At 40.2% G+C, this 71,101-nt stretch overlaps 6 protein-coding genes across 9 annotated transcripts in view; 2 read left to right on the forward strand and 4 right to left on the reverse strand.

Annotated features, from left to right (window-relative positions):
• Positions 1-1,318: 1,318 nt before the first annotated feature.
• On the reverse strand, positions 1,319-7,692 carry rhoub (ras homolog family member Ub). Its single transcript, XM_068584831.1, has 3 exons — positions 7,333-7,692; positions 5,292-5,350; positions 1,319-3,444 (listed from the first exon to the last, which is right to left on the reverse strand). The coding sequence occupies exons 1-3, from the start codon at positions 7,547-7,549 to the stop codon at positions 2,989-2,991; spliced, it is 732 nt and encodes a 243-aa protein (XP_068440932.1). The 5' UTR covers positions 7,550-7,692; the 3' UTR covers positions 1,319-2,988.
• A 2,248-nt stretch (positions 7,693-9,940) lies between these two features.
• rtn2a (reticulon 2a) lies at positions 9,941-20,849 on the reverse strand. 4 transcript variants are annotated; one of them, XM_068585900.1, is made up of 10 exons: positions 20,756-20,849; positions 19,830-19,883; positions 18,856-19,452; positions 18,098-18,301; positions 13,399-13,606; positions 12,729-12,867; positions 11,613-11,682; positions 11,484-11,530; positions 11,324-11,382; positions 9,941-10,743 (listed from the first exon to the last, which is right to left on the reverse strand). In XM_068585900.1, exons 1-10 carry the CDS (start codon positions 20,784-20,786, stop codon positions 10,668-10,670), a joined length of 1,485 nt encoding a protein of 494 aa, XP_068442001.1. In that variant the 5' UTR covers positions 20,787-20,849; the 3' UTR covers positions 9,941-10,667. The 4 variants fall into 4 exon arrangements, with proteins under 4 accessions (XP_068442001.1, XP_068442000.1, XP_068442004.1 ...); XM_068585899.1 differs by having other exon boundaries at positions 18,098-18,304; XM_068585903.1 differs by lacking the exons at positions 18,098-18,301; positions 18,856-19,452; positions 19,830-19,883; positions 20,756-20,849 and adding exons at positions 15,115-15,195; positions 16,653-16,734.
• Positions 20,850-24,159: 3,310 nt separating this feature from the next.
• Positions 24,160-28,617, forward strand: ppm1na (protein phosphatase, Mg2+/Mn2+ dependent, 1Na (putative)). The gene is made up of 6 exons (XM_068584972.1): positions 24,160-24,565; positions 25,261-25,832; positions 27,642-27,759; positions 27,873-27,987; positions 28,085-28,148; positions 28,566-28,617. The coding sequence occupies exons 1-6, from the start codon at positions 24,160-24,162 to the stop codon at positions 28,593-28,595; spliced, it is 1,305 nt and encodes a 434-aa protein (XP_068441073.1). The 3' UTR covers positions 28,596-28,617.
• A 2,861-nt stretch (positions 28,618-31,478) lies between these two features.
• si:dkey-202g17.3 (amino acid transporter heavy chain SLC3A2) lies at positions 31,479-34,526 on the forward strand. The gene is made up of 9 exons (XM_068585917.1): positions 31,479-31,866; positions 32,732-32,896; positions 32,966-33,060; positions 33,151-33,249; positions 33,311-33,366; positions 33,451-33,646; positions 33,752-33,859; positions 33,941-34,003; positions 34,137-34,526. Exons 1-9 carry the CDS (start codon positions 31,479-31,481, stop codon positions 34,524-34,526), a joined length of 1,560 nt encoding a protein of 519 aa, XP_068442018.1.
• A 3,017-nt stretch (positions 34,527-37,543) lies between these two features.
• On the reverse strand, positions 37,544-55,651 carry ptgir (prostaglandin I2 receptor). Its single transcript, XM_068585400.1, has 4 exons — positions 55,502-55,651; positions 54,296-55,348; positions 38,478-38,739; positions 37,544-37,967 (listed from the first exon to the last, which is right to left on the reverse strand). Exons 2-4 carry the CDS (start codon positions 55,139-55,141, stop codon positions 37,942-37,944), a joined length of 1,134 nt encoding a protein of 377 aa, XP_068441501.1. The 5' UTR covers positions 55,142-55,348; positions 55,502-55,651; the 3' UTR covers positions 37,544-37,941.
• Positions 55,652-65,698: 10,047 nt separating this feature from the next.
• calm3a (calmodulin 3a (phosphorylase kinase, delta)) overlaps positions 65,699-71,101 on the reverse strand; it is a 6,596-nt gene continuing 1,193 nt past the window's right edge. The window contains exons 2-6 of the mRNA XM_068584489.1: positions 69,606-69,636; positions 69,029-69,172; positions 68,420-68,526; positions 67,794-67,929; positions 65,699-67,459 (exon numbers count right to left, since the gene is read on the reverse strand). Of these exons, the coding sequence (XP_068440590.1) occupies positions 67,431-67,459; positions 67,794-67,929; positions 68,420-68,526; positions 69,029-69,172; positions 69,606-69,636 (447 nt within the window). The 3' untranslated portion in view covers positions 65,699-67,430. The remainder of the gene's footprint in view (positions 67,460-67,793; positions 67,930-68,419; positions 68,527-69,028; positions 69,173-69,605; positions 69,637-71,101) is intronic.

Genomic DNA, 71,101 nt, shown 5'->3' on the forward strand with positions numbered 1-71,101 from the left:
TGAGAGAAATTGAGCAGCTCTATTGGACTGAAGCCACAGTGGAAGCCATCAGGCAAGTGTTGCCTAAAAGTAGTCCTATGGCCATGAAATGGATATGTTGTTAGATCCATAGTCTCATTAACTTGTTTTACATTTACATGGTCTTGCAAATACCCCCACACTTTGCTCTAAACAGGCTCTCTGAGTTTTAGATATATAGGTTTATATTTAGTAGTCTATGTTAGCAGAGACACTCGCACACGGACACACAGCTCTCACTGTGAAATTCAAGAGATCTAGGATTATAGACTTCACCACTGGTGTTTTGTCTGTTAGTTTCATGATTGACAGCTGAATATTTCCACCAAAGACAAAAACTTTCAGACAGGTAGATATTACAGTCAAACCCACAAACCACAGTACTAAATTACAGGAAGTTTCTCAGGATGTCTGCCATTGGATATAACAGTAGTTTCCTGCTAAAATATTGGTGGAAAGCGGAGCCATCCTGATTATCATAATTAGACCACTTGGCACCACTTCTTGCTCAGCTGTACACATTCTGAGGCTGGACAACATGCTCATCTGCAGTCTGCCAGACAATATGCACTCTTTTAGCTGCCTCCCCTATCATTAGCACTCCCAAAGAAGAGCTAACGGTCTTTCTCTGCCCATTGTTGTTCACTGTGGTGTAGACACATAGCTATGAATAGGAGGGAAAGCCTATTTCAGGCAATTATAATCATCTGATCCTGCATAGTTAGAAGTCTTGGTGCTGACAAAACCTCTGTGGCTAAATCTTTGAAGTCACATTTAACTCTTTCCCAACATTGTAAAAATATAGCTTTCAGGTATTTTAAAGACTGGCTGTGGCTGACGTTGTTTACTTATTCACTACACACTATGTATAGAAAATACTCATGTCGATACACATTTAGCAGTTGTCCACCATCTAAACAATGTTGTGTCTGAGCTCATGGCCATCAAGTGTAGGGCATTTTGATAATCCCATTATGGGATAATATGAGCCTATTTCTATGCAGGGTAAAATAATTCCTCATAGAGAATAGGACAACAAACATACTGTGCATGCTAGATAGTGGATTATATGGTGAATATGTTATCTTTAACAATGACCACAATGGTAATGAGTGTGGGCCTTAATATTATTGTAGTGGCAGAATGTATGTCCTCATTCTCATGTCAAAATAAACGTGTTTCACATTCTGCTCAACTCTTATCATCACATAATGTTCTCTTCAGTGTGACAGTCGAGTTAACATACCTCCATGGAAGAGTCAAGAGTGAAAACAGGTTAAATATTTCACATTTTATTTTGTTCCGTTTATTCCGCTCAACAAACTGCTCTCCGGCCAAAAATCAGACATTTAGTGAAACACTCATACTGTAAGTACCATTTAAAGAACAGCACAGTCAATGGCTGAGTCACTTATGTATGTACACGCAGATTTATCCTGATGACATTACAAACATCATAAATGATTACTATGTAACATACATAATGACATACAATATTTCATACATCTGCTCTGTATTGCTGCAATCAGTTATTGGCCCGGAAGAAACAGATAAATAGACAGAGCTGAATGACAGGCTTCTGAAAAATAAGAAGCAAACATAGAATCAGTCTCTTTGGTGATTTCACCTCATTTACTGTATAATTTCAAAAGACGAAAGCGCTCCAATTTACTGACTGAGGAAGACGGATAATTATCTGTTTAAGGCCACGGCTGCAATGACAAAGAAAGACCCTATGATCATCCAAACTGGTGGATGGTGCAGGGAACATGCAGAACAGACACTTCTGTTTCAGTGACAGAGTTAACCTACATCTCAAGCACCAGAGATGCATTCACCTGCTCTAGATCTAATCCACACCACTGCTCCAAAGGCCATTGCATTACAAGACTTCAGTAGTGTGTGTTTGGAGTTTGTATGAAAAGTGCAATGTCCAGTGGCACCACACAACGTATTGCTGCAATCTTGTAACATTAAAGTTCTGAAAGGAACAAGATGTTTTTGTTATAAGTTCAGGTAAAGCTGAATAGCAGGCATGTGTTATCTAGAATAGATTGGGTAAACAACGTAAATAGGCATCAGTAGGTTTCCTTTGTTAATGTTTGGTGGCATCAATCTACTGTAGAAGGTGTGTATTAGCAAGGAGCCTACAGACCTCTAACTGTGGCGTTGACTAGCAGTGTGAAATTCCTACACAAGACGACTCCACAACACTCCACAATAAATCAGAGTTCAAAATAATTTATACCCATTTGCATTTGAATGTATTCTAAAAGATAATGAGTGAAAATAAATGCAATCAGCTACAGACCAGACTTAATGTGTGGTTACTGGAGTTGCTTCTGATTTAGGAAACAGGGTGCATGATTTGGCTTTGGCTCTCAACAGTAGTATTATTGCATCTTTGATTGGAAATTGAAGCAAGTTTATATTAACTTCCTGTTCTGATTTTAGGGAAATAAATGTAAAAGTAAAAGTGTTAGGGAATTACAGTGTAGAACATAAGGAATAATATATTTTGTTAAAGAAGCTCATCAAATCAGACACATAGGAGGAGGACACTTTGAGTACATGACATCACCATCTGGACACTTCCCCTTCCAAGTCAGATTATGTTTCCTTTCGACACGTCCAGTATGATGTGTGCCATTAAACTTCATGAGCTCCATTTATTTTGGTTGAATGCTGGTCACTGTCATATTTAACAGTTCAGACTGGCTCTGAGGGACAGACAATGTTTACCGCCTCATGCTCTCTGACTTTTAGGCATCAACAGAGAAGATTTCTGCAAAAACTCTCCAGCTCCGGTATGCACACTTTGCCTCTGTTGTCTTAATGCCCTACTGAATTAAAGGTATTCTGGCTCACTTGAGGTCATCCAGGTGAACGAAAAAGCAGTTCTTACATCCGGTCCCCACCAACATGCCAGCAGTCCCAGTTTGAATATAAGTCCCAGCGTCTCCTCACTCCCTACTGGACACACACATACTTCTTCCACCAGGACTTGGAGAGCATCCTCATCTTATCGGCTGTGCTGCGGACCTTTCTCTCCCGCCTCGCTCTCCTGTCAAACTGCCTCAGACCAACAGCGATGGCCGCATCAAACACCTCCTTCAGATTCTTTTGTGTCAGTGCTGAGCACTCAACGTACGTCACGGCCCCAATTTTTTCTGATAGCGCCCTCGCGTCTTCCTCCAGCACTGGACACTCCCTCCGCCTCGCCAGCTCGATCAGCACTTTGACGTCTTGCCGCAGGTCGCACTGCGTGCCTACAAGGAGGATGGGTGTGAGCGGGCAACGGCGGCGGATTTCGGGGACCCACTTCTCCCAGACGTTTTGAAAGGATGCCGGGCTGACCACGCTGAAGCAGAGCAGCAAGGCGTCGGTCCGGCTGTAGCAGAAGTGGCGGAGTTTGTCAAACTCATCCTAATGGAGACAGAAAAAGATGGTTAGCAATGTGGCGATGCCCATGATTTATAAATATCAGACACATTCACATGAACGCTAACCTTTGTGATCACTAATCTCCCTTCAATGCTCACCCTGGCTGACCCCACACCAATGTTCTCGCAACATGAAAGAGAATTGTGTTAATATTCAATGAATAAAACAACTGTCTTAATAAAGTTTATATTATGCTGATACATGTAGTGACGCCCTGCCAAGTCACCTATAGAATCTACAGTAAATCTCCAAAAGTCACACTTGGAGTCACACAGCTTTGACTAACACGGGTCCCTCACAGCCTTGAGTACACAGATTAAGGTTGGCAGAAACTTGAAACAAACCTTTTTTCACTTAACCCGCTCCTTTCCAACACACATATCCTAATCCCTTTTCACCTAAACAATACTCGGTCGGCTCCTCCTGGCTTTAAAGCACAACCGAGTCTGCACACATAGTCAAACAGCTAACATCCAAAGCTCAACAACTCCAGTGGACACTTATCAACTTGTGAAATTCCCACACAAGCTTTGGCTGTGCTTTTTGATCTGATGACGTAGGTCCATTCTGCAGAACATACAGACATCAACATCTCTGAGGAAGGAGCAACTTTGTTTATCAGCTTTGCCGGCAGCTGTTATCATTTTTCTCTCTCTCTCTCTCTCTCTCTCTCTCTCTCTCTCTCTCTCTCTCTCTCTCTCTCTCTCTCTCTCTCTCTCTCTCTCTCTCTCTCTCTCCCGCTCTTATGAAATGGCATAAGTACAGTAGATATTGCCGATTTATATCTCCACTAATTTGCCCCTGCCTGTCTGCTTGTGTGCGTCCATGTGCATGTATGTGTACAGTTTGAACAATGTGTGCAGCTTGCAGCATGCTGTGAGGTTGTATCAAGGCATTGTTCAAATACCGTGTTCCCGTTTACAGACAAATCGTCTTTGATTGTTTGTAGAACTGGCAGTGCCCTCGGCGTGTTCATGATTGTCAAATATGCTGCTCCCAGAGGGCAGGTTCTTTAGAGTTGGATTATGAAACGTCCACCCATGCTCCAGGGAAAAAAAACCTCTTTCACAACCATTTTTTCCTTAAGAACCAACATAACAATGAGTCAATAACTTTTGGTCTGGCAAGCGCGCTGCACCACGTCGTCCATAACGCCAAAGAGACGGAGAGACATATATTTAAGGTGTTTTTGGCACGATCACCTCCAATCTACCCTACAGGTGTTTCCCTCTCCTTCAGCCCCCCGTCAATGAACCACCACTTATTCTATGGAGCTTTATTGTTTTCATTCAATATAAAGTTTGACAGCAGAGCTTAGGATTTTTACCAATTTAATACAGATGAGCTATCTGAAATATGTGAAGTAAAGGCAACCTGGGTCGACCACAAAAACAGGAGATCTGCAATAAAACTATTGGATTATTTTTTTCAATATGTTTTTGTTTGCTGAGCTGAAGGGAGGGTCAGTAGTTTTGTATATAGAAATTTCTGACCTGGCCACTAAATGTAAAATATAGTGATCACCAACAAAAACATCTGTACCAAATATCTTTAAAAAACAAACGTCATGGAGACATTTGACTAAAAACTAAAATGTGAATGTATAAAGTCATATGTCCTCATCCTCCGCAGCGCATGAATGTCTTTACAAAATTTCATGGGAATCTTTTCAACAGTTGTGATATTTCGTGGTGGACGGCCGACCATCCACCCAGCTCCGCCACTAGCATGGCTAAAATGTGACATCTTGGTGTAGCAAAGGTTGAGAGTCATGCAGAGCATACGTAGGATCCCAAATATGTAATGCAATGTGTGTCACCAAAACTCACCTGTCCTGCAGTGTCACACAACTGTAGTCGAACCGGGTTTCCATCCACCTGAACCACAGCTGTGGACACAGAAACAGACAGACAGAGATAATAAGTTACAGCTGTCAACATGACATTACGTCTGTGTAATAAAGGGTCGCCACCTGACACTAAACACACGCGCACACACAGACACACACACACACACACACACACACACACACACACATACACACACACACACATTAGCCAGCAGAATACGCTCTGGAATAAACAAAAGCCAGCCAGTTGAAAACACAAAGACCCCCTGCTCAGCTCTTCCCGCTCGTAGACAGCCCGCTCCGTCTCGCCCACCCACTCTGCCAGTTACTGTTGAGACCATAACACTTTACTGTCGCTCCGACCACTCTGTGAGCTTTGTTCTCTGTTGTGTTTTAACAGAGGCCATTCCAAGGTTGTGGGTTTGTTTGGTGACTCTCTTCCAATTGGCCTCATTTCCAGATTTGAAAAGTGGATGAGTCATCTTACAGTTTCATTATAGGGCCATTTATTATTTTCAGAAGAGTGAGCACAATGCAAAGCAGCAGGCACATGGAAACATTTACGATACGCCTGGAGTGTGTGGTCGGTCATACCCCCTGATCAAAGACTTCGCTGGAACTATTCATGAAGTAGGACAGGCATCATACCATTACAAAAGCAGGGAGAAAGAGCAGGCGGAGAGGGAATGAAAGGAAAGTGAGAGGGAGCAGCCATTGTGGAATAATTTCCTAATCCTTGACATATGATACTCCCTTTGATTTTCTGGATCAAAACTCTGTCTCTTATCGCCCCTGCTCCCAGTCTCTCGCTTATCTGCGTCTCTGCCACCTGTGGCATTGCGTAACTGCTCATAAGTCAGTTTTCAAGAGGACGCTGTGATTCCAGGGCACCAAGAAATGACATCACCATTCAGGGCCCCAACAGCACAATCACCCTCTGTCAGGCCGAGGCGTAAGACAATCTCTGCCTCTGAGCCACTGCAACAGATGTGCCCATTCCAGTATAGAGGAGAGGGCTTGCGGGTCAAGGCTGACAACAATAGGCAGAGTAGTGCAATCCAAAACCACTGAACCAGAGACGCTCTCTGACGCTCTGCTCTCTATGTGAGGGTAAAAGCAGCGCTCATCTGAGGACGGTGTGTGTTCTATGAGAGTGGGATGCGTGTTGGCCAAGTTGTTAGTTTTACTGCTAAGCAGTGTAATGTCTGATGATTAAGATAAATGACATTTTTTTCAGGACAAATTGTCAAGTATTAATTTGTAACTTCTAAATAAACCTGAAATATGTTAATGTATGATTTATCATTTATCAATATGGTCACTTTATGTTATTGTGTGCAGCTGTGACCATACAAGCTGATAGTCATAACAAAATAAGGTCTTCAGAGTTTCTGATGAAAAGAGGGACGGTCTGGAGACACGATCATAAAGGTGATCAATAGGTCCCCGGGGTTGTTTTTTTTTACGCTGTCATTGATCAGTTTGAAACGAGTTTCCAGTTTGAAGTATTTTGTTCTGTCCTCTTATTTTGCAATAAACAAAGCTTCCTCGGACAAGTGAGACAGTTTGAAAAGTGGAACCGTGCCAAATGGGAACCTGGCTACATCAGGGAGGATGACTCGTTTGCATTAGCACTGATGGAAGGTGAATAATAGGAAACACATCTATCATAACATTGGAATAGCAGGAGAAATACCAGAATGGACTGCTGCCGGCAAAGCATGAAAAATTGAAGACAAATTCAGTATAAAGGAGGCGGAAACTAATTAAGTAATTTCTAAAGAGGAAAATATTTTACCACTGTTTTATTCTACAAAATGTATCTTCATTGGACCCTACCTTTAACCTTAACACAGCAATCTCTACTAGACTTCAGTTACACAGTCATATATAATTGTTGTGCACCTCCAGCAGAGTCTATACTACTCTCAGATCCAGGAATGGGGGTGCTGTTCCTTGTAGAACGCTTAATACTTAAAGCAGATTATAAGAAAACTGAAATAGCAATATCATGGGTTTACCTGAGAAGTCATCAAATGCAGTAGGGACGTATTTGGTTGGGTAGCCATTGGTTGTGTAGCTGACCACCAGGCTGGTTTTGCCCACCGCTCCGTCGCCCAGCAGGACACACTTCAGCAGCCGCTCCTGCGCCTGCCCTGGCCGGGTTTGTGTGGGATTGTGCGGGGGTACCGGAGGGGCCATGGTCCGTCCGTAATCCATGGTGACAAGGGGTACCATTCAATCAGCTTGCACTTCACCGCGCTCTCCTCGACGGGAAGATGAAGGACCCACCATGAGAGCAGGACACCCTCTTTACTACGAATTTGCCAACTGCTTACAATCGCGAACGGGACTCTTAAAAAAGTCTCCTCCTGTCCTGCGCGCTGCCAAATCCAGTGTGTCAGATCAGCATCAGCACGACAGCCTGAGTTTACAATGCGGGGGGCGGTACCTCTTGTAATCCCGCCCACTCCACCGCCCAACAGCGAGGGCCGGACAGACAGGTTGAGGGCGACAAGAGAAGTCTGGATTCAATCAAAGTGTAACATTTGGATGTTGCTGGTACTGTGCTATAGTGGGAGATTAAAAGAGAAAAATAATTTATATACTGCGTCTATTTGTTAGATTTTAATCAGTTAATACTTCACAGTATTTTTTTTTGGTCAACTACCTAGCCATAAGATCATTAAGTTTGAACCTGTGAGGGCATGTCCAGACTTGTCCAGACTTGTCCTCACCCAGTGAAAAGGCGGAAGTCAACCTTAATGTCCTTTTAGGAAATGACTTTTGATGTACTGAAATTTTAAAACACCTGACCCACTTAATTTGTAGCGAGCACCAGAGCCGAGAAGGAACAGCCAGTGGCCTCAAACTGTTTCTTACTGGAGAATGACCAACGTCCAACTCAATCAAGGAACATTTGTAAAAGAAAAAGACAAACTTAAAGGTCACTCTAGTTGAGTAACTTTTCAAACTATCAGTGACGGAAATTATCCTTGTCCCTTGTCCTAAAATGGACAAACTGGACACTTTGAAAAGCTGAAGACGACTGAAGTAAATGAGTAATGGCTTGACTTGTGTCGCCTCCTTGTGGTTGGTTGTAGAAAGTGCCATCCATAAAATTCTCAGGGCAGTGAGCATATATTATAAACCAAAAGCAACAGCTTCAAATTTTTTCTAACATGTAAATGCACATGCCACATCTTACCATTACATTAGATTAGCCTTGCAGGCACGTTTGCATGATTTAAGAAACCTAGACCAGAAAAAGTGTCTTTACAAAATACAAAACAATTGGTGGACAACTATGACTCATGGAGCTGATTCTGACTGATCTTTCTTCCACACCGCATTCATAAAAAACGTAAGCATCTGGCCGTCGTAATTTAGTGAGAAAGTTTTAATAAAATGATTAATAAGTTTGACTAGATTTTGTTTAAACCTTCCAACTGGGAAGAGGCCCCGGGGAAGACCCAGAACACGCTGAAGGGATTATAGCTCGCGGCTGGCCTGGGAACGCCTCGGGGTCCCCTGAGAATGAGCTGGAAAATGTTGCGGGTGAGAGGGAAGCCTGGGTCGGCCTGCTGGGCCCGCTGCCACCGCAACCCGACCCCGGATAAGCAGCTGAAAATGGATGGATGGATTTTGTTTAAATATACTAGTTTCAGAAGACAGATTTCATAGAATTAACCTATTTTGTAAATGCCAGGCTGTGTGGATAGATACAACACAAGTACCTTTGAAATGTCACTGTTACCTCCATTGTCTGCTGAAGAAATGCCATTTGTATTTGTATACAGTCAAATGCTGCAGGAAGCCAGAGGTCATTACATTACAGGACCACTACTAAGCAGGATATGATGTCTAAGGCTGTTTGGATTTTGTGGATCATTTATGTTAACATGACAACGTGCTGACAGGAGCACACAAAGACATACAGTAATGCAATAAAAGGGCATAAGAACAGACACGTTGGGTGACAATAAAATCAACCACAAAAGAGAAATGTAGAGCTGCAGAGTATCCTGATTAATTTTATTTTTCCTAAAATCGATCTACTCACAATTCTGTATAAGATTCCTTGTCATGGTGCACATCACACAATTATTGTACACATATAAAATATCATTCTCAGAAAGGCAATGGTCAGGTGATGAGAAGTGGTTTGTTTGGGAGGAGAAGTGTCTGTAAGCTGTTGTTAGCAGTTATTAAGAACTGTGAACTAGATCATGCATAATAACCTGCAGTTAGAAAAAGGCACCTGCTGTGTTTCATTCCTACATTCCTTTACGTGGCTGGACATAATCACATTAGGAGCTCAGAGAGGACATCTGTCTGAAATCTGAACGCTTCTTTCCATTCAATCCTCAAATCAACACATAGGTACTTCTGATGCTCTGTCAATGGGCAACTTCCTTTCAAGTGCTATGACACATCTTAATTATTATTATTATTTCTAGCAGAATAATCTATCTCTATCCCTCTGAATATTTTTTTACAACTTCCCAGTGGTGTACGCAAGGAACATGAGAAAACAAGACATGGAAAAAAGAAAACTCATATGAATGATCGTGTGAATGAAGGTGAATGGCCGTGCCGGTGAGAGGAACACAGAAAGATTAGAGAATATAAAGAAGAAATGTAACTTTAATTGCTTGTAATTAACATTTTCATTTCAGCAAGCTGTATATGTCAGGAATTACATGTGTGCACGCACACAGGCACACACGCAGACACACACACACACACACACACACACACACACACACACACTCACACTCACACACTCACACACTCATATTTGCATACACACAGAGAAAGTCATGAGAATGAATATGCATTCAAAAAAATGTACATGTGCTGACACATGCATCTTTAATTGCCAGTTTTATGCTGCCATGAATAATGATGACCACTGTTTATCACCATAACAACTCACTTCCCTTTCCTCAGGTGAGTAGCCGTGTGGGAACTTCCCCTTCCTGGTCTTAGTACCTCATTTGGACTACAGCTCTCAACCATCGAAGACACATCTTGAGTCCTTTGTACATAATAAAAACAGTGAATATTTCCAAGGATGGTCACGTATGACAAGCAATGTCCATTTCTGACGTCAGCAGCAAGAGTCTCATCCAGGAGTCATACGCGAGTTGATTACCTTATAACCCAAACCCCAACCTCCAACCCCACCCTTTGGATACAGTGAGAGTATAAATGTGTGATTCTCATCATTGTCTGTTTAAGTAAGTTTCCTTCTCTTCCCAAGTCTTTGGAGCTCTGAGTACAGATTTCTGGGTAAGACATCTGAGTGACAGCCTGCAACTCTGGGAGCTTTCCTTTAATTTCTTGTCAGTGTTTATTGGATTGTGGGTTTGGCGCCACCGGGAGTTGGGTCAGGAGCAGGGCCACCACCCTGGGCAAGTCTTTGAAAGCTGTGGAAGATAAATAGAAGAGTAGTTAGGACAACACATGTAGGGACGGCCCCAACACCTGCATTGTGGTTCGGAGCCCTTTGGTGCTCTTAACGTGCCCCCGAGTAGCCAATACCAACAGTAACCCACATTAGATGCCTCAACTGTTTTACCCATGTAAAACCTATGACTGCCTGACAGCACCATCACCTGTGGTAAATAATAAAACACATGCACCTGTATTCTAAATTAAATACTTAAATACAGAATAATAACAAAGATAAACGTAACCTGGAATAAACTATTCAAAATACAAATTAACTATTGTGTGAGCTTGAATAAAATCAGAACATGTACAGCATATGACAACAGCATAAACAATATACAAAATACTAACATGTGCTTAGGTGAACTGATGTATTATAATTGCATATCTAGAGTTGCAATATAAGTATTAAATCATTCGTATAACGATGATGTTGAAAAAAATGTTGTGTGTGTATTGGGACAGACGCTTAACACCTGCTGAGCAATAACGGCCTCAGTGGCAAAACAACAATATAAATTTGAACATTGTGCCAGAAGGTGGCGCCATACTCACGTGTCCTTGATGCTGTCAATTTTGGCCTGGATCTTTGCAATGTAGCTGTCCACCTGCTCCTGTGAAATAACAGAAAAAAAGAAAAATACATGTTCATGGTTATGGAAACAAAGGACCTGTTAAAGTGACAGTACAAATCTTTAATTAAGAGCGATATTACCTGGTGCTGTCTGTAGAAAAGTGGCAGAGAAAAAAGTGCGATCACACCTGGAAAAATAGGAAAAAAGAAAAGTTAACTTGGCAGCCAATCAGTGTGTTAGTTGATTTCATATTTTGAGCAGTTTCTTACTGATGATGAACAGAGTAAGGCCATTGCACAGCTCTCCCAGGTACGTCACAAGGTACATCAGAACAAGGAACTAAGACCAAGGTAAAGAGAAGTTATTGAGTTCATTTGACTCTCATCAACACTGTGTGCGTTTCTTCAGAAAGCAGTAAATCGCGGCAGTACGACATAATTCCCCTTAAAATTGATATCAATTTCTCCTTGATGAAAAAATGAAAGACGTTGAAGTACAAGACTCCTAATATGGGCCTCTGTGTTTCCCCTTACGTCTCACAGTGTCACAGTACGTGCACCGGATCCATGCTGCCCTGATATGGGACACCCTGTCTCAGATGTGTCATGTCGCATACCGGCCAGGTCAGGGTTGAGACTGGGAGGTGCTGGGCTTTAGTGGGGCTCAGTCAGCGCACACTGACTCACCATTTTCTACAAATGTGTTAAGTCTGTCTGGTCACAAACTGCTGCCGTTAATTACTAAAATGTCACAATTTTATTTAGGGCTGATTTGAACTGATTGGCGGTATTTGATGTACAATAATTTATATTTCAGCTGATGTTGATACAAATACAATGTTTTCTACACTAGTGAAGTTTAATGACTATACAATGTGCAGAAAATGATTTATCATCTGTCTGAATTTGTCACATTTACTAATTTCATTTCAAAATGTAATATAACATGTATTAATTATGGTGTTCTTGTTTTTGCAGGGTTTTTTTGGCCAATTTAGGGTTGAGTTGGCTGACAATCAAGAGCTGTCACAAATTGTCAAATTGAGGCAAATTGTCTCCTTTTATGCTGTTAGTACCAAATCAAATCCATTTCAAAGTTTGTATTACAAAAGGACCGATTGCTTTCGCCGTGTACACCAAAAATATGTCATTGTGTCTGACAGGAGTCATCAACTATAAGCCAGCATAATGAGACAGGCATGGCAATGATGTCATCTCCATTGTTGAAGAGAAGCTGGATTGATGAAATGAGAAAGATAAAAAATGCAAAATGAAAGAATGCAGAGAGGGAACTGATGTCTCGGTTAACTAGGGGGAGAGGTTCTAGATGGCATGAAGCAAATATTTGTATTCATATTTAACTTTATTTGTTCGCTATAGGCTCACCTTGACAGACTTTAAGAGGTTTGTAACAAAAAATAGTCCCTTCAGAGAGTCGACAGCAGACATAGCCAAGACAATGGCTTTCTGCATATAGAGGTCAGCCTCCTCTCCACTGAAACTGATGTCCAGGTCCAAGTATGACCTGAGAGAAAATGAGACAACAAGAAGAGGAAAGTAAAAAGATACAAGCACTGAAGATAAATAAAAACACCACCCTTCCTTTACTGTTGTCAATTTGCTAGGTCACTCTGATCTATTTCTGTGACAGAAAAAAACTGCATTATAACACATATTTACATTAAAACACAAATACACTGACTCAGCATGTTGCCTTTTTTTACAAGCCATATTTGTTTCCAATGATTTAACTAACTGAACCTCTGCATGCTAATAGAAACACCACCAATTAATAAGTATAATTGGAGCCACTAAATATTAATTCATTGAACAACAGTAACAGTACCCAATATCTCCATCTTCAAATACAAGAAATCTGCTAAACCAACGAAAGAAAACAGAAATAAGTGGAAAAGTGTGTGGTCAAATGAACTCAGATGCTTGTTTTATTAAACATGTATGCACTGTGACTGAATGGGGTTAATCCGCCTGAGTGGGACATTTTTTAAATGCTGGACAAATGTCCACTGTCGTTAAAGAGAGCAAAGCATCTCACTTGAAGGGATGCTCTCCATCGCCCCAGTTGAGAATGTAGAGGACTTGATAGTAGATGCGCACTGAGATGGTGAAGCAAATGACAGCCAGGGAGACAGTGGACATCACTGTGATGATGCTGAGCTGGAACAGGGACAGCAGGCCGACCACTAACCCTGTTAGGATCATGCCTGTTCGCTCCGTGTCCTTCCAGTAGATCAGGTCCATCACTAAAAGACAAGGTGAGGAAGAGGAGGAGGAAGAGAAAAGAAAGATTAGGGAAATACAGAGTGATAGTGATGTTAGCAAAACAGTGAAGAGGATGAAGAAATAGCAAGTATCAAGAAGAAAACCCAGGGAGAAGTGTGAAGGTGGCTGACAGAGTACACATTTGATTTTGAATTACTCAATCTAAACGTTTTAAGGCGATAGAATGATCTGCATACTGTTGGTACTTTATCAATCACCCAAAACACACAAACACACACACACAGAGAACTCTGAACGGCTGCTGTGACTTCATGTCATGACCATATGGACATTGTAGCAAAGTTGTAGCAATGCATAGTTTATAAAGATACAAGTTATTATTATTATCATATTTATCATAGCAATACTATTATCATATTTTATCAAATCATAGCAATAATATGGTCAGATGTTACCATATCATAGCAATGCTATGATCATATTTTATCAAATCATAGCAATAATATGGTCAGATTTTATCATATCATAGCAATGTTATTATCATATTTGATCATATTTATCATAGCAATACTATTATCATAATTTTGTGCAATACTGTTAAATCTTTTATATTTTGTGCCTTATATTTTTATTATTTGATTTTTTTTTTACCGTTTATTGTAAATCTGTGTTAGGAGGACCGAACAAAAAAAGCTTTTCATTGTACAGAATAACTGTCAGTTATCAGTGCGTATGACAGTAAAACGTCTTAAATCTTGATTCACCAAATGTAAGTTCCTGGTTCCCTCCTGATGCTAACAGAAGAGCTGCAGTAACATCCGCTAGTCTCCAGCCCTCAGGCCCACCAAGAGGGCTTTCATCTTTTAGGGAGGAGGAATAGTAGCTCTGACATAAGGAGAGGAAGAGGACGAGAGGCCAAAGCAGTGGAAGGGAGGAAGGGCGGGGGAGGCATGAGGGAGAGAGGGATTTCCAGTCTCAAGCATGAGAAAACACGCTCTGCAGCTACGAGGACATGTCAGGCTCTGGCTTGGGCTAAATTTAGCCTTCAGAAGAAAGAGGGAAGCAAGCAGTTGATGGGAGTTCAAATGCAGCTTTTAACAGCACCTGCTGACAGACGTCAGGCCGTCAGCAGCTCTTTTTTATTTCGACACGCTGTTGGTGTCCCTCTGTCACCCAGCAACAGCTGCCTTGGTGACCGAGGCGTCCATAGAGTCTGGTTCACAAGATTCAGTACAGTGGAGTCCGTGATTTCACCCCATTTTCCTGTTTTCAAAACATAACCTCATGGACCTTTATGACGGACCGTGATGCATTACAAAAAGTGTCTTCCAGTGTTTACAGGGTATGTTTTATGGAGCAGCACTGTTGGACAGGCATAGCTTGTTGTGCTAATCATTCAGTAAAATGCTACGCCTCAGCATTAGAATGACGTGAAGCCTCGTTGAATAGAGTGCACTGACAGCGTGTGAGATATTTATAAGCATCACTGCAAACAATTAATACCCATGACGCCGCCCCTGGCACACACCTGTCCAACTTGCTTGTTTGTGCCGCTGTCATTCTGGGACGTTTCTCACATGAACAGTAGAAAGAAACCAGCAACGGAATACTGAGAGCATGTAATATGGTAACGCAAATAAAATACATGGGAAAATGCACATGGAAGACTGTGCTATATTTAAAAACATGGGCTCAATATATTTGCTTTCTAGCAGGGAATTAGATGAGAAGATCGCTTCCATTCTCATAATGGTTGAGTAGAGACAAACAGAGAGCAGCCGGTTAGCTTAGCATAGCATGAAGACTAGAAACAGTTAGTTAGTTAGTTATTGGTACGGATACTGATATCAGATATTGGTCCAATACTGACTTAAACAGCTGGTTTGGGCATCAGTGACAATACTCCAATCTTTTATTATTCTAATGTTGACTTAAACATACAATGATGATCCCAGTCTCTTCCACACAGTGAAGCATATAGCTTATTACCACCGACGGTGGATCAATACTCAGTATCAGCTGATAGCCAAAGCCCAGGTATCCAGACTGAATACATTTGATTGGTGCATACATATCATAAACTCAAGTTGTCTACAACTTCCTTAATACTTTAGCATCGGTAACCTTAAAAGAGGGACTTCAGAGTCCCTGTTTCTTTATATTGGCATTCATACCACACATGTTGTGCTAACATTAATATAATTCATGAGCACTTAAATGTACAGTTAATATTTGCAGATGCAATAATACAGCAAATTACTTATACACTTAGTCATCAGTGAGAATTATCTCCAATCAGGACCTTCTCCATTTCACAATAACACAATCCAAACATGCAGAATTTATCTTTGTGTGCTAATCATTCACACAATTGCTTATCATATAAATGAGCATTGTGGGAGTGATTGCATGGTGGAATTATCTATTAAGAACAAAATTCACAGGGCCATGTATACTTTTTCTTACCTAATTTTAAGATCAACATCTATTTAATTTGCCCCAGTTCATGTCAGCTAAATCACCCGCGTCCAGGATGTCTCGTAGTGTTCAACGCCTCTTCCTATGCCAGCTTTTCAGAGCGTCAATGGAAACACTAAAACGTAAGAGAACCCAGCTGGCAAAGTTTACACTCTGCCAAAAGCATACCACAACAGGCCAGTTCACACTCTGTGGCGAATTTAAATGTGTGCAACTGATACGGAGACGACCCTACATCTGAACAGCTCATCAGTTCAAAGCCAAACACACCTCTCCCTGATGATGCTGCCATCTCCAGAGACTCTGCTTGTAAAATGATCAAAGAGAAGTGCGAAGTATGCTCCATTCCCACCTTCAGTCGCCTGACGGTCCGGTCTTTTCACCACAACACCAAAGTCACAAAGCAAAACAGTCCACTTCTAAAGACGAGAAGTGATACTTTGCGCCCACATTGGAATCTGTAGTTATCCTCTGCCTTCTCTCGGAAATCTAACATGTCTCTTGCAATGACAGTCAGCTCAACACGGATACCTTCAAATTGTCTACACAGGCATCCTAAAGTATCCTTTGTTCATTTCACGTCCTTACCTTTACTGGCCATTTTTATTGCCGCTCCAGTGTTTCCCCTCACACCCTCTGTCCTTCTCTCCGTCCGACTATTCTCCCCTCGCTCCTCTGAGCTGTTTTTGGCCACCCCCTGCTCGCTCAGCAGTCCAAAGGCCTAACAGCCCAAAATAATCTTGTTCACAGTACCGCCCACCTCTCATCAAGACTCCCAGAGTTTCACACATAAAGAGATGATTCACGACAATCACACAATACTGGAATAAATTAGATAAATCCTATATCATCTTCCTTTATGCAAACAGTCTTTCGGAAAAATAACAAATTCCTTTTAACCTTGATGAAGTTATATAGACTTGTGCTTATATCCATGTGCCATCTAACACCTGAAACTGGAGAACCAGGGTTTATTTTCTGTTATGTCACCAAGCCAAACCTTTCTGTGTCATCACTACTGGTAATAAATTGATGAGGAGTTTACTTTTTCAAGTTAAGAGCTGTAAATGCTTTTTTCATTGTAAAAAAAAACTCCACAGAGCTAGTCTGTATGGTTGGCAACAAATACCCTGGTAATCGAACAGAATTATTGTGATAATTGGAGACGCTTATGATGATTCAGAGGAGTGGAACCAGGCTGACAAAGTTATACTTCTTTTAATTTGTAGATATGCAGACTTCAAAGTAAAGTTACTATCGTATCGGCTACTATTTAAAATGTGTGCCGATATGATACCAGGCTTTTCATATAACATTATGTTCTACAAAACATCTTTCTTGCATTTAATAAAAGAAGCTTTTCAAATGTTAAAATGCAATCAGCTGGGCAAGGTAAATAAGACGCTTTCTAAATTTGGCCAGCTTTTTATATTACTTGTTGCTACAAGATTTTTGCCAAAAAAAACATTTGGGTTTGATATGCTGCCTCTAAAACAAGTAATAAAACCAGAATAGATGTTATGTTCCAATAGATGCATCATGCATGCTATTTTTTAGGAAACCCTAAACTCTGTCATCAGCTAGACAACACATTCATCAACGGCCACCAAAATAACACCGAGCTCTCCTCAGACTGACTCACTTAAAATGCCTTCAAGCTGGAAGACAGGATGTTATCCTGCTCACTCTTTCTCCCTTTCTGTTCCTCAAACACTGAAGTGCCAACAAACTTCCACAAACTTGCAGATGAAGAAACTGCACACACATACACCCGTTTCTTTTTCTGTGCCAAAAAGTCTAAAAAGTGAGCCAAAGCCAAGAATGTTTCCCCACGATTAGCCAATCATTCCTGAAGTCCCAAGAGGGGGTAAGGGGGGTATCTTTGTCTGCCTGCTTTCCTGATGGTCCATGCTGAAAGTGAAATAGGATATTTATCTTTTTTAAAGTATTGATGAACGAGCTGGATCTTGCTGAGCAACAAGACAAAGGCAGAGGAATGAGAACATATAAAGATACAGATGTGGATCCTGTACCTGCTATGTGAATGCATACTGTCGGGTCCTTTGATAGGTTAAGTGCTGAAAACCAGTGATCGCTGACCAGCTGTCCCTGAGAGTTTCGACCGATAGCAGCTGGCGACGAGGATGCCGAGCCTCTGGGTCGCACAGATGTGAGCAGCTTGACTGAAATGGTCTCCCTGGTGACCGGAGACTCTGGCTCGGGGGTCGGAGAGGCTGCTGCTGCCAGGAAACAAAAGATGATGTCACTATCGTGATGACATCAGAGCTGACTTGCTGTACATGAGCTTAAACTAAATATAGGTCTGGTTTATCATTTTGTTGAACTAGATATGGCTGTGGATTAATTTAAAAAGGAAACTAATCAAAAGTGGCCTGCTTATACATTTCCTAAAATCCCATTTCATATTTGCCACAGTTTCATGATCCATTTTGCCTGATGTAACAAAGGCAAACAAATAGGAAAATACTGATGACACAAGACCTAAACATTGACAGCATTTGACACAGAAAGATCATAAAATGCATCAAGGTCCTTGACAAATACCACCATGCTCATGTATCACATTGATCAAATATGACTACAGACAAACATATACTATAAACAAGGCAATTTAGTCAAAACCACCTCAATGATGAACACACAGAACTATACCCGCCACTTGTGGTAACGGATGATAGAAATGGGTCATCATAAGCATTCCCATATACTGCATCTTTAGGTATTCCACCAGAATAAAACAACCTCTTCACACATTCCCCCCGTTTCTCACCCTGAAGTATCTGTGAGGGGTTCTGATGTTGGGAAGACGGGGACGCAGAGGAATGCTGGGCAATCTGGATCATACTTCTCAGAGACTCCTCTCTTTGTATTCCTGTGACTCTCCCCTGAGTGTCTGGGTCCAGATTATGGGGCAAGGGTTGGATTGTGATCGTTTCAGTTTGTCTGTGCTGTTCCCTCCTGACAGCTTCAGTTGCCGTCCTCTCTTCCACCCTCCCCTGTTCTCTCCTTTCTGATTCTTCATCTCGACTGAGGAAGGCTTCAGGGTCCCAGTCTCCATCGGGGGAATCCAATAGTGTTTCCAGGGTGTCCGTGTGGATCAAAGAAGTACGACTTCCCCGAGCGCATCCTCTGCGTCGGTCCCGGAGGTGTCGCGAGGATCCGACTGCTTCGGCCTCGGCAATGGCGATGTATGAGAAAGTCAGCTCGGAGGGGTTCTGGCGTGGCGTGCCCCAGATGGATGGGGATGAAGCCAGTCCCTCATCATCATCATCATCATCATCATCATCTGGATCTCCCTCCTCCTCCTCATCGTCAGACCACTCCCTGGCTGTTTGCAGCTCGCACATCTCAGACTCCTCATTTCCGCCTAAATAGAGACAAAAATGCATTAATGTGGCCACACCTGTTTATTTAATCGTAGAGGGTGCTTCTAACACTGTGGGGTGCCATTGTCATACAAGGAGAGATATTTTGCTTTTAATAAATATATGTCAGATAAAAGCAGCCAGGGAAAAAAGGTGTGACATCTAAAGTGAATGAAACCCTCTTTGATAAGGACATGAATATCTCTCCTCTCAAAATGTAGCTGTGATCAAAATTGTACTTCTTTGTTCACCTGTGCTAGTGTTCAAAGGTGAGAGATGTATTCCTCTCATGTTAGGTTCAAAAGAAAGGCTTCAGTAAGCAGGGATCTCTTCTTTTTGTAATCATTGTGAGTATTTGTGTCACATGTCTGCTCCGTACCATCGGTGCATGGAGGCGTTGAGTCTGGAGTGGATGCCACAGAGCCATATTCCTCTAGAAGAAAACAGACACAATTTTACATAAAACTATTAACAAAACATAGGCAGAAATATGAATGTGTTGTTGCTGCTTCTACAAGCGTTAGACCCCTTTTCACATTCATCTCACTAGTCTGCACCTCAAAACATTAAACGCAGGTGTAGTAACGTTAAATGATACACAACAGCAAGGCCCTGAGCAAAACTGCGTTACTTTGTTTTGAGCCCTTTTTTAATATTATAACAGCAAACTGTGCTTTACGTGACTGAAGAAGTCACAGACAATCGCTCACTCCTCATACTGGAGCATTAGGTTAGTGATTAAGTGGCAGCAAGGCCTTCACTACATGAGATAGCCAGCATGACATAAATAAATCAGCAGGAGCTGAGCACAAATATGCAGCATATTCTCTTGGCACATGTATGAACACATGCAAATAATTATAAAACACATTCATATATTTCGAGAAAAAGTCAGCTGAATATTGTAAAAAAAAAAAAGATACAATAAAAAGAAGATATGAAAGCACTACAGAGGCTTTGTGGGGAGGAATCATTATGAGTATTTCATTCTCCCTGCATAGGCTTCTCGTACACAACTACACAAACATCTGCAAATCACTGAAAGGCAACAAGGACAGAATAGGTCACCCTCTGCACTGCATCCACCCATCCAGCCATGTGTTTATTAAAAGCAGGAGAGGAATGAAGAGCAGGCAGGGCGAGGAAAGGAGAGGAGGGGGCTGAGCTAATACATGCGATGCTGACAGCAGTTAGCAAAAAAAGATGCTGCACTGGAATAAATATAATGATGACACAGTGAGATAAACACTCAGACCTCCCACACAGCAACACAGAAGGGAACCAGCAGAACAAAAGCAGACTTACGGCAGTGGGAGAATCCTAAAACCTGGCCCATACTCCATCAAGGCATCGCTGGGCCCATCCAGTCTGGAAGTCTCCCCCCCCCCCTTCCTGCCGGCACTCACGTCCTGTGGATATACTCTCTCTCTCCTCCTCCTCCTCCTCCTCCCTCTGTTTCTTGGTCTTCTGTTAGCAGCTTCCTCCCTTTCCTGCCTGCCTCTGTCACTCAGCAGCCCCGCCCCGCCTGCCTGCCTGCCTCACTCCATCACCCCCCATTCGTCTCCTCTTGCATCGCTATGGCTGCAGCTGTAGTAATGTGTGCTACAGCAAACAGGAAGAAGCAAGAGTGTGTCCCTTCTGTCACAGCCTGCTATCACCACCCATTCATAGCTTCCTCGCCCCTCTCTCCCTGGTCATGTGATTTCATCTCAGCATCTTATAGGGGCAGACTGCAAGATAACAAGGCATTAATAATGTATCACATGAGCATAGAAAACGTAAAGGGAGAGATGGGCAAGACCGGATGAAAACCCCAGAAAGGTTTATAGCTTACCAGCATATAAGATGTATTAGCTTTATGTGTCATACTCCAATTTCACATATGAGAAATAGTTTCTCAAAAAAAAAAAAAATTTAATTGGAACCCACATATATTATATCATTAAAGCTGGAGTATAAAAAATATACAGACTCAACTAAGGTAAAAGCTTTTTTTAATGGGAAGAGAGGCCTATGCAATAGTGAGAAGTAGGGGGCAGCAGTGTGCAGCTGTGACGGATGCTGCTACACACTGCTTGGACCATGATTCATGAAAAGAGGTAATAGTACCAAATAAAATAGTTGCTGGGGAAATGTGTATGTGTGGCGTCTTGGCTATGATTTATATCTCATTTCATTTTGGTAAGGCATTAAAGACACTGATAACTCAGCACAATATATTTAAAGCAAGCCAATGTAACTTTTACAAATCAGTAGTTGAATTAACAGCTATTTATTTATTAATAAAACATTCCTGTAAATGCACCAGAGTTAACAAAGAGGCTGTTTTTCATCTGTAGTCCCTCAATGTTACAAAGCCACCCTAAAAATATAATATAAGTTTAAAATGTAAAAGTTATGCATTATTTACCCTTTACAAAGCATGCAGAAACAAAAAATGAAGAGAGCATATTCGTTGAGTTAAAACATCATTCAGGACACCATTGCACTAAATTGTTAAGACATGCAGCACAGAATAATTTAGACATAATTATGTTCAACACAGACATGGACTGTTTCGGTCACGCCCGACTTTGAAGAAAGAAAAACGCTTAGGCCCCACTGCCCCAACAAAATTGTAACAAAATGGTCCAACTTTTGGTGACTCCTCCATCAAATAATAGAATAAAGAAAATTGCAATCACTTTCAAGTGAACCAGATTGCTCCATTCAACAAAAACTAATAACATGTGCATCGCTTTGTTGGAACAATGCAAATAAAATGGTACCAGTAAATTCAACCCGTACTTGTATAACGCTTTTCTAGTCTTCCGACCACCTGTTTTGCGTTAAATATCTTTTAAAGATCTTTGCTCCGTTCAATACGTTCAGAGGTTTCACTGCTCAGCTTTACTTGGTTAAATACAGGGTTGGTAATCTTCTTTAAAAAACATCCTTGATAGTTTGGTTCAAATTATTATTCTGACAGCAATCAATGAATCAAACGCCCTGACAAAAATAATAAGAAAAAGAAAATGTGTGTGGCTGTTGCAGGACTTGAATAAGCCAGTCCAATAACTTTAAATGGATGCCTGATGGGACACATTGGTAATGTTGTCAACTTTGGGAACTAGTTCTGAGAACTATTTTCATTGGAAAAGACTTAACAACACAGGATTTTTAATCTGGTGTAAAATATTACTAGTCTCTCAAGATTCTCAAGCCTCGCTTTAACGTGAGCAATCTGCTTCTCGTTCAAGTAAAGATAAGCAAACACCCATCACCTAAAACACGTCCAGAAGAGATCAACTCATAAAAGCTTTTCATAAGCTGGATAAGAACAAAGTAGGTCACATATAGACCTTAACGCTATTAAAACTCATGCGTTCCGTCGTGTAAACAAGGTCAGGAACTCCAAAAGCAGTTAATGAGATTAAGACATAGCTGTCATAGTGACAACATGGAATCAGCAAGTTACATGCAGGACAGGGGAGGACTTAAGAAGGTGTGTAAACATACAACACTAATTCAGAAAGAGTGTCATTTAACTTGGAACTACAGTGTAACGTTTTATTCTGTCTTTATTCTAATTGATTACATTTGGGCATGTATTTAAACCCCTTGTACTCATTTTGAAAAATCTACTCCTGATAAAAGTTTTATACCTGAAAACCAAAGTTGAACCCAAATGTATATCAAACCCGGTTAATCGCACTAATCTCATTTGGTGATAGCCCAATTGTCATGGAAAGGTGCAATTTAACGACTACTCGTCCATATTGGTACATTGGCTTGAAATTTGCATTTGACTTTTGGAACACTGATCAAAATTAAGAATGAAGTTTGAATCTAAAGTATTACTGTATATTGTATCTATAATATATATATATATATATGTATATATATATATATATATATATATATATATATATATCTATATATATATATACATATACATATATATGTATATATAAAAATATATATGTATCTCTCTCTCTCTCTCTCTCTCTCTCTCTCTCTCTCTCTATATATATATATATATATATATATATATATATATATATATATATATATATATATATATATATATATATATATATATATATAGATAGATATATAGGTAGATATATCCAGAGTTGCCAGTCAAAAAGTTCCACACCTCTTTAACAGAAACAATGAGAGGCATTGTTCAGTCGGTCTACTGTCATTGTCACTCACTAAGACCAATTATAAAAAATAAGATTATTTTTGATTGATACATTTGTGTCTAAGGACATAAAATCCCCTCACAGCCATGCACCTGGGATCCCTTTGTGCTGTTGGGTCAGGGTAGAGTGATCCATGTAATACTGTGTGCAGATACAGGTCAACTGAGCTGCCTTGAAGGCCAGGATTACCCAGCAGCAGTACACGGACAGAAATAGAAAGAGATAGGCCAATAGAAGAGCAGGGATGACACAGGACGAGTAAAGACAGTGGATGGTCCTATTGTCAAATAGTAAAAGGACAGAAGAAGGAGTATCTATACCTGCAGGCTACGGGATGGTTTTCAAGTTTTTCACTTCACAATTCTTCTTTGAAGTCACTCTTTGTTTCCCTGCTTCGGGGGCCACAGCTTGACTGCTGCGCTGGACCTGCTGCGGAAAACTCAGGGCCGGAGGAGGGGCAGCAGGAAGAAACGGGCTGCAGGCAGGTCGAGCAAGAAGCTTGAGCACAGGCTCCGCGGAGTGATGAAGACAGCCAGGCGGGCCAGCAACGTGGAGGTACCCTCCTTCCTCCGCCAGCTGGTCAAAGAGACGGAAAAGATGGTCACCTTCTTTTTTAAAGGGGGGCCCAAGGAAAATGGATTTGAGGAGGAGGAGAATTCTGATGAGGACGACGCGATGCCGAGCCCGTACCTAGATCGTCCCATCATGGAGAAGCATGTGTCGGAGGGGGGTTCTCAGTCGGGGGTGAACTACGCGGAGGCAAGCATGCAGGGGTGGAGGGCTCAGATGGAGGATGCCCACACCTGCATGCCCCAACTGAGAGAAGAGCTGAAAGACTGGGGATACTTTGCCATTTTTGATGGACATGCAGGAAGCACAGTGGCACAGTACTGTTCCAGAAACCTGCTGGATTACATCCTGGCAACAGGTACAGAACAAATAGTGATTAAGTGGATTAATCTAGAGGAAGAACCAGTGTGTCATGCGTTTAAACAAAGTCATCTAACAAACTGAAAACGAACAAGACTTCTCTGTATTGCACTCAAAATGAAGTACTATACTGAATAACTAAGCATAGAAATTGATATGTCGGTCCGATCACAAAGTCCATGAAAGTAGGTGATTAAGAGCAGATTAATAAAAGAAAATCAAACATGGCAAAATGTATATACAATACTAAAAGCTAATACAGTATCCTGTGGGTACACTTTCAAAACAGGAATACTGGATATTGGGATATTTTTCTTTAAATGAAGAAGAAATATATAAAAGCGGGGTCAGGAATAATAAAAAAAAAACAGAGCTTTGACTTTCATTCAGACGGCACGTTTTGTACTTTAGCGCTGTGAACTGGTTAGTTAGACGTACAAGATGAAATAAGATCATCATTACAGTTCTTCATACTGTTAACTATGATGACAAAGCAAAGAAAGTTTTAGACAACTTAAAATGGAACGTTGACGTTCTGACTTAAAATAGTATTTTAACTGTCAGCACCGTTGTGTTATTGCACAATAACACAGATGATGTCTTCTCTGCTGTGTTGGCCTCTAAACAAACAACATGACAGTGTAAAGTGTGAATGTATCTTGAAACCAAATGTTTCTTACTCATTTCCTGTAGGTGGGGTCAAAGCGGTCGAGGACCCCGAGCAGGTGAAGGAGGGGATTCGTGAAGGCTTCCTAGAAATCGATCGCCACATGCACAAACTGGCTCGCCAGGACAACTGGGACCGTAGTGGCACCACGGCAGCAGCTATCATGATGTCACCACGCTACATTTACTTTATCAACTGTGGGGACTCCCGAACGCTGCTCTGCCACAAAGGCCAGGTCGTCTTCTACACAGAGGACCACAAGCCGTTCAACCCCAGAGAAAAGGAGCGCATCCAGAATGCCGGAGGCTCTGTGACCCTCCAGAGGGTCAATGGCTCACTGGCAGTGTCAAGAGCACTTGGGGACTTTGACTTCAAGGAAGTGGACTGGAGGCCGCAGACAGAGCAGCTAGTGTCGCCGGAGCCAGAGGTGTATGAGCTGGAGAGGACGCCCGAAGACGAGTTCCTAATTCTAGCATGTGACGGTGTGTGGGACGCCATTGGTAATGAGGAACTGTGTGCCTTTGTGCACAGCCGTCTGCAGGTATGCGATGACCTGAGGGAGATCTGCACCCAAGTCATTGACCTCTGTCTGTATAAGGTGAGAGATAGACCCCACAACAGCATACAAACAAGGAGCATGACACAAAATTAATGAGATTCAGATTCCAGACAGGAAGAATCAATGCAATGGTAATATTTGTTTTATATTATGTTAATAAATAAAGCGAGGAAGAAGTCATTGATCTGCCATGGCCATAGGGATAGGTATGATTTGTACTTTTGTAATACATATTATTGATTTGATACATGGGTTTCAGTGTTAATAGCACAATTACATTTTGACAAGTAGAAACATTAAGAAACGAAAGCCCATTCTTGACCACCTGGCAAACAGTATTTGACTAAACCATTATGATCATGAAATGATGAAAAGCTCCAGAACAGCAACGAAATGGATTTTGTGGTGGGATTGTTTGAAGTATAAACATGTCTTGTCACAAAAATATTTGTTAAAATGCCATTGAAGAAGCCAGGAATTAAAATAAGATTGAAAACAAATTGGATAAAAAGAAGAAATTATCTAACCAAAGAATATGTATGTAACGGTTAGTTTTCACAGGCATTGAGGTTCGAAAGCCAGCCCTAACCATGACGTAGGCTGAACCATTACAATATATGTCTTAAACGTCCATGTGAATTATATGTTCTGTACCAATCTGCTCTATTTGGAATTGATAAGGATGAAAAGTTCCCTGCCATTATTTTGTGGACATCCCATCCCTCCAAAATCAGCTCAGTGGCTTACAGCGGGTGGCTTTATGGTTGAGAAGCTTTACATTAAGGAGGGGGCGTTGAGGGCAGGTGTAAACCGAGGACAGGGTCTGTGAGGAGATCTTGTTATGTAAGTGGACTTCTCCTGCAGGTCTTCTTAATACTTGTTTGTAACTGCATGTCTGAACACCGATGAGCCCTTAGCCTGCCCTATAAATAGCTGTATTAAAGCATTTTGGGACATGGCATAGGAGGAAAGAAATGCTACACAAGGCTGGGATTAGAACCTGACTGTGTTGATGGCAGCTCTGTGTTACAGCTTTATACACACAGGCTCAGAGGCGTTATCCTGATTGGCTGCTGCTTATTACACCTCAAAAGGCTTACAGTACTGTGCATGTTCAGTAGACACTGAGCCTCATTCCTTGCGTCTCTGACGTCATAACAACAGGCTGGATGTTATAAAACTCCACAGATAGTTTGGCATAGTTTGGTTTTAGTGCACTGCCATTTTCTGTTATTTGTTGGCCACAGACTAAAGTAATGTGTTTGCAATTTAGAAATATCATCATCCGCTATAAGTACTTAACTGAGACATCATAGGAGATTGATATCTTGTCCAAACCAAAATATATCTCCATACTTCAGTCACCTGCAATTTCACCTATTAACAGGTTTATTTTAAGTGATTTCAAGTGGTGGAAGACTGTACTGCATATAAACTTTTGCAGAAGCATTATCACTATAATTGACTTGACGTATCAAAAGTAAAAGAAGACACTGTGCAGATAGAAGGCCCTGTGCAACATAATTATATGTAATGTCGGTGGGTTAAAACCACTCAGTTAACATGTATGAAGCAGTTACATAATTTAACACTTAGTTCAGGGGGAATTAATCTAAACTCTGTATATTTTGCAGTTATGAATATGTGCAGAACAAGACCCAATGTGTAATACATATGCTCGTTATAGGTTTTTCAAAAAGCGTAATCAGTAATTTAGTAACAAAAGCTGTTAAATACCTTAGAATGTAGTTACCTTCCACCTCGGACTACTTCAGTTCAACTTGATTTAAAACTGAAGTTGCAGTGCTTCCTATCAAACCTCTCTCATATGTCTGTCTCCCTCTGCAGGGAAGCTTGGATAACATGAGCATCGTCATTGTCTGCTTCCCCAGCGCCCCCCATGTGTCACAAGAGGCACTGCAGCAGGAGGCAGAGCTGGAGCAACAGATTGACATGAAAGTGGAAGGTGGGTTACTCAAAACCCCCACAACAAAACACTCAAGCCTTTAAACTGCCGATAGCGCTCTTATGTGTAACTCAACTTGTTTGTAAATGTGTTTTGACAATCTCTCTTCACAGAAATTATTCTGAGGATGAGGTCCAGAGACGAGGACCCAGACCTTTTGTATGTAATCAAATTCCTGGCTGCTGAAGAGATACCGGGGCTCCCACCAGGAGGGGGCATCACCAGCAAGTCAGTCCTGTCGCCCCCCAAAACACAGCACACTCACTTTTTAGAGACCAAAACACAAATCCTTTTGACATAATGCCTCTATTTTGTCTCTTTGCAGACGAGATTGTATCATTTCTTCATATCAGAAACACATCATGGCTGTCAAATCTCAGGAGCCTATGGTAAGACACGGGTCACGTGACTTTACATTTCATCAGATGAAGGAAAATAAAACAAAATCAGTGATCATCTTAAATTAATGTGCCTGATTTCCAGTTTTGTAAGGCTGCACCAAATCACTTGTTTTGTTCTTGATTGTCAGTTTTTCAGTTAACTCTTTAATCATTTTGTCTATAAAACAGTCTTTTGAGTTATTGTAAAAATATTTTATTCATTATTGGTAATAATAATAATAATAATAATAATAATAATAATAATAATAATAATAATAATAATAATAATAATGATATTGGGTATAATGATTATAATGATGAAAACTAAAAATAACATATTCAAGAATCTGTTTTTAAATAAACTAAACCATGAGTACGTATGTAGATGTATAATGTTGCTGACATCACTGTCCTGTGACGTTTCAGGACGTCGAACCATCGGATGACTCGAACTAAACCGTTACCATGGAAACAGAATAAGCACCAGCTTCACCATCTCCATGGAGACCAGTTTAACTTAGATGTACACTAAACTAACCAGTTGTTTCTGTGTAACTTTCTCTTTGAGCGTTTGCTTTCAGGCCAGTTAAAGTGGAATTTAAATCCAATAACCACTGTGTTAGTTTTTTTTATTTTTATTTGGACAATATTTTCATTTATTGAGGGAGTATTTATGAATATGTAACCACATGGTGCCTGGTGAGACACTGACCTGTCTGCACAAGCTTCTGTTTAATGCAGCTAACTTCATGACTGTCTGATACGTATGTGTGCAAAAAACTACCTGACTTATTCTACTGCAACAAATCACACAAAAACTCAAATAATATTGCACTCTTCAAAAGAACGACTTGAATGTATTTAATGTACGTGCTCTGCACATGGACTGCATGTGTATCAGAGTTTCACAATGGAACGCAGTATCTCTCAGTAAATCATCTTAAGTTTGCACAATGCTGTCAAGAGGCAAGGGTGATATGGATAGCAATGACTTGTCATCACAAGAACATGAAAGTATGCCACAAGAGAAGAGACACAAAAGGAGGAGGGTCGAGGAGACAGCTGGAGAAAGAGACGGGGCAGTTTGGAGGGCCGTACTCGGGAGAGAGGATGAGATGTTCCAGGAATTCGTACACATGCCTCATTAAACACGGCTGTTTAGAGAGGATGTGTGACTGCGTCACTGTGTCATTTAAAAGTTGTTCTCTTGGAAACAGACTTGTACAGAACACACTAATGGTGTGCTTCAATAATCTGCATCTAAAATGATGGATGGATACTATAAAATGACAGGTCAAGTTCATGTGCTGATGCTGAGCGCTGTGTTTTTGATACATTTTTCATTTGACAATTTTACGTTCGAGACATCTATCTCATTTATATCTCATTTACAGAGGATTTATTGAGAGTTACAGTAGCTAAGCTGTAATTTGAGTATTGATTTATCTGTGGATTCATTTCTCAACAAACAGTTTTCAAAGCCCATTATTATGTCCTCAAGTTGTTTGTTTTGTCTAACCAATAGTCCAATTTACAAAGGCGCTATAGTTAGACCAGATAAAAGACAAAAAAGCTTTTCAAATTTTCATTTTTTTGACATTGTTTAGCTAAAAAAAAATTGTCAAATGAATAATCAGTTATCAAGATAGTTGCCAATCAATCCCCACGCGCACACAAAAAAAATAAAAACATTGTGGGCTTTTGTCTGAAACCGAATATTCAATTAAAGTTAAGATTTTTCAGTGTCTTGAAATATGGATGCTTAGTTTGAATATAAAATCCTGTATTCCATTCACACATACACACCCAAATAAAGGTGTGTTGGACAGCAAAACAGAGATAAATAAATCACAGCAACGTTATACCTTAGTCTAGCTAAGGTATTAACAATGAAATAAAGATGGTTTAAGTCAAAGTCAAGAACACGAGGGACCTTAACGGCGCTCTAGAGCAGTCATGTGTTCTTCACAATGTGTTGCGAGGGTGTGGTGAGGCTCTGCACCTCTGTATGAATTGACTGAGCAAAGCTTTTATTGGCCAGAGTCCTTCTCACCTCCTCACAAGTCAGATCACTAAAATATTTAACTCCGTAAAGCTCAGTTCAGCTGGGAACACTCGTGGACAAAGACAAGAGGAAGAAGAGGTGGAAGAGAAGAAAAGGACAGGAAAGCTCGGACAGACAATGTGAGTAATGACTGACCGTGTTTGAGTAATATTTAGATAAAGATAGAGAGATCGGTGTTGCACCAGAACATGATGGTGCTGGGATATAAAGACATACCAGTGGCAGAGGGCTCTTAAACTAGCAAATGTTATCAGGTACAGCTTGTATCTACTTTATGTCAGTATTTCATAGGAACTAACAGAAATGTAATCGCATTTTTGTCATTTTATATCTAAGGAGTTTTCAAATGGTTTTATGAGCCTAAAAGATGTTAAATGGTCTCAATCCAAATATTTCTTTTACTAAGATGGTGCCTCGCTGACATCAGCTAAAAGAAACATATTGAGGAACGTTAAAATTTTTTTTAAAAATCCACACATTTTCCATAGAATTAAGCAGTCAAATCCAAATGACATATACAAGGTTGTATTTGTTTATTTATCTATATAAGTCTCATTATACATTGTTCTATTTGTTTGTACAGTGTCATGTAAAGTAAGGGGTTAATTTGATGTTGTTAAATCATTTCTTTGATTTACTTATGTGATTTGCTTTGGGAAACAAAAATAGTTGGGTTGGCTTCTAGTGTATTTAATATATTTAAGATTGCCTGTGTGTGTGTGTGTGTGTGTGTGTGTGTGTGTGTGTGTGTGTGTGTGTGTGTGTGTGTGTGTGTGTGTGTATGTGTGTGCACTTTTTTTTGTTATCCCTGTGATGCATTCTAATCTTTGGCAGAAACAAATATTAGATTATATTATAACAAAACAAAGAAACTACAAAAGAGAGTTTTCCTCTTAAAATGTGTATTTTTACTGGCCAATCAGAAGCCTGCGATGCCCTTACCTGATCTCTACACGGCAGCGCAGTTAATTGTCTTGATTGAAACACCTGTGTAAAACAGGTAGTAGTAGTAGCAGAGAAGTTGTGTGCAGGTAGAGGTAATGGCAGAGCTGCGCGCGGAGTGTGTGTGCACTGCAGTGTAGAAACGTTGCATCCTGCAGCAGCGTTTCCGTCCGGCGTCAACATGGATGAAACTGAGGAGGTATCTTAAACCAAACTGAACTTCAACACAGCGACAGTTGACCAACTCTGTAACACTTCAGTGTCTGCATGCTTACCCGCGCTAGAATGAAGCCCTTTAATCTAACCGTGTCCCCCTCCTGCAGCCGAGCAGGATGCCTCTGAACGCAGGAGCCTCCGGATACGGCAGCGCGGCGGGCCCCGGGCTGTCGGCCAGCGCGGGCGGCTCGGAGTCGGCCCCGCTGCTCATCCCGGAGCCTGACCCGGAGCCTGACCCGGAGCCTGTCCAGCAGTGGCAGCCCCTCACCAAGGAGGAGCTGGAGGTCGCCGCGGGGGGTCCTGGGTGGAGGAAGGCGCGTTGTTACCTCGTGCTGCTCTTCTGGCTGGCCTGGCTGGCCATGCTCGCCGTCGCCATCGCCATCATAGTGCTGAGCCCGCGGCCGGTCGCGCCGTCGCTCGAGTGGTGGCAGAAGTCTCTGTTCTACCAGCTGCAGCCCGACCTGCTCACGGAGAAGCAAGCCGGCAGGTCAGGGAGCGTCAATGGTGAGCAGATGCTGCTACCATGAGGGACATGCATCTGCATTCTGGTGGCCACTAAAGTTTTCTTTGTATGGGGAGATGAAAGAGCCTTAATGTCTCATTTAAGGGCGTGATTAATTTTCTGAGGGGCCTTATGCAAAATATGAGCTGCAGGCCCCCTATTGGTTCTCTCCATTTTCTTTCTATGTTATTTATGCAGTTTAATATGCTCGAATACAAACTAGTTCCATATTTACTGTGTGGCAATTTGATTAAATCCATTGATTATAAGAAATGTGTAAAATGTAAAGACAAAACTTGTTGACACGGATTATCCTCAGGGACTTTAATTGAGGTGGATGATGCTGCAGCTTTAATTATACCTATTCCCAAACATATTTCAATTAGGTGAATGCGATCTAGTTTGGGCTGTCCGGCTCCAGATAAATTGCCCACTTAATAGCCTGGTTACAGCTTGCTTGCTCAAATTGTTTATTGGTGGAGATCCAGTTATTTCAGTGAATATTAGCTTGTGGATATTAATCTGAGAGCTACGTTGACACTGTATGAGACATTCTTTAACAACCTTTGACAACTTTGGGTCAAGTTTCTTGATTACTGAAAATATTTATTGGATTCCAAAGTGTCATACTTTGCATTAAAAAAAGTGGTCCTTTCTCAGACAAAGTGGTTTTCCATCCTAACGGTGTGTAGAAATCACAGCATTAATATTGCAGGCTACCACATTCTTGCAATGCAACTAACTTTAGAAAAGTGATTACAAGAGCCCTGGTATGTGGTTGTTTTGACCTTCAGGGTAATGTACCAACTAAAAGATGTTAACAGTTGTGCATGGAAAACTAAGTATGCTGTTTTAATTTCTCTCCAGCGCTGTGTGAGCAGCTGCCCTACCTCAGGTCTCTGGGTATAGATGCTCTAATCCTGCAGGGTCTGTTTGACAAGAAGGCCTCTCCTTTGACCCTCAATGGCACTGGTGAAATATTTGGGACTTTGTCTCAGATCCAGCATCTGCTTGCAGAAAGCAACAAAGCAGGTGAGTGGTCTTCCTTTTGTTAAACAGCCGACATATGTGAACTTTATTAACTTTTTATTGGGCCTGCAGATCTCAAAGTGGTGTTGGACGTCTGTGAAGGGGATCTGGTGGGGCCTCAGGATGTAGCAGAAAACGCGGACAACACATCAAAACTTGCAGCTAAAGTACATGTAAAATATTCTCTGGGCATGCTACCTAAACATGTTGAGTTCTCAGTGACTGGATTAAAACAAATATCACTATACTTTCCACAGCATGCACTTCGGTTCTGGCTGGAGCAGGGTGCGGCAGGCTTTGCGATCTGTGACACAGATGTAGCGTATTTAGGAGAGGTAAAATGTTGCTCGCACACAGTTTGATTTCTAACAAGCCAAGTTCCCACAAATTTACCCCCAAAAAATATGTATATTTCAGACACTCCTGGAGTGGAAAGGTGTCTTCAAAGAATTCAGCAGTGAGGAGAAGGAGAGGTATTGTTAAACACATTGTTTTAACAAAAAATAATAATAAAAAAGCAATGTCTAAAATGAAGTTCAATGTGCTCGTCTCTTCAGAATTTTGGTGGTAAAACAGACGAAAGAGGTTTTGCCGCCTCTAAAATCCTTCAGCCAGGGCAATGTTACTCTTGTGGATATGGTCATGAGGTCAATTCTTCCGTCTTCACGACACCTCCTGTCTGCTAAGAAAGTCGCTGATGCCATAGAGACACTTCTGAAAACAAATCTAGAAGACATATGGCCCAGTTGGATAGTAAGACGAGCTATCAATTTTCAAAATAGTTGCAGATACATTTTCGGTTGCTCGATTTATCATTCCAGCACTAACTGAACTAGATACATTTACTATTTTCTGCAGGTTGGAGGTAAAGCGTCCCTTGACTTGAAGGAATTACTCCTGGTGTTGGTGATGACTCTGCCAGGCTCACCTGTCGTACAGTATGACGAAGACATCGTCCAAGCAAAGGTGAAGTCCTGCCACAGACATTTTGAGTCCATAATTAGTCCTTAAGTTCACATAACCAAATGAAGCTTTTCTGTCTCTCAGAATGTGTCTTTGAAAGTCAGCTCGTCGCAGAGCGACACAAACCAATCATCAGACACCCACACAGTAAGCAATAAAGACAGATGTCCTTGTTGAACTATAGTATTTCCCTAGTCCATTCGAATATTAAGTTAAAGACACAAAGCCTTGGTCGGGTAGGTTACTGTCTGACAATTCTCTCTACCCTGCTCTCCCTTAGGACGGCGAGAAGCGTTCAGTTGCAGCTCTCTTCTCCACCCTCAGTCACTCCAGAGCCAGAGAAGAAGCCCTTTTGTTTGGCAACTTTACTTTCCTCCCCTTCAATTCTTCCACCGACTCTTCCTCATCTAACTCCACGCTTCCCTCTCCACCCGCCCCGATCCTAGCCTTCCTTCGCTCCTGGGGTTGTGTCCACTTCCTCATTCTGCTCAACGTCGGGCCTGAGCCTCACACCCTGGATCCCTCCCAGGCCCCGAGCCTGCCCAAAGCTGGAGTATTTGTGGCTAACACAAGAATGGACCGCATGGGTTCGACATCTCTGGACAGATTGCAACTGCGGCCCCATGAAGCCATTGTCATCAAACTGTTCGAGCCAGGAAGCTACTCGTAGAGCTCAGAGCAGTCAATTGTGAGGAGATTTAACTATCTGGATTTGTTTTCCTCTCAGAGGGATAAATGTCCGACAATTGTTTATTTTTTTACAGTTCTCTTAACTGAAAATATGCATGTGGGTCAGGGACTGCTTAAAATGTATTAAACAAAGACTAAAATGAACTCAAGCGTTTACTTCTTTCCCCACAGTACAAAAGCAAACTTTTTTTTTTACATTAAAGAAATCATTTGAAATGGCATGATTCATTTTTAATTGCAGCTTTTGTTGAACAAACCATGCTGCACTAGGGTTAAAATAAGTCAGCCAATTGTCTGAACTGATAAAACAAACCGCATTTTGAGCTGCATCATACTTACTCTTGCATGTTCAATATTCTCTCTATTTCTCCATTCTCCAGCAAATTAAGGTTTGCAACTGCTTTGATTGACTTGATCTTTTCTGTCACTGACAAGTAGTTGCCTGAGGAGGAAAGATTAGCAATGCACATCCAGTGTTGTAAATGTGTACATCAATAACCACACAGTGGTGCTCCAGGCCCAGACACTGCGCTGCTCTTCAAACTACAAATGTTGCATGAGACTTTCAGGTCAGTGGTTAACTGTTTTTTTCATTTCTAAAGGTACTACATGGAACATCTATATTGATACAAAGAAATGAGTGTTTACATAAGTCATCAGTCTTGTAGTATGTTATGGTATGTGATATCTTTATTTCCCAATGTACAACCTTTCACTTTTAGAGAAAAACATTTAAGTTATGCATCATTTTACAATTGGATGCCATCAAAATTTTAATGTAAAACCATCGACTCTGAAATCAAATTCATTCTAAACACAAGTGTGCCCTCGAAACAAGATATTTCAGGCTTTGCCCTCAAATATGGCATGCTAAATGTTCTTCAATCTACATATCACATTCACATGTAAGAGTACAATGTAAAGTCATTCTGACCACTTTTACTTCTTTCTGACCTTAATGATTTTATAATTGTGTAACTTGATGCTTCTTTTATAATGGTTTCATACAGTAACATCTCTCTAAATGGCCACCGTGTTATAAAACGGAGCCCTGCACGTCATAAATGTTCCTCTGTCTTCAACGTTAATGTTAGGGGTGATAACACAAAAACTAGGACTGTTGAACATCAAATCAGCATAAACATTTCTCTTTGGGAACATACACAGACATAAGTTGTGTAACTGTTTTTATCGTATATAACAAACACGTTTATGTATTTTTTCATTCATTTAGATGGATGTACAACTTAAATATCCTCAAAGACCAAATGTGCAAGTGGTAACGTGTCTGTTCTACCTCAGGTCATGCATGAGTATTTAAAGATTATAACAGCAAAAAGTTACTCTGCAACACAGCAAAAAAAAAAAAAAAAATTCACTGCATAAACTAAAATAGCACAACTGTAACCACAACATTATACACGGTGAAAAGGCATAAATACACTACATCTAAATGCAGTTAAAGTCATAACATCAAGCTAAGTCTCACAGAGCTTTCTCGCAGCAGCACAGACAAGCATCATGGGTAGTTTGGAAATCAGTGACAATGTTAATGAGGAAAGCGCATGTTCATGCAATAAAGTGACATCAACTAGACATGAATATTAATGAACCTTTTACCAACTCTCAACCCTCTAACGCAGACTGGTCAATCATAGCGCATCATTTGTAAGGTTACATTTTCTACGTAAATCTCTACGTAAAAACATTACCAGGTTGCGTTAACGCATCATTAATTAGCATTAACACCTCTATGCTACACTAGCAACGGAAGGTATACTGAATGAATACACATACTGTTTTTGCATTCTGATTATTGTAACGGTGAATTCAGAACTACCCGGCTTCATAGAAAAAGTGTTCATTGTGCTCTGACTCGATCACCAGTGCGCTGATTCACTTTTACTCTGATCTTTAGGCTTCTTTCTTTATTTGTTTAACTCTTTTTCAGCTGCTGAACCAGTTAGACATCCTGGATATTTCCTTTAAACCCATATTGTAAACATTTCTGCTTTTCACTGAAATCTCTTTTTTCTTCTTTTTTTGAAAATTAGATAACATTCATTCAGGGAGTGCAGTTAGTGACAGTGTGGGCTCCATGGTACCTCTGACAGCGTCACGGACTAGCGACAGGTGGCGGGTTTTAGCGGAGGATGAACTACTCCTATTTTGATACTAAAATGGCCTTCTAAACCCATTTAACTCGGCTCTCGGATGTGGTTTGAAATAAATTAACCTGTTTGCTAGTCTTTTAATATATTTTATAAACCAAATAAATCTTAATTAAATAAATCTGATTCCTTGAAGGAAGATACATTTATAAGTTCATCGCATTTTAGAAATGATGGTTTTAGAAATGTGCAAGACACATTTCTAAAACCATCCCAGGTACAATGTAACATAAGCACTATATATGCAGGCTATTGTTATTTTTTTGGTAACTCTTTAACTTTACAATTAGTGCGCTAATCAAGTTAGCATTTGAATGTGTTCAATACTTTGGTTTATGACAAAAACCCTGCAAAACTGACGGCATCACCGTCACCCTGAGGTGTACTTTGTGTTTTGTTCAAATTAGCTCATGTTAACAAGGAAACATGCTAAACTAAGATGTTGAACATGATACCTGCTAAACATCAATATGCATTTAGCTCAAAGCAACCTCTGTGCCAGATTGAAGCCTTAAAAGGACCGTTAGCATCACTGTCGCCTTTAACTCTTGTGACATGATAGACCACTTAAGATTAAAGCCTGCTAATTGTTCCTGTTCATATTTATTTCCCCTGGCGTCTCCTCGCTTGAATAAAATATGTCACTCTTTTGGATCCCACTCAACCTGTCATTGATGACAGATACATTACATTTGTGGTCAAGGGAAATGGATTATCATGTCATCCAGTACCGACTTAGAAATAAACTGTAATTTTTATGTTTAGTATGACCTTCACGACACGTCATAGCTGTGATCCATCCATCAGTGGAGTTACCTGGCTGTGTTTTAAAGAAAAGGCTGAGAGAAAAAGAAGTGAGTGTATACACTCATGCATGTTGTTGACCCATAATGCTTTTACCCGAGTGCACATATTCAGATCTTACAGTATGTTATTAATAGACATATGATTTTATGTGTTCCTTAGTGCTAAGTTACAGTGCTGTTGTTTTTATGGCACAGGGCTTTCTGCAACTTTGAAACAGTTTGTATTAAGTTATTTGAAGTGTAAGACCTAGTGCAATTGTTGTTTTTCCCCAAAAATTTCAAAAGTCTTTGTACCTTAAAACAGTGAGTGCATGTATCCAGTATGCGAATGTTAAAATATCATTTTGCAATTGTTTTATCAGACATGGACTTGCTCCTAGCCAGCCGTCACCCCGTGCAACCAGGGGGTCCTGTTGGGTCACAGAAGGATACTGGAGTACATGTGAAGGCTGATTTATACTCGGGTTTTACGCAGAGACGCAAGCACGCAAGACACGCATGGCCGACCTTGCGTGGTCAAATCGGCCATTTTGCGTGCTTGCGTGCGTCACCCCAAATTTCTGACTATCCGTCAAAGCAACGCAAGCCCACAAGGCTGTGATTGGTCCGCTAACCACATCCATCCTGAGTCTCTCATTTCCGGTTTCACAGCATATTACCGCTGTTTTTAAAAGTCATAGCAGAAACACAAACAATGGATCCCGTTGAAGAACGTTTGACTGAAGAGGTCTGCAAATATGAGCATTTATGTAACCCGTCTGACGGAGTATAAGGACACGCAGATGGAGGAGAATTCCTAGAGGGAGATATCGGTGAACGTCGGTGTGCAGGTCGACTCTACGGCCGTTGCGCCACCTGCTGTTCTGGCGTATGAAAAACGCACGGGAACTATAAACCGTCAATCCGACTGCATGGCCAGCCGCAGTTGTAGTTGCAGAAGTATAATTCAGCCTTTAGTCTGTGGAACGGTCACGTCCGGATTGTTGGGCTGCGCGTGATTTTCAAGAGGTAAAGACAGAGCGCAGTGTGCCGTCGTCTTCACAGCTTTTCTGCTGAAACGGCAGCTCAGCAGAGAGCAAAGGTGGTTAAAGACGGACTTGCGGCAGATGATGAAGACCCAGGGATCCACGATGGGGTTCAGTGCGTAGAAGCGGAAGGCCGTCAGGTTCTCTGTGTCGCCACAAAATGGATGAATGGCGTTGATGAAGCCTGCAATCTGAAGAAAGAGACAAGTTAGACACAGTCTTTACTGATCATAGGTCACAAATGTAATGTCTAGAAAATATAAGAGTTTATCAGAAGACCTCGTTCTTCAGGATACAAAGCACTGCTGGTTTTATGTCCCAGATTCGATAACCAGTATCACAACCAGCGGTCAATCATGTTGCAGCCTTGTTCTGGCGATGCAGACCTCGATCCTTTACTTCGACAGCTTTGGTGAATGGTAGGCTACATGCAGGGACCTGCTTCACGTTCCCTGTCTAGAAGCATGCATTTATATCCACTGTCTCAACATTCTTGCGCTCTCTCCTCATCATTGATGAGGGGGAGAAGTCTTCATTTCTTCTAAACACCACTCATCTGCTCTCTTGAAAAACGGTTCTCTAAAATTTTGCTTGTGTGTTTTTCAAACAAATTATCCATTTGTGGTCTCAGGAATATTGTGTGGCTTTGACACTTTTTAGATTTTCGTGATGTATTTTTCAGAATAGGAAGCTCACATGTGAGGTAACGAGTGAAATGGTATTTGGATATTACGTTACAAAATTGGCTTTACATCCTAGTGTTGTCACACTTAGAGATTATTTACTTTGGGGTCTTGGGTGTGTTTGTTTATACTGCTGCCATTACAAGATCACCAGGACAATATGTAATTACAACACAATGGAGTTGTCGGCACTTTAGTTATAAAACCAGGTGAGAGCACATGACTGTGTGTTTAGTATCCATGTCAGTTAGGGCTGTGGTTCATCTCTTTATGCTGGGCTTTATCAAACTGCCCCTTTGCTCTCTTTATACCAATAGAACATGCTCTGAGCAAGCCTTTCATTTTCTGAAACATCTGAATTTATATGCAGAAAAAGCTACTTGGCAAAACCACAACTGTGCAGACCTTGAAGGCAGAGGAAGCTGCAAAGCGGCCGCCCAGACGGCAGCAGCAGGCTGCTTATCTGAGGGAGAAGCCGCAGCTGGCCCAGAAAGCAGGTTTGTCGCCTCACTCCTCTTCTCTATCAACAATTCTCCATTTCCTCCATGTGATACCCAACAAACAGTGGCTTTATTAATGGTCAGTGCTGATTGAGGGATTTTATGCATTAGTTTTAAAGTTTTCCTGTTGCGAGGGGCCTGGACCGAAAACTAATATGCTTACAATTTAAGCTTTGTTAACCTCAGGTGTGAATATTATTTCCATTTATATGTATTTCCTTTTGGAATGGCCCAATAGCTCATTCAGAGTTACCGTTCGGGAATACGCCTCTAGAGACAGCGCGAGAGAGCCCAAAGCGAGCAGAGGCCAAACCAGACTACCAGAAGAGCCAGACCCATGGCTGACTATGTCCACCCCACGCTCATTTATGGGCTACACTCACACGGATGTGGTCGCTCACATATTGGTCTACAGATACACCCACAAGAAAAATAGAGAGGAAGAGAGGCTGACTGTGTGAAAACAACAGCAATTATTTTAAAATACCTCTTAGAAGATGTTGAGCTCAAAGAGGTATCATAATCATTTAAAACCAACACCCTGTAACAGGGTTTCCACTTAGATGTGTCAGAGAGGGAAAATGTAACATAACCAGATGTTCTTGATTTTTTAGGAAGTATTTGTTCCGCGAAATTTCTTTGCACAACCGATGTAGTCACAGTACTGTCAGACTCTCAGTGATTAATTAGGCTAAAGACGTTAAGGGAAAAGTATTTCTGTATTATAACTCAAACAGACACAAATTAAGACTTCTGGCTTCAGTTTCCTTTCACAGGATAATGTTTCCTGGAGATCAAAAAAAAACATTACACAATTAGATGGTTAAACTCCTCAGTTACTGCGTTCATCTAATTAATGATTGGCTGTAAATTGAAAATCACTCATGATCAAGGTATGTAAAGAATATCACCAGGTTTGGGTGGCACCATCTATTCAATAAAGCTATTACTTAATTACATTTGTGTGATCAGTTGTTAGAACAGATGTATTGCCAAGATATCAGCACAATAAAAGGAGGCAGTTGATACAAATACATGTTTTAAAAGCCTCAGGAATAATAACGAAATATGTCTGTATTGGACCTTAACCTCTTTTACAATAAGAAACACACTATTAACTATTTTGGTTATGTATCAAGACGGAGACTTAAATGCTGGCAACAATTTGTTATTTGAATTAAAAGTAAATATTATTCTTAAAACACACTAACAAACACGATGACAAATGCCTCTTGTGCTCAACAAGCAGTTATCGTACCCTTAATTTATCACGCGGTGTTGCCAGATACATTTCAAACAGACATGCATCCTCATCTGTTCTGCCATTTTCCTTGCCCTCTCGCTCCGCATGACCACCCTCCACCCTTGCTTCCATTGCTGCATGACACCCTGCCTCTTATGGTCCTCTGGACAAACCTGAAGCCACAAATCACAAGCTGTCCTCTCCAAGCACTGCAAGACGTGTGGCCCGAAACTGATGACATGTCAGGCTCTTCTTAAACAGGAGCACATTAATGTATCAGTCTCTGGTTCAAAAGCGGCCCAGAAACGGTATCCAGGTGCCGAAGGCCAGGGTGATTATTTAGGAGAACAAAGAATCATGATGGTGCAGAACGGAACATACCGTGAGCGTACTCATAGACATATAAATCATGCAAAAGTAAATCCCCTTGAATATGTACAAGTATACAGATGCATACACGACATTTGTAGACAGCTGCATACACTGGATTGTGTACACATGCAAACACATTAATCTATCACCACCATCCACTGATCTGCAATTTGTACCTGAACTTGCTGTAGTTCTAAATGTCAAAGATAATCTATGTCAAAGATGGAATGCTATTTAGGTCATGAAGATATCTCGTTTTACTTTATGCTGAAATGTTATGATGACGGTAGATCTTAACCTCCAGGATTCAATTGGTGTAAATTGTACATCCTGGGAGAGTCACGTCATAGGGTGTTAATTGGAGTTAACGATTGCTTTGTCTTTCACGAAACAAGACCACCTAATGGACTCTACACTCAAATATCCATTATTTTCCATCCCACGGTCCTGGAGGACTCTTCCAACTCCTTCTTCCTGATCCTGTTTCACTGCAGGATCATTACACTGGGAAGAGAGGAGGCGGCGCAGAGATTACAGGCCTTTCAGAGTGGACTGTTTACAGCAGTGAGCCAGTAGGGAGAGAGCAAAATGCGATAGCACTCGTCTTTAAAGGAGTAGTTCATTTTGGGAAACATTCTTGATCCGTCCGAGAAAAAGAGGAGAAGATTGAATGTCCACCTGGAGCCAGTCGAGACATTTCGTTAACACAACTCGTCCTCCTCACTGTTTAAAGGTGGATTCAGTCACAAACATTTTTGTCTTTGTTGTACTTTTCAAGGAAATATAGGTGATTACAGGGTTAGGGCATTCATAAGGCATAAATTGTCTTCTAAAACTAAATCTACATCCTTGTCATGACAACACTTTGGGTGGTGTTTGTTCATTTGCTGAATCCAGCTAGAGGAAATAGTTACAGCATGTAATTTGTTCGAAAACTACATAATTAGGTATTTAGAGTTCTGCTTTATGTGCGGGTTAAACAAAGTACAGCATATTAACTATTAAGCTTAAACAGTTTCCTTTTGCTGAAAGCCTCAACATGGATTCACACATCCTCTTCTTAATGTAAAGGAGATTCACATCAATGTTTTCATTTAATTCTTAGAGAAAAAGGCAAATAAGTACGAGACAGCAGCACAGTTTACCAAAGGTGTGAAACTAACTTGTGTTTCCGTTGAGAGCCTGACGATCAGTGAGGTAACAGAGTAAAGTTAATTCAAAGTTCACTTCTGTTCTAAGTCAGTTCCAAGTTCGACACAGATTCAAAAATCTTTGAACACACACTGACTGTACGTCTGTGAGGCATTTTGTTCCTGCTTGACACAGTTGTCTTAGAGAGTGCACTGGAGTTGATTGGATTCACCACCGGCACTGCTCTGGAAAAACTCCTTGTAGAAAAAGTACAATGGACACCACTTATAGTCCAAGTTTCAACTCGGTGGAAATCCATCTCCCCCAACTTCATGAAAAAGCAGTTGTCTGACGCCACACAACAACAAAGCGCACATTGTAAAACATTAAATAAAGGGCAATGTTAAGTATATGTGTCTGCATTTAATTAAAATAATACATAACCTCATCGAATAAATTAGGTTCTGCATGAAACATTTATCAAATATGTCCCTAGTAACTTGTGAGCACTGCACAGTCACCCAGAAATGTGGAGACAACATGGCTGAAAGTTTAACAGTATGTGCACTTGCTAATTTGTCACAGTCAGCCATGGTTTTTGTTTACATTTGATGTTGTGCACACAGGGATTTCACTGCTCCACAATCTACTGTGAGGAAGTGGGTTATGTCGTCTGAGACCCAGAAAAAGATACAGAGAGGAAGAAAAAGTGTGAAGTGTAAATGTAAACATTTCGTCCATGATATTAATGTCTCCTCAGACTTTGTTAAGTTACTTTTAGAACAAAGAAACAAATATCTAACCCCAACACATTAATGCTTTTCAGTATCAGGCGGTTCACCTCGGACACGTCGCAGGAGTCATATACATGTACACGTGTTCTGTTTCAGGAGCAATAAAACATCAAACAAAATGTTAATGAAAGTCAGCTAGTGTTGGTCTTCAGAGCAGTTTCAACAGAGCAATAATGCAGTCTGAACCTCCATTAGTGAGTTTCCTCTGAAAGGAAGGACAGAGGCTGCACCGAGTTACATGGAGCCATTAGGCCTTCAACTAGCATTGTGTTAAAATGACTTCATGGAGAAAACAGACGCCACACTGACACTCAAACCAGTCAAATATCTAAGAGAAAAAGTGACCAGAGTGCAAGTTATATAAATGTTTTGCATACACACACGCGGAGTTGCATTCTGCCATAAAGCATGCATGTTGTTCAATACATCTTTCTCTTCTTCAGTTTGTGAAAGTATAATAAATATATGATGCAGCCTTTATGTCTTCAGCCTTTTTTTCTCTTGAGTAATTTAAGACGAATTTAGTGGAAACTTATAGAGTGTATCATACGCGTGGGAGAAGCTGTAGGAGTTGCGGTACCGCTTGTCAACTGGAAAAAAAACTGCTGACAAAAATAAATAAAAAAAATCCAGCGACACCAAAGAGGAAGTGGAAGCAACTATGAAAACCCAACTAAACATTTAGTGAAGTAAAAAATGAGGTGGGCCAATTATATGTGTCAATATATGATAAGAGTTGCTCGACAATGTTACAAAACCTTTTTGCTGTTGCAACAGATGAGAGACTAAACAGGCAGTTCCTCTTTGACAGAGATGAAGCTGTGAGCGCTGTTTGCTGCTTACACTGTGCATACTAGATGGGATTTGTTGATTTTGCCATGTGTGCACTTTGGGATCAGTGGTGTCAATTATCTTTTGAGAATACCTTTGTGTTCTTGTTGACTTAAAACTTGTTTACCTTCACAATTAGATATATTTTCATCCCACTTTTCTTATTCCAGACCATGTACACCCTTCATCATCTCATTTGCCAGCAGTTGAGCACCGCTAAGCTTTTTAAAGTGCATCTTGTGTTTTCATTGGCACCGATTCACTAGATATATTTTGGTTGTTTTAAAAAAGTCCTATTTTATCCCTATTGGTTGATTGTCTATTCATATTTTATCTGTAGCAAGAGAAGTTGGCCACAATAATATCAACAACCTGTAAGAATGAGAACGGGAATCAGAAACAAATCATATTCATGTTGAGCTACTAGATTTTATCTGTAGCTTAAATGCTATAAGTTCCGTGAAATGTGTACTTCAGATCAATTTTTTCTACATTTTAGCAAAGCCAATTGAATACAGACTGTAACCGGAAAAATTATCAGCAGCACGTTACACGCAAAAAAAAGACTCTTGACAAGCACTGCCATCCTGCTGTGTTTGTTATGACTTTCTCAAGTGTATGTGTCACACACAGCCTGTAAGTGATTGTTGTGCTTTTGGATTTATAAAACAAAAACAAGGTGATAAGCTTCTGTTAACTAATGTGAAGGAAAATGACAGCAATATTACAACATTGTTTTTGGTACAGTAATGCCAATGTTTAGCGGTTGCATAGCGGTTCAGATTTGAATGTTTAATACACATACTCATTAAATGTTTATTTTTTTGTTCCGCAGTCACTGTGCAGCTTCACATAATTTATTGTGTGTATTCCTCTTCATGCTGCTCATGGGAATTAAGGACAACCCTAAAAGCACTTCCATAAAAATACAACATGATTTATTTCGACGTCCTTTCAGGGACTGCCAATTGTTCAGAAAGCGCATTATTCTGACACCCCCGATCGTCCAAAAACTGGACCATTTGATCAAAAGCTAATTGCTTTTCGCTCCGAAAAATACAAACCCTCTCTCTGCAACAAACACAAGCATTATACATGATCTAATTATTATGCAGAACAACGTCATTGTACCTTTTAAATAATGGGCTGCAGGGACAGTGGTATGGCAATGTCGTCCTCCCTGAACAAAAACTAGCTTTCAGTAAAGAAATACAATTTAAAAAAAGAAAGAAAACTATTTCTTTGAATGAACAGATGCATCCAGTTTCAATATACAAGTGTTCTTTAAAATGGGCAAACACCCTTTCTTTCTGAAAAATTATCTTTTCATTACCAAAAAATATCTTACCAAGCACAAAGTTTACACTTTGCAGATTGGTTTGTTTTTCCCCGAATGAACACATTTCTACTCAGACTGCTTTCTTTTTTTCATCATATTCCAAAACAGATCTGTCCTTAGAAACAAACATAAACTGACTTAAAATAACTCATCTGGGGACTGACCCTTTGCCAGCGTCATGTATTATCATCAATCATCAAGCTTTTGCGTAGTGGAGGGAACTGATTCCCATCATACACAGTATATTTCATGTTTACTGGGGTCTAAAATCCCAAACCACAGAGTCTGTCTGCACTGGCAGTCTGGTTTCAATTATCTTGTTGAATTTGTTTTGTCCCAGTTGTCTAAGTGCTCATAGGGAGAAATTGTTTCATGTGCGGCACAAAAAAACATTTTCGGCAGACGGCACACAAGCTTATGATGTCTGTTCCCAGAAATGACTGACTAATATATTGAATGACTTGACTGAACCTCCCTATAACATCTGTACTTTCTTTATATCGGTGACCTCGTTACACTAAAATATTTAATTGTTTGCATGAAATCACATTGGTTCATTTCTATGTTGTGCGTTTTCTCTCTTGACGTAAACTGAAACGCGTCCACCTCGCGTCGTCTTAATCAAGCTGATGCTCCAGTGTTTTGTTATATCAGGCGTTTAATCTGGATATCTGTCATTTTCAAATTTGCACATCCCTCAACACAACAACAGAAGATCACCACATTCCGTCTCACTTCGGGTTTATTTGATGTGAGGGTGTTGTATTTCACTGCTGCGGCTCAGCCAAGTTTTATTAGGCCATATATCTCCTGAGACTGCAGGCAGGGTGGAGCATGAAACAAAAATCTTTTTGTTCTCTTTGTACCAACATTTTTTTAAAGATGTAATTACTAAGTTAACACCAGGGGTAGTTTCGTAGGGAAGGTCATATTTTATATATATATATATATATATATATATATATATATATATATATATATATATATATATATATATATATATATATATATATATATATATATATATATACACACATACATATATTTGATCCTGACTTACCTGGATTTGTTCGGACATTAACACATTTCACATCAACCCCTTAATCTCTCCTCACTTATTTGATTTGGAAAGACCAGCATTCATCAAAACAACAGGCTTTCATTTTGTCAAACAGATTAGATCAGCTGTACCAAATTAACACTAATTAGGTTACTGCCAAAGATGATTTGTGAGTGGAGGGACATGTCACTCTATCGTACCACCGTACGGCCACGACTGTATCTTTTGTGGTTCAGCAGGAATCGACAGAGTGGTGACTGTTCTTCAGAGAAACGATCTATCTGACCACCTCTCATGACCCAATCCTGTGGTGATGGGAGCTGGATGAAAATTCCGTTCAGCTCCCCGCTGATTTATGGAGATTTACCATTAGGTTCCTTTCTTTGAACTGGAAGTTAACAAATCATGTATTTGTTGAAGAAGAAATGATCCCCCTGATGATCCCCCTGAAATATATCTCTGAAGCTGCCATGTTATATTTTAGTATATTTACTTTTATATTGTGTTTTCAAAAGCATGACAGGAGCACAGTCTATACATTTTTTTAAAACTTGTTAAAACATTAGTTATTTTGATCATGAGACTGTATACTGGGAGTATAATGGGAAGAAATAAATATCAATTTACTGTAAGCCTCTGCATATCAAATGACCTCACTTGAAGTCCCAACCTTAAGGTTGAGAAACTCTACACTTGGGTGTGGAGCTCATTTCACGCGATGCTGTGTGAACAATGAAGGTGTAGATGGATGGACAAATAACTGTGACCACACATGGCATTGCGAGAACCTAAAAACGCAAATATGGGGAACAGTAAATAATGTCTTTGTAAATACGGTAAAAGGCTGTGTGTGAAATTTCGACGAATAATTTCTTTATATCTTGGCAACAACTTTGATTATTTCAACCTCTCCGTCTAATTAATCTATTAAGACAGATGCATGCAACCTGCTAACATACCAAACTACTACTTTGCACACCAGTGCATCAAAAGAAAATCATCCCTCTGTTGCCATCTCTCCCAAAGACAAACACTTAGGTGTGCTTTGCTTGCAAAGACAGAAAACATTAATTGAAGTTTCTGATGCACAAAAATCAACACAAAAGCAGATTTGTAGGAAAACACATTTGCTACAGATCGGTGACCTCGTTACACTAAAATATTTAATTGTTTGCATTCCTATGTTGTCTGTTTTCTTTCTTGACATGAACTGAAACGCGTCCACCTCACAGATGGTCAGAAGAGCAGCATTTCTGGGATGTTCGTGGCATAAAAAATATCCTGGTTTTGACGATCTATATTGCATATAAACATATAATGAAAATAATAATAATAATAATTGTGCTGCCTTTACGGCGTTTTTTCAATTTTTCATTTGTTTAATTAATGGTTGTTTATTTCAAGAAGTAGTTGGCAATATATAATAATGCTGATGTCAACAATGATGACAAATATACCCTGTTCTGAGACCGAGCTTATATATTTTCACCCATCGTTATCTCATCTCAGTGTTCGCTCACCATTTTCACTCAGTAATATGACACAGCTACTCGCATCCTCAGAGTGATATCATGTGTCATGTCAGAGTGAAAACCCGGGAAGTATAACGTCACTACACAAATATTGATTCAAATGTGGTACAAAAATGAACTCAATCTGGTCATACAAGAAGAGCTGGGTCAAGTAAAGAACTGAAATAGCCGTATGTAAAAGGAAGACCTATCTCCAATAACATCGACTCCTCAACCACGGTGGCCTGCCCACTATTCAGTTAGAGCGTGAGTAACTAAACACTAAGTCTGGAGACAGCTATCGATTGGAGAAGATTTACTCTCGGCTGACCACTCTTTATTTCCTGATGAAGCAAACTAGGCCCACAACTAATAACATTTGCTCAGACCCATACATTTTATTATTTGGTCAATGTAATACAAGGTAGGATGAGAGCACTAAAAAGATTGGAGAAGTAAATCAAGTAGATTAGACAGGGAAAAGTAGAATGTATTAATGTTTCGTGTTCCCATATAAACTTAAACCATATGTTGTTCCGGCCTGGACCAACCACAGAAAGCTTCAAGAAACACATAATGAAAAAACTCACAAAAAGGGACAATCAAAACCACATGTCTACGTTTAAGTCAAAATATCCACTGACGATATCAAAGTGCAAATGATTCTGCCAGTATCAGTCCTACGCATAACTAGGTCAGTAACTCATGAATATTTTTTCAGAACTATAAACTATATAGCACCTCTAATGTTGTTTTCTATCTCCGATCTCCTCTCCACATCTGTCTTTAATCTTTTTTCATCACCCTGCGCCTCAACCATTACAATTCTCTTCAGCACCTGCTCCACCTCACATTGTCCCACTGAAACCTATGGCCATGTTCTTCAGGTGATGTTCTTCATCAAACACACATTTTGACACATTAAAAGAGGTTCAACCTATTTACCTCTAAGATCTTTATTATATTTGTTGCCCACCTTCTCCTGTGTGGCTCAAATCTGGAAAAAAACGCAATAACAAAGAGGGCCGGATTAGCAAGCCTGCAGCCTTGTGTCTACTGTAATAGGAGCACATGTGTGCTCGTAAATGAAGTGTGAGTATGTTGTGTAAATGTCAAATGGAGGTTTAAGCGTATACATCCACTAAGAAAGGAAATCCTCATTGTTTAGCCCACAAAGGTAGCTGCTGATTGCAGAGCATCATCTTTCATTATAGAATAGCTCACAATAAGATTCATCTCCCAGCAGCACCTGGAGCACCTCCATTACAAAACTGACTCGTAACTCCATGTGTGTCTCCACATCTCTGACTGTAAAATGATCCAAAGGTCATGGGTACACTACGCTGCCGTCAATAGTGCCCCCATTATTTCCACATGTTGTGCTGTTTGTTGCACAAGCAGACTCGCCCAATAGGCCAGCGCTACAGGGACGTTAGCTTTGAGTCATCTTGGATGAGTCTTGATTTGGGGACTTTCCCTTTGTCCAGACTGATTTACTGATTCTGCATCCAGTTTGGATGTTTGGGAGTCAATCACATGTCGTTGTGTATTTACAAAGGCATATCGGCCTGTCAATGGAGTCCTATCTGTTTTGAAACTATTCTAAGACTGATTTAGCTGTTTGCTTATGGTCCTACGGGCAAAGAAACTAAACATGCATCCAATATTTTAGTTGTTTTAAAGCAGGCGCTCATCTACAATTATTTGTTATATGGCTTTGTGAACTGGTTTCTCAATCTGACTTCAGTTTCAGGGTCCTTTAATAAGTTGTGTTTCTTCAAACTGAATATTTTGCTCCAGAATTAATTATTTTCTTTTTCCTTCTGCCCGACATGCCAGACAACCCAGATTTATGAGACGCTGCACCGATTCCTGGAGGCACAATACCCTGAGACTCAATATGTGTCAGAGCAGCTGTTTGTCTTCTTCCTGACAATCAGCCCTCTTGTGAAGTTTGCTTTGAGCTGTGGGAAGTGGTTTGGTATTTCCATTTTTAATTTCCAAAATTCCACAACTTACTGTGATCTTGTGAACCCCCAAGACTTCTTTTTCTTTTGCAGTTTATTATTCATGTGGTGAGAGAGAGGGATTTGGCGCTTAAGGGAAAACATGCAATGAAATTCTCAGATTAAAGTCATTCATGCACTTGGCAAGTACTAGTTATTAAATCAAAAACAGTCAGTTTGATTTGGACTTGAACGTAAAGTCTATGAATGCACACATTGTGATGCAATGCTGAGGGTGTCAGGCTCTTCGGCTGATCTACAGGTGGTGTAGCAAAAGCAGATATGACTGCTGGAAGGCAAACATGGATGTAAACACTGCAGGTTTAAGACAAACTACATTCCAAACATTATAATTCATCTTGTAAGACATTTTAAATTGTCAAAATTAAAATGTGAGCTATGGCCAAAAATGTGTTTTGTGAGGACCCTCAATATGTAATTACTCTCTCCATGAGCTCAGGTGTACACTTGTGCCAAATTTGAGGAAATTCCCTGGAGGCATCCAAGAGGTCTCACGTTCACCAAAATGAACTAAACAGACTCGCGACCCAAAAAACAAACGCCTCCGGCTGTCGCCGACGTGGAGGTATACAAATCTAATCTTGAGAAACAATGAAAAATAATCACACATATCTGCACTCATTGTGTTTTGCACAGGTTAAACGTTATTGTTATTATTGTATTTACTGTAAAACAGGTTATTTGCAGGCACAATAGGTATTCTTTTTGCACGGATAGAACTTCATTTCTATTGTTCTAACAAAGTGATTGCACATGTTATTAGTTTTTGTCTGATGGAGCAATTTGGTTTACTTGAAAGGGATTTTTTTAAATTTTTATTCTAATATTTAAAAAAGCACAGATGGAAGAGTCGCAAAACGTTGGACCATTTTGTTACAATTTTGTTGGTAAGGTGTGGCCTGAACATTTTTCTTCCTCCAAAGTGGGGCGTGACAGAAAAACAGTTTGAGAAACACTGCTGTAAATTATGTCATTAAAGCTGCTGATTTTACTTTCAACATCACAGCAACAACAACAAACATAGATTATGGATCGCTGTTGCACTTCCTGTTCTAACCTCACCCACAACTCGACAAGAGTCTGCTGACTAAGACTGAGACACGGCAGTTGCGCTATTGGGAACCTTTCATCATCAAGTCAAAGCATTGAAATCCATCTCACAGCGCTGCGTGGTATTAAAGTTGCTACGGTAACCTTGCCCTGGGGTTATCTAAATGTAGGATTTTTTTTTCGGTCTGAACTATTGATTCACATGATAAAAGGCAACATGTTCAGCTCAAACTACCGGCAAATAGTTAGTGATACGAGTGCAGCCCTCTATTGATCCAGTCATTGACTGCAGCACATGGACCCCTGGTTGCCATGGGAACATCAGGGTATTGGTGATTGCCAAGCTGTTCGTCCGTACCTGTCGCCTGCAGGACACAGCTTTGATCATTTATGAACTAAAGATGACAAGACAAAGACGACGAATGGCCAATTGGAAGAAAGTTGATTTCCCTTTCAGAGGAAAAGCATCTGTCAAGACTTGTGAAATACTGACCCGAAATGTGCAGGAATCACATGACTCATGCATGACGGCATGATCAGCTTTCACGCTAATCCTTTTTTTTATGTTCTTATATTTCATTAATTCATTGTTTGATGGATTGATTGTTTCAGTTAGATAATTGTGAAAGATTTCCATCAAAACCACTTAGTGCAAGAGTGCCATCCAAAACCAATATAGTGAATTACTATGATCAGCCACAAATTCTCATATTTGAACAGCTTGAGATATAAATGACTAACTTCATTTGAATCAATTTACGCTTCCAGCACTATTTACAAGAGGTTTAAATAAGACATATTTTTTTCACTTGATTTGATTCCATTTAGTGGCCTGTGATTGAAAGACGATAGTCAATATCTTGTGCCCATTTAACACAATCAGTTACATCTATATCAATGCACTAAAAGCAACTAAAATATGATTTGACTATGTTATATTTGACTGGGCCCTGTATAAAGGAGGCACACTGACGTGAGTAGTGATGGACGTGCCATGGGAATTTAATAATAGAGGTAAATGTCATAAACTGTGTTACATTCTTGCTTTTATTGATGTTGCTTGACAATTTGGTGGTGTCACCTGACATAATGTAGCTCTGAGTATTAAACTACACTGGGAGAGGAGACTTTGAATCCTGTCCTCCAGCTGGAGATTTTCTTTATGACAGTACATCTCACTCACAATGTGTCATCAGTCTTTCCAGAACAAACCATGTTGGACCTCGTGTTTGACGCTAGATCAAACAAATAAAACGTTCTTTCACAGGAGCAGTGATCACATTCATCACGTCACGTTCTGTTGATTAATGACACCTTATCTGCTTCTGCTTTCTACTGCAATTGCCCAGTGCGTGCTTCAAATAAGGCCAGTGCTGTGGACTGACAAGCCTGGGAAGCTGGTGGTAACAGTGAACAGGACAAACATTCGCAGCCAACAACAGAATGATGTCAGACACTTCCAAAAAATGAATTTGCTTCTTTGAGAAACACACTTCTGATATTCACAACGTCCCTAATCACAACCACAGCATGTGAACTTTTGCCTGCTGAATAATTAATAACCTTACTGGTCCTCATCCTTATTTGTAAAATTATTCCAAACTATATATGCCGCCTTGGTGTTGTCGGGCTACACCAACCAGGTGTAGTTTACATCCAAAACGTTATGATGTCAAATACAAGATCTCGCAACTTGATCTGTAAATGCAAAGTCTGTTTTCTACTGTTTTCCACCTCACCCACATCTACCAGCGTGCCAAGCTGCACATACATCGTCACCACCATCCCAGCTGTCTCACTTTCCACTACAAGATGTACATGCACAAGGGCACACACACGCAGGTCTGCTGAGATGACGAATCACTAATTACTTAATAACAGGGTATTGTCTTACTCACAATGATATACTACTTATTATGCATGTGACTCATGCTTGTGACACGCTTGTGAGACGTTTGGCGTTTAAATATTGATGGGTAAATCTAAAATTAGAGTTGGAAAGTCATCAAATCAATTAAGAGAACAAAAAGGTTCATTTTAGAAAAGAACAGTAGGACAATGGATGAGCATTCAGGAAGCAGGTCCTGCATGGTGAGAACAAATAGTACACTTTGCAAAGGGTGAAGTCAAGGTTACAGTTTCTTAAAGTGTGACTCAAAGTGTTGACAAGTGTGTGCCGTCATACTGTTCATTCCTCAGGGCCCTCTCTTTCACAAACCTGGGCGAATGCCACAGCATACACCGTTACTCAAACCTTCAGGACAAATGTTACCACAAACCATGCAGATGCAGACAGTGAGTAGTTGGTGAACACTTTTTACTGCTTCCTGTAAACTACCTGATCATCAGACCACTGCTGACACAAGGCTAACATGAAAGCAGGAATACCTTTATAATAAAACCCCCATTAATCACATCCTCCAGCTGGATTTTAGCTCCCCAACTTGACGTTCCTCAGTACCTTTGGCTCATGCTCATGGGCACACACAGACGGGAGGCTGGTTAACATCGAACTCCTCCCAGAGGAGCTTTGCCCAGAGGAGCGTTGCCCTCTGGGAAAGGCATGCCAGACCAGTCCTCCAGGGTTGTCAGGTTTGGCACACTCCTCTCAAACAGGGACAGACATGGAGCTAAGTAGACACACATGCCTTGTGTGGCGAAGGCTGCACTCTCAGGCACACCTTTTATAATGGGATCAGCAAGCAAAGCACAACCGTTTGTGAAACACCACAACACATACCACAAAACAAATACCATTGCAACAAAAACCTTAAGGATATGCCTGCTGAGCTTCCTATGGACATGCAGATTACAGTATGAGGGAATATATTGAAGGAGAAACTTGTTATACTGGAAATCCTTTACTGTCAGTGTGCAGACATCAAGTCGGGAAAGTGTGAATGTAAACAATAACAAAAACTCTCTTTGTCTGATATTGTTTCTATTCAAGCTCCTTTCCTTTTTATTTCGCTGAGGAATTTTGAGTCATGTTTCGACAACTGCATAAATGACACATCAAGCTGTCAGCTCTTTCTTCATTTTCAACTATAAAATGTAACGTGCTGGTATATCATGATTCAGAAATTTGAAAAAAACGCCCAAAATACTGATAACAAACCCCAAAATGTGTTTTGAGTGAGAGGGAGTGGGTATCAATCAGTGTGGCACACAAACACACACTGAGGGAAGGTTAAATGGAAACTCACAGTTAGTGGCAGCGAGCAGACAACAAAGATGACAGTGATGAGCGCCAGCAGCACGAGATGGTCCATCTCCTCTTCTCCCTCTGCGAACCAGGCCAGGCTCAGCCTCCTTCTCCTTCCCATCGACCCAGCCGAGCCCCGCCGCATCATCTGGCTCCGGTGCATCTGGCACAAGCTGACAATCACTGAGCCATTGCACACAAACACAGCGAAGATCAGCAGTGCCATGAGGGAGGAGTAGGAGAGCGAGAAGGCCAGCACCAAACTGGCCTGTTCATCCGCCGCTGCATCCATGTCGATGAAGCACCACGTGCCAGGACAGTACTGTCTGAATTTGCCGTAGCCGGCATATGGCAGCAGACAGAAGGCCAAAGAAAATAGGTAAATAAAGAAAAGAGTTAATTTGGCAAACCTGCGGCGGATGTATACAGAGTAAAAGTAAGGGTGGCTGATGGCCAGGCAGCGCTCCACGGCCATGGCACACAGGATGAGCGTGGGCGCCAGGCCAAAGAAGCTCATGGCAAAGCCAAAGAGGTTGCACAGGTCCTCGTCGCCCAGACTGATCAGGGACATGTTGCGGGCGTAGCAGATGAACACAGGCGGGCTGAGGAGGCAAGTGCCCAGCAGGTCGGTGAGGGCCAGGCCGGTCACCAGGATGCAGAAGATTGAAGACCTGGCGCGATGCTCCTTCTGGTGCACCCCAAGGATGAAGAGAGCCAGCAAGTTTCCAACCACGCCAGCCAAAAACATGATGATGCTTGTTGCTGGGTTGCCATCTCCATTCACTATGAGAGTGTCCTTGCAGGTGGCATTGTGACATGATTCGTTTGAAGCCATGCTTGTGTTCATATTTAACTCACAGCTAAGAAATATGCCTATTCAGTGTGGAATAAATAAGGAATTCCCACACAACAAATGGAGATCCTGACCCCTTGACACCATCATTTGGCAACACAGAAGGCAGGGGTGGATGGCAAGTCCCATAATGATGCGTTGACTAAAGACGTGGTTCTCTGTCTGTCTCTGTGTCTTGTTGCAGACTGTTTTGCAATCGTTCTGTGAAACAAATAACACAAGAAAAAAAAAGTGGCTTAGTGCTTTCTTTCATTCCACCAGGGTAGCATCATGTTAACATCTTCTTGGTCTTTTAACAGCTGAATACTTCTTAACAATGTTCTTAATCTTATCATAGTTTTAGAGATCACTTACCTTTCACCTGCTCTGGCAGAGGGAAGCGACACTAAGCGTTTGAAAGTAACTAGCCTGCTGCTCCTCTTCCTTCTTCTTCTTCTTCTTCTTCTTCTTCTTCTTCTTCTTCTGCTCTTACTTTGTACAATGTCAAGCAGATGCGCAGTTTAAAAGTGCCGCTGGCGGTAACATGTTGGAGATCCTGAACTCACAGCACAGAAAGAAAGACAAAACAAGATACGATTTCCTCCGCTTACTTTCTCCTCCTGTCTCTCTCCGCGCCTCCCAGTCCGTTTCAGATCGATGTGAAGTCCCACCCACTGAGCCTGTGCGCAGAAAGGCGCTCACAGACATTATTCAGAAGACCATTGAAGATAAATAAAGGTGAACGTCTTAAAGATTTAATTTATTAACTATCAATCAGATTGAAATGTTTGCGAAGTTATTTTCTTCCTTGTTTCAAGGTGTTGTGCTCATTGAGTACACGGACACTCTTAATAGCCAAAACCAGAAGTGTTTTTCCCTCAAAACTTAAACATACAACTTTAAAAGTAAACTATCAGAGGCTTGTATTGCAGTTTAGGCTATAGCCTAGAGACTGAAAGAAATAACAAAACACAGACAATACACTGAAAGGGTTAAGTTACACTGTCTGAGGTTTCCCTGCTTGTTTCTGCTGGTTCATTATGATTTTAAAATGCTTTACCTGTTTGTGGACACGGCCTTTGGTGAGATACCTGAATGAAAAGGGAACTCTTCCAAAAGTGTGTGTGCTCTGGGAGAGATTGCAGACTTTGATAAAGCCCTCGGGGTTAAGAATACTCCTCGATATGCTGTCAAATATTTGAGCAACTTCACAAAAGTGCCTATACGTAGCATAAAACATGCAACAACAACAACGTCCTAGGGAAAATGTATTTGGAGCCTTTACTTAAACGTGGCGATGCAACGAAATAAAAAAATATTCTCATTTACTAAACAAACATATACATATTTTACACAAATTAAAGTACTCAAAAAGCAGATTGACCAGATGTTATATTATAATACAAATTGTAAATGGCAATATTGTAATTTGAAGTACATTATATTGTTTCATATTTTACAGATCACCATAATCCTTTTTGTTTCCTTCTTAAATGGAGTGAAAGTATACAGTGCAATTGATTGGTAATATTGACTTAACTTAATTTACTTTATTATTCTCCATCACTGCAGGGACAAGAAGGCTCAGGTCTTTGATGAGTCATTTTCCAAATTAAAATGTTTGGTCCCACGGGAAAGTGACCTCATTCATTTGTCCAAACACAGCTGACGTTAAATTGTTTCAATTGATCTGATGACCCGTGGAGATGCCACAGTTACAGCCTACGGTTCCTTTGCAGGTTTGTTTGGATGGTGATAGTATTTCATTTACATTTTGGTCATTGTGCTTTAGTGATGCTGCCGAGGTGCACAGGTATTTTCACTTACTTTACCTGATTAGCCCTCATGTCGTTGGGAGCAGGATTTGTCTGATTTATCTCACACTCTGCTTTAATTCATCAGCTAGAACTTATAACTTTGAAAGTATTGTTATACTTTTTATATTATTCTGTGGGATTTGTCAATACTATCTCCAAACTTGTGTTGACACGTGTGTGTGTGTGTGTGTGTGTGTGTGTGTGTGTGTGTGTGTGTGTGTGTGTGTGTGTGTACGTGTGTGTGCAGGGCCTTTAAAGAAAACTGAATCCTTTGTTGGTAGAATTGTTTGAAAATACAATAAACGGATCAACAGCCAACTGCTGTGATGATATGTTGGTCGATGGATATAAAATGACACATAATGAACACATCACACTTTCCGCAGACTCAGGATGCAATAATAAAAGTACAATACAATACAATTACCACAACCAAGAAAATAGGCTGCATAGTAATTACATTTTATTGCTCAGTTTCTACTCTCAGTAATTCTACTATCTTGCTTCCTGTTGCTGTTATTGACAGAACATAATGATATTAGCATAGTGCCAATGTTCTATTCTGGTTGGAGTAATGGTGATCAAGTTCTTCCTCGGTTTACACTCTGTAAATGAAAGTGTTGACGCACAGTTACACGGCTGGTAGTGGGTGATCGCTTGCTGATCTGGCGTCTATGATATTGTCAAACAAAGACGTGCAGATTTTTTTTGCCTTTTTTTTTTCAGTTTCACTCCATCTATCCAGCCCTCCCAAACAAACTGAGCTCTAATTGACCTTCAACTACAACAAGACACCTAAAAGGTGTGGATGGCAAGCGGGGGGGTGTTTGCAGTTGCACTGCTGATAAAACAAACCAGGCTGCCATCTTTGAATAAACAGCAGCGCTGACAGCCATGCTGACAGCCATGCTGACAGCCATGCTGACAGACGCTGACGTACTTGCACGATTTCTCAAAACCAGCAGACCAGTTTGTGAACATACAGTACCGACTAAGACATGAACATCATAGCAATTTGGTAATTTTACAAAATCATGATCAGCAGTTTACAAAAGGTGCAGCCAAGCGGGCATTTACAATTGTAGCTGCTGGTGTTTAGTTACATGTGTTTGTTGTTAATTAAAAGGGTGGTGTGGTGTCTCAAACGTGTAATAAAGATGAATGGATGATGGACCAAAGGCTGGGTGCATGGACAATTAATAGATGAAGGACTGGATAGTTTGATAGTTTGGAAGTTGGAAGAATGATTAGATGGATGAATGATTCATGGCTGGATCACTGTTAAATGAGTGGATGGATGATGATGGACAGATGAAAATATGGATGGATGAATACATAGATGGGTGGACGGATGGACAAAGCAATATATAGTTGGATAATGAGTGGATGGGTGGATAAGAAAGTTGTGATAAGATATTCCTTTATTGCAGGATTGAGGATGGATGGAGAAGGGGGTGATAAAGGGATGGATTGATGGATTAAAACAGGACTCTGCAACTTTCTGTTTCAGCTAATATGGACTGGTTCTCACAGAGAAGGAAAACACAAACTATAAAATACCTTTATCACACATTAACCACACATGGAATTACATGACATGCCTTCATCCAAGCGAAGAATGACACATTACATAATAATGAAAACTCTTTGTCTCAGAGCTTTCAGCACACTGCCCTTGATGATAGTTTACAAAATGAAAACTGTAGATGAAAGCCAGCGTGGGTAGTCACATTAATGACTCACGATACACGCACAAGGTTAGCTGTGGAATCTAACCTAAATATTATACAAATTATCATGTATAGAAAGTGTCACGGTGTGACAAAATGTGTGTGTGTGTGTGTGTGTGTGTGTGTGTGTGTGTGTGTGTGTGTGTGTGTGTGTGTGTGTGTGTGTGTGTGTTGGCTGGACCAGTATCCCCATCATAGAGATTTGATTGGTCTGGTAACCATCGTTTCCTCCTCCAACTGAATCACAGAGAAAAACCATGCTACATTCATAGATGATCTCATTTATGAAATATTTTATAAATGAGATGTTGATCTCTGACTTGTTTTCTATTGCACCAGCATCTGCTTTCTGAAGGGAACTTGAACAAAGATAATCAGCATTTTCAGGAAGAAAACCATACATCATATATGACATCATGAATCACTGACCAAGATTCACATGAGAATCTTTTTAACCAGAATCACAAAACATGTGAAACCCAAGGAGGTATGCTCTTTCTTCCAAAATTGAAAACAGAATGTTATTGGTGACAAAGACCCGAATGTGAAACTAAAATCTGTAAATATTTGAACTGATTACATAAATGGTACATTTAATGTCGACATATTTCAAATATGCAACACTGTTGGTCCAACTCCATGAAGGAACTCTGGATAGATGGATGCATATTTTATTCTACCCACGTGGTCTGATTTTCCACATTTGTCCAGTGCTTTGTTTGTAATTATTACAGTGTGTTCATGAATTGACAAGAATCAAGTCTGTTAGAAATGTTAACTACAAAATTAATAAATGAACTATGTGTTTTAAGCTGTGTCCGTCACAATGTCTGAGATTTTGTTTCCTTCCAGGATGTCAACTTCTTCTTTGTGTTTGATCTTACTTTCAGAAAACCAGTGAAGCAAAGCAGGTTTTGGCTCACACAATAGTAAACACTGTTCAATAAGCCGGAGCTGACCCCGAGTGTAAAATGGTAGTGGTGATGGAGATGCTGCCAATGTCAACAGTGAGACCACACAAACACACGGGTGACATACTGATGAAAATACTTTGACAGTATTTGCCCGTCTTATATACACAAGTTCTGTTGATAATGGTGTTATATGTTTACCTGAAGAGTAGTAATTTAAGAAGTCAGTATTTTCCACGTCTGACATCTTGATCACTCAAATTAGGCACCAGCTGGTAAACCTCTCCAGCACACCAGCGTATAATAAAGCACTTTAGAAAATTAGCTCGCTTGCTCGATTCAAGACATTGCACAGTAAGCTACATTTAGATGTGTATTAGAGCACATTTGTTGTGCAGCAAAACAAAGTGTGCAGTTCCAGTGCTTGTAGAGAACACACATGTATAGGCCCTCCCTACCTGACACATGTATAGTAGAAGTGGAGTAATGTCTACCTGAGCCTCTCTATGAGCTGTTGTTCAAGCTCCTACTTGGTTTGTCGACATAGACCGGCTAAGCTAAGTGCTGGTTAGCTCACGTCTGCTGCGCTGCACTGCTCTCATACAGCGTTGCAGCTGATCACAGCACCCTGACCGACAGCATCATTGCGAAGGTGTAGCCTTCGCAATGAAGAGAGCCATTGAGCAATCAAAATGCTCCCAAACTCATACCTTGCACCTTGAAAAAGCAGTACAAGTAGATGCTTCTTGTTACTCTGAGCGAAAATACAACTGATTTTTGTGGACAACTTATCAATTCACCTATTACTGTCTTTTTTTAATAACATGCTTTTGGAAGGAGTGTATGGCTTATAAAAAAACTATTTACCTATATGTGGTCAAATAAAGTATATGTGGTCCTATATGTGCTATATGTCCTATATATATACCTATATGTGGTCAAAGTGGGGAAAGACATTTGCCAATAATTAAGCAACACACAACCACAGATTCAGTAGAGTGGAAAAATACACAGACATGGCTTTCCCAATCCTGTATATAATACATGGCCTGAAACGATCTAACTTGTTTGATGTTATTCAAACACTGTGCAATTTGAAGATATATTTCTCTGCTAACAGGTGTTTTTTTCTTGAGTTTCTGTCTAAACAAGCCTTGACAGGGATGACGTCTGGTCTGAGACTATACCCCTTCCACATGCCAAATGAAACTATGATGCAAAAATCGAGCATATCAAACTTTCTCTTATCAGCACATCTTCAAATTCTACATATTTTAGGGTTAAAAGAAAAGCCTTTTGCAACACTTTGAAATAATTATTTGAATTTACCAAACATCTTTGTTGGCAAGAAAAAAACCAATCATTTAATAGTTTTGCCAAAAAAAAGAGAATAACAATTTGTAAAAAAAAGAAAAAAAAAAGAAAATTGCATTCCTATTAGTATTTTGTGAATCATATTGCAATTGCAATATTAGTCCAAATTCAAAAATTTCTATATATATTTCTACCCCTTTTTTTGCGAAAATAATGCATGCTTTGGAGGAGAGACTGTTTGAAGTATGCATTGTTTTCATTGTAGCCCTTTTTGTGAAATGCATTATATCAGGACCTCAAAGATTTGATATTGGAGGCAGTGGGATGCAGACAAGAGAAGACAGGCTTTGTATGTTTATGTGGACATTTAGTTTACTTATAGCTATAAACACTTCAACCTGATGTATAGAACACATACAGTACCTAGTCCAGTTTCAAGCACATTGAGGTCTTCTAATCTTCTAATAATCCATGCATTGAACGTATACAGATTACAATTCAAAGACTTCCAGACTGCTTCTGCTGAATCCTTAAGCACACATATTGAAAGAGACAACACTCTACCAAAGTGAAATATCACTTCAGCTTTCCCCTGCTCTTGAAGAAGCCTCTTCTTCCAGTTACAATTTGTGGTTCCCCTTTCTGGTAGTTTTCACTTCTCTTTCGCTGTACCAGTGAGACGGTTATTTAAGTTCAAGAGCATTGAAGCATGCAATTCACTGCTCTATAGACACACACAATAGAAACTGAATAGTTCACTCAGCATGCAGTAACACCTTCTTCTCATCCTCATCATCATCATCATCATCATATGTCATCACTGCCAGAGTCCCACCCACACTTTCACGTTCCAACTCTTGACATACTGACGCTTTTTTAGACCTTAGTATCACTTCCTAGCGCATGATTGAAGGAAACGCATGATTACCGTTGGGAATTCAAACAAAAACAGAAAAACAGAACAACTTGAACTTGAACAAAGGTCTGCTGGTTGAAAGTCCTGTGTTTGTTTGTCAGTCATTATCGAGACGTGACATACCATCAGGAGCGGATACCCTGGGAATGAGAACGGGCTATTCGATATGATCAACATTTAGCCTACAGCCAGTCTCTGTACATTAATGTAGTAGAAGGCTCTACTCTAGTCTGTTATTCAAGATGGTGCATGTCTATTCTGGATTCTCTGTAAACTGTTCAGCTTCTTTAAACTATTGGTTAGCTTTGACCTTTGAAACAACTTTGACAAAATGCATCTTAGGGTCTAAGTTCTTGTTCTGGAGCCTTTGAATGCACCTTTTGGTTTTCATCAGCAAATTAACTTATATGAATGTCCAAATTGTGTGTTATGCTTGAGAACTTTCAAAAAAATGTATGTATATTTTTAATAGAAATATATTGAGATTGCCTTTAGCAACTGTAAAATACTAATCTCAAAATAAAGTAACTAAAGAAAACTAGTTCAGCCGTTTTTGCTAAACTAGTTTGTTCATCAGCCAATACAGTAATACGGACTGGATTTCAGGTCACTGGAAACACATCAATGCAGTTTAAAACAGTCACTGTGCTCTGTAGTTAATGTGAATGGGATCTGGGCATTTAAAACCACTTCACTAATGTATTGGTTGAGCAATAACATTCTCAGAACCAACCATTGAAGGTCACAGGAGTGTTTTCTCAAACCTAATAGTTTCTTCTGAGCATCGATTGGCTTTATTGATTGAAGCTCAGTTTCTCAGGAATGACTCATCTATGATCTCGTCATCATTTTCTAAACGACATTGTGTTATATTAACATTTGATTTTAAATCCACCATCCCCTTCATTTTGAAAACTCTGATTTTGCAATAGTGAGCTACAGTCATCACATAGCACAACCAGGCAGTGATGGCACACAGCAATCATTGAAATGTTGTGCAAGAGACCTATGCACTGTACAAGCATGTACGTGTTCAGTGATTCACAAAATGTTATGGTGACAGATTACAAATCTTCTTAGTTAAGTATTCTGTTGTTAGATTGTATGCAAAGTTATTTAGTGTTAGCTTTCCTCTGGCTGTGAGACTCCTTATGTAATCCTCCACATATAAGATTTTATTATTTGGGTGTTGTGTCGCAAAACTTGACTACAAACTGCATTTTGTTGCACAACCCCAATGTGCAATGACGAATTAACCTTGTAACGCAATAAAAAATACAAAGGCTGCACTGACTCACATTTTTAGCTGAAAGTTCTCCTGCAATCACCTGATTTGTATCTGCAGAGAAAAACAAGGGAAAGAGAGGGCGAAAGGGAGAGAGAGAGAGAGAGAGAGAGAGAGAGAGAGAGAGAGAGAGAGAGAGGGAGAGAGAGAGAGAGAAAGAGAGAGAGAGAGAGAGAGAGATAGAGAGAGAGACAGAGAGAGAGAGAGAGAGAGAGAGAGAGAAACAGGAGGGGAGCAAGCACATACACAGGCGCCTTGCCTGACATTTAACACTTCTAACAACTATCCATTACACACAGGAATGGCAAAAAGGACCCTCAAAAGATCAGATTTAGATGTTTTCGTAATATATATATATATATATATATATATATATATATATATATATATATATATATATATATATAATAATGTCTTTGTCTCATAGGCAACACTGACACAAAGGAAATAAAGTGCAGTGTATGTGGTCACTGGTGCCCCATCCCTTTTCCCTCTTGGATGCGACGGAAGATAAACCCTTATGAAGTGGCTTTTCTAGTGGAGAAAACGTGTTGAAGTGCCTTCTCAGATCGGTTTTGCATGCTGGTGACCTACCACGTGCAGCTGGTGACCTTTTTATGTTCCACCCCATCGTTCAGACAGCTCGGTTTTGTTGATGGTGTTTGTAACAAGCTAGACAGATAAGCCAGCTGAAGATGTGAGGGGAAATCAAATTTAACCAGGGTCGCAAAACTGAAGCAGGTGATTAATTCACCACAACAGCCAATGCTTGTAATAAGATGTAATGTGATCTTAAAGTCACATGACACATGCTGTGTGCAGAACAAAGCACACGTGATAACATTGTTGGTTCGGTAACATGCAAAGTGAGAAAGGGTGGCAAGAAACACGTGAGAGGAAACCATGTCAAAACAGCACATGTGAGACGATGAGGATATTCTAAAATGTTTTTGGAGGGAGGAATATTGTTTGATATATTTGAACTGTTCAAACAAGTTATTCCTGAAATGGTAACATATCAGCAAAGCAAAGTTGACATAATACTTCACAACCACCTACCCCAGGTAGATAATGAGAATGAAAAGGTATCTCAAACTAAGGGGCGGTTGGGTTACACGTGGTGTACACAGTTAGTGGGTGTGGTGCACCCGGGCAAACACATTATTCCTTACAATACATCTCATGCACACGCACTTCATATGTCTGTTTTTAAAAACAACTGGCTGGCTTAAAACAAGTCAAATGTATCAATTGAAAATTCAGCTGTTTTTAGTTTTAGTGTCTTTGCTCTTTCCTGTTTCAGCCTCACAGTGCGGCCCAGAAAAAGACACTGGCAATAGAGTTAGAAGCTGTTGAAACACCACCACCAAGTGTTGAAGTTATAGTTTGCTACAATATCATGTTTGTAGATTCATGTAATGTTCATGGGCCACAGTGTGTATGGAGTAACTTGACTGACTGAACCTTTACTCATTTAATGTGTTTAATTTCTTAATTTATGGCCAGCAGTGGTAGAACGTAATTCATTAGGTACGTTGGGTAGTTTAATCTATAATAATAAATAAAATTATAAAGTAATGTATGTACATGTAGAACTAGAGAAATTATTTGAAATTGTAGTGGAGTTAAAAGTAAAATATTGTTCTGAAATAGTATGAAGTAGCACAAACTTGAAATACTCACGAAGTACATATACCTGAAGCGGTACTTAAGTACAATACTTGATTAAATGTATTTCTTGCGCTTCATGAATGGAGACAATGCTGTCATTTTTAGGCTTAATGTAAAATATATCAGGTACCCAAATATATCCATTAAAACAATCAAATATTTGCAAATACTAAAAGTTCCCTATGGTGTCTGATGTAAAATCGTTCTGATAAAACAAGCATAACATTTAAATGATAGCTTCTCACTGCTCTGTTATATTATTTTACAGCACATTGGGCGCTACACCAGCGAGCAGTCCAACCTGCCATTACACAGGTCGGAGGGGTAATCACGCCTGCGTGTGCCCGTGATACTCTGTGTCCTGCGGAGTGTGCTCCGGTTTCATAATTCATGTTCCTTATCGACTTAACCAAACAATTAGCATGTGAACGCACATCCAATCACATTTACCTGCCCCAGATAACACCTCATCCCATTGGCTGTAAGTGCTGCCCATCAGCTGGAAGGCGAGGGCCCCTTGCTTGTGTTTGTGTGGGTGAAAGGTCATGACCCCAGCTGACCTAGATTATCACAGGCTGCAGTAGTACTAAATATAGCTTGCGCCTGAGATAGTTCTCCAGATAAGAACTAGAGCGACTCGCCCTGACCCAATCTGAGACTGGCTGCATGGGATTAGTGTTCCTTAGGGAAGGGATATAGATAGATAGATATGTACTTTATTAATCCCCAAGGGGAAATTTTTTTTATAAAGTGTATATATAAGTATAAGTGTATAAATAAGTGTATGTGTATATTTTTTATAAAGTTTTATATAGTGCAATACTGAAGAGGGGCATATGTGAATGCCATGGCCTTGAAAACAATGAAACCAGGATGCGTGTCAAATATGGATTCATGTTAGATTAAAGATGATAAAGTGAAATGCAGGTGAAGTAAAGCTCAGTTTATTGATTTATGTAAAATATATCACATCTTTACTTGTTTTTTTAGATACCTTTAGAAGTTAACAGTCAATTTACTTCCTGACATCCGGATCAAAGGTTAACCAATTTAAACGCCTCAAGCCAATCAGTATTTAACTTTTATGCTTTAAAGGTATCAAAAGACACCTCAGCTAACCAGCTTCTTACATTTAGCCAACTGTTCAAAAACATAAACAATCTCACTTCTAAAGCTGAATTATTTGCTACAACCCCATTTCATCCCCATCTTAAAGTCCCACTTGATCAGTCCAAATTAAAACACATCACCCCACCAAACAGTTTTTGTGAATATACAGTATATGCATTTTGTTCAGTTAAACAGCAAGCAGATTGAAGTTTGAGTCACTGGACTAATCGAAGATCAGACACCAACACAGACAAGAAATGAGTGTAACATATGAGCAGCAGCAGCAACATTTGGTTTCTTTTTCTTCTTTTACAACAAAAACCTTTTTAATATCCACATGGTTTATACCAAAGTGCAAATATGTTCAACTGCATGTACTTTTATACGCTATTTTATTAAGTTGATGCTTTATATTCTAATGAATTACGAGTCTTGCAAGAAGGTTGAGGCGTTTTAGAGTATTATGGCACAATTTCAAAACCAAAGGGAAAACATGTCACAGGTCATTTACTACAACAATTTTACGATACACTATATATAAAGTTTGATATATATATATATATATATATATATATATATATATATATATATATATATATATATATATATATATATATATATATATATATATATATATATATATGACCAAAGTTTGTCATCAATACATTATTATTTGAGAACACATTTATAAAGCATTACATCAATATTGTATCAACAGGATATCTGAACATTGCAGAACAAATATATTAACTGCAGTCCAGTGCAAGTGTTGTTTTTACAATAATCCTCCTGAAACAATATCAGATAGTGTCTCCAATCAGTGCTGCAAGCACGCTGTAAAGCCCACGACTCAAAAACCAGACGACATATCACCCCCAAGAGGAGAACACCGTTAGCACTCCTCAGCCTTTCGCTCTTCTCTGAACTTTTCAAGGTATAGGACTGCAACCGAGGACCAGCGAACACTCTACACCGCACCTATTCGCTCTTGCAATAACCAATAGTGACACAAATTTTACAGATATATAGCTATATAGTAATGTATATACCTCCAGTGTGTACACAGTCTGACCACTACTTCTGATCAGAGCCTCCTTGTTGTGACAAGAGGCCGCCACAGAAAGGGTGCATGCAAGAAGAGTACTCAATTCAGTATTTAGAGTTCTTTGTTAAATATTGGAAATAATTAAATAGCCAACTTCTCTATACCAACTGTGGCATGGGCTCCAATCCTTCTGCCTTTCTGAAAGTGTTGCTCTTTCGTCTAAATTAATCAGGAGCTGGGTGACTCAGCAGAAACGTGGTCTGAAGTACAGGGCCTCGGCCCTCGTAAAGCTTGGTCCATTGACTTCTCTAGGGATTATTCTGTTGGTGTTTGCTAAACAGATACCTTCGAAGTATTTGGATGTACTTAAGCGCAAATTGTTTAATTCTACAGTGAATTGGGGGGAAAGTTGGTTTATCATCTGATAATTGTTCTTTTTTTGTGGTTCTTAAAAACAGTGATCTCAGGAGGACAAGCAACGTTGAGAGAAGTTTCAGTGTTCTCTTCACTTGGCAGTCATCATCTGGACAAACTCTGTGAATAGAAGAGAAAACAACGCTTTAATGACAGATGCGAAAAGTGAAATGTTGGTACAAGAAACTGTTAGCATGATGCAAACCCCTTTCATAAAGGTTATGTTCGAACTGGAATTTTAGTAACAACAATAAATGTGTGTCTTGTTCCAATACGATTTGAGTAAAAACACACAAACACAAAGATTATGTTTTAGTGAAAACAAGTCAAGTGGCAAAGAGAAGACACACAAGCAGTTGCAGGGTTGTAATTTGTGTTAATAATATAATCACCAAACTAAAGAAAAAGATATGACACCTTTTCAGGAAGAAAATAACCATGAAGAACATCTCACCCTCATAGTTGACCTGACCATCGCCATCAATGTCAGCCTCGCGGATCATCTCGTCCACCTCCTCATCAGTGAGCTTCTCCCCGAGGTTGGTCATGACATGCCGCAACTCTGCTGCACTGATGTAGCCGTTACCGTCCTGCCAATGGCCAACAGAAAAACTATTGTTATTGTTTCCATTTATCATTTCAAAGAGCAGCGAAAAGCTGAATACCACTGTTGAAAGTTTCAGTGTCGAACTATGATCTTGATTGTTAGTACAAGAGGTTTACACTATTCTTCACTAACTCTGAGGCAAGGTACATTTATGTAAACTGTACTCATTTGCTACATGTGCATCTTAGCATGCTAAAGATTATCGTTGATCGAGCAGAGAGGCACCAATGAAAAGCCTTTGAATGGACTAAAGTGCTGGTCAAAGGAAAACATAAAAGTGACCTTGTGTGACAGCTCAATAATACGCAGAAATCTCTCTCTAAAAAGGTACTTGACTTCATTGGACATGTTTGACCTTTCTTGACCCATCAAGGATACGGACAATGGATAAAAAAAATCTGCGGCCAAAAAAAAATCCTGATTTTGTTGAGTGGTGTTAGTTAATATGTGCAATCTATTCAGTGTTAACATACCTTGTCGAAGACTCTAAAGGCTTCTCTGATCTCCTCCTCACTGTCTGTATCCTTCATCTTCCTGGCCATCATGGTCAGGAACTCGGGAAAGTCAATTGTACCATTTCCTACACAGTCATACAAACAGAATGAGGTCAGAGATGTGTGAGTTTGGTTACACAGAAACTGAGCATATCAATCCAAAAAGACTTAACACGTCAACGGCACAAAAATACATATTTGAATGGACTTCCAAAACAGATGTGGCTTCAAGAACAAATGTTATTCCACATTGTTTAGCTCAGCATCTGGTATCTGCGTATATTTATAAAATATGTTTAAAGCATATAGGAGTAAGATTCTGGCATATACTTTAGGTAACATAGGGATAATCTGGCAGACAATTACAGTCACCAGTGAAAATGGTCACATTTCTTAAGGATGATATAAATTATGGTAATTTAAGTGCTTGATACGCAAAATACCGCTACAGTGTATACATATACTAGTGAAATGTTGAAGTAGTTTTTTTTCAAGGCTAGAGGAACACTTGACATGAAGATTAGCCCCTAAAACGTTGGTAATTATAAGTTTCAGCAAGTGTAATTTTCTTGTGCTTTTCATCCTCACCGTCAGCATCCACCTCATTGATCATGTCCTGCAGCTCAGCCTCAGTGGGGTTCTGTCCCAGAGAGCGCATCACAGTCCCCAGCTCCTTGGTAGTGATGGTACCATCACCATCCTTGTCGAACAGCGAGAACGCCTCCTTGAACTCTGTGCATTTACAGAAAAAACACTGTTAGTGTGCCACAAGCATTCATGGCGGTACACAACCTTCACTTTTAGTTTTTCAAGCAGTCTGAATTAAAAACACATGCTAAGCATGAGCAAGCTCTGTGCATGACTAATTTAATGCCAGGAAGGAACTAAACATGTGGGAAAGTGGACTGATGATACATTACAGGATGGCCCAAGTTAAAATACTGTTGCAAAATATCTAACGTTTGTGTGCATAGCTATGTGAGCTTTTCATGTAAGATTTCAGCATGTGACTCAAAACCCTTCATATTTCAAATTTAGCCATTCCAACCATGAACTTATTTGAACAAAATATTGGTTACTTAAATCTCTTAAGAAACTATATAGTTTCTTAGGTTTAGTGGAGAATTAGGGCGATAAACCAAAAAACAAAGAAACATTCCCTCACCAGCAATCTGCTCCTCGGTTAGCTGATCAGCCTGTTAACAAAAGAATGAGACATTGATAAAACACTAATATTCAATCATGAAAAGAATGTGTTGGGCATTCCTGTTAATGGTAATTATTTATTTCATCATATCATGTTTTTAGCTCTGTAGACTGATACAAGCGATGTTTTGAAAAAGCAGTCAAAAAAAAAAAGCAGTTTTTTTATAATCAATGAAAAACAATAATACTATTTAACACAAAGCTAAGATCGGTGCGAGGATGCTATCCAAACAGGCTGCTCTTGTGATGGGTGTATGCAAAAGTAAAACCAAACAGATTTTTCAACTTCATCCTGCCATCCTCCTTCGGTCTTACCGGGCCTGTCTAAGTCAGTCAACATGCCCACTTCAGGCTGAGAAAGTGCGATGAGGGACGGGTATAAATACTCCACTGCTCGAAATACACACGCCTGCTAAAATTAGTGAGACACGAACAGGGTCGCCAATGTAGCACACTGAATATCACCTTAGCTAACCACCGCATCGTACATGTTTTACTGAACAGATGTGAGGCTTGTTTTATCCTCATAGACAAACCCGTGTGCCAACTGTTGCTTTACAGTGGTAGCTGCGTTATGTCTGTGTGTGTGTGTAGTCCTTTGTATTGTCAGGAAAGTATTCTTTTGCAAACAATTGGCATGATCAGACAACAATAACTTAAATGTGGCACACAATAAAACCTAACCAAATGTTGAAATTGAATCACTTGAGTGCATATAGTTAGAGAGCCAATCCATGAAATAATTTGCTCCAGCTCCACATACACAAGAAGAAAGTAGTTTCTAACAAGCCCTTGCTTTTTCAAAGCCAAAGAGATTAAAGCTAACATTTCTGTAGCTCGGCTTGGTGGTAATGCCACGTGTTCAAGTCAAATTCAATGAGTCACCGTGTTGGTTGGGGAGGGGGGTTAAGGAGAAGGGAAGCAAGACAGACGGCAGAGTATTCCCTCTGTCCACTGCCAAGCCGTTCAGTGGTGCTGAAGCAAGCAGTGGATCAGACAGCCCACGGCACAGTCGGTGTTGGAGAATTGTCAAGACTGCTGTGAAATGTGCCAAGCAAAACAGTATTGCTGCTTTTCAACTCATCAGTAGACACAATATCACATTCCCTTTTATAATGTCAAGTAAAGACAACTGCCCTACTGCTGGTGATTTCTTTTTAAACTATACATACACCCAAGCATGTGATTTAATAAGATATTGTAGTTTCCATAACTTCCATCACAGATCACGCATCTGTTGTTTCACAATAAATATATATTTATATCCGCAGTGGATCCTGAATATTCCCATTTTTTGAGGGTGCATTGCGGGTCCTGCCAGCCTACTGCACCAAGCATGCTTTGGTTCAATGCGGGGGGAAGGGAGGCGCGCGCAAGGAGGGGTGGAGAAGAGGATCATCCAGCAGGAGCAGAATGCGGTGCAACGTCGTGGCGCAATACGTAACGGGGGCGATG

The sequence above is a fragment of the Clinocottus analis genome, unplaced genomic scaffold, assembly GCF_023055335.1.
Source record: "Clinocottus analis isolate CAN_PGR_092001 unplaced genomic scaffold, fCliAna1.0.p SCAF_2, whole genome shotgun sequence".
NCBI classification, from domain to species: domain Eukaryota; kingdom Metazoa; phylum Chordata; class Actinopteri; order Perciformes; family Cottidae; genus Clinocottus; species Clinocottus analis.

Coding starts and splice junctions, on each gene's coding strand:
- rtn2a (XM_068585899.1), bottom strand. CDS start 20,786: ATGGGCCAGGTTTTAGGATTCTCCCACTGCC. Junction 18,305..18,855: donor CCCCTCACAGATACTTCAGG/GTGAGAAACGGG, acceptor GTTTCCTGGCAG/CAGCAGCCTCTCCGACCCCC. Junction 12,868..13,398: donor GATGGAGAGCATCCCTTCAA/GTGAGATGCTTT, acceptor ATTTTCTCTCAG/GTCATACTTGGACCTGGACA.
- ptgir (XM_068585400.1), bottom strand. CDS start 55,141: ATGAACACAAGCATGGCTTCAAACGAATCATGTCACAATGCCACCTGC. Junction 38,740..54,295: donor TCTGCTCGCTGCCACTAACT/GTGAGTTTCCAT, acceptor CTCTTTCTTCAG/ATTGCAGGCTTCATCAACGC. Junction 37,968..38,477: donor CGTGACCGTTCCACAGACTA/AAGGCTGAATTA, acceptor AAATCAGCCTTC/ACATGTACTCCAGTATCCTT.
- ppm1na (XM_068584972.1), top strand. CDS start 24,160: ATGAAGACAGCCAGGCGGGCCAGCAACGTGGAGGTACCCTCCTTCCTC. Junction 25,833..27,641: donor TTGACCTCTGTCTGTATAAG/GTGAGAGATAGA, acceptor CTCCCTCTGCAG/GGAAGCTTGGATAACATGAG. Junction 27,760..27,872: donor GATTGACATGAAAGTGGAAG/GTGGGTTACTCA, acceptor CTCTCTTCACAG/AAATTATTCTGAGGATGAGG.
- si:dkey-202g17.3 (XM_068585917.1), top strand. CDS start 31,479: ATGCCTCTGAACGCAGGAGCCTCCGGATACGGCAGCGCGGCGGGCCCC. Junction 33,061..33,150: donor CATCAAAACTTGCAGCTAAA/GTACATGTAAAA, acceptor TACTTTCCACAG/CATGCACTTCGGTTCTGGCT. Junction 34,004..34,136: donor AATCATCAGACACCCACACA/GTAAGCAATAAA, acceptor GCTCTCCCTTAG/GACGGCGAGAAGCGTTCAGT.
- rhoub (XM_068584831.1), bottom strand. CDS start 7,549: ATGGTACCCCTTGTCACCATGGATTACGGACGGACCATGGCCCCTCCG. Junction 5,351..7,332: donor TGCATTTGATGACTTCTCAG/GTAAACCCATGA, acceptor CTGTGTCCACAG/CTGTGGTTCAGGTGGATGGA. Junction 3,445..5,291: donor TGTGTGACACTGCAGGACAG/GTGAGTTTTGGT, acceptor TGTCTCCATTAG/GATGAGTTTGACAAACTCCG.